The sequence below is a fragment of the Artemia franciscana genome, chromosome 8 (assembly GCF_032884065.1).
Source record: "Artemia franciscana chromosome 8, ASM3288406v1, whole genome shotgun sequence".
In the NCBI taxonomy this organism is placed as follows: domain Eukaryota; kingdom Metazoa; phylum Arthropoda; class Branchiopoda; order Anostraca; family Artemiidae; genus Artemia; species Artemia franciscana.
Window position 1 is genome coordinate 7898353 of NC_088870.1, and position 60948 is coordinate 7959300.

Here is a 60948-nt window from a genome sequence, read left to right on the forward strand (position 1 = left end):
AGAGGCTGCTTCCTCATCAACGCCCCGCTCTTTACGCTAAAGTTTGACTCTGTCTCTCAATTCTTCTTTTTAAAACAGTAAAAAACTTTAGCGTAAAGAGCGGGGCGTTGATGAGGAAGCAGCCTCTTTCATATACGAAGTAATTTCTGTTCGTTTTAAGTTTTAATGTCGCTCCTTACTTTCAGTTAAAAAAACTTGTTTTTTTTATTTAATTTCTGAACGTTTTTGAATCAATGCATGTTTTGATTTTGGCTCTCCGCAGAGGAATAATTAAAACGAAATTTGCATTTTTTTTTTTTTTTTTTGGCTAAATGGCTTTCTCATAATTTTGATCGAATGATTTTGAGAAAAAAAGAGCGGGGGAGGAAGCCTAGTTGCCCTCCGATTTTTTGGCTAATTAAAAAGGCAACTAGAACTTTTAATTTTTTACGAATATTTTTATTAGTAAAAGATTTACGTAACTTATAAATTAGCTTACGTAAAGAACTTTTGTATTCTCATATTTTTATTACATATATGAGGGGGTTCGCCCCCTTGTCAGATCCTCGCTCTTTACACTAAAGCTTAAATTTTGTCCCAATTCATTAAGAATGACCAAAGAATCACAAAAGCCGTAGAATAAATAGTTGAAATTACTAAAAATACTTTAACGTAAAGAGCGAGGTATTAGGAGGAGGTGAGCCCCTCAAATGGGTAATAATTTCTGTTTGTTTTAAGTTTTAATGCTGTTCCTTACTTATAGTTGAAAGAACTTTTTCATATTTATTTTTTCATTGTGTTTTTAAATAATGCTAGTAAATCCTGCGCTCCCTTCATGGAGATTTTCTTCCCCCATGACAAATTATCGATGGAAAGTTCCCCCAGCATATCCCCCTCTTCTCAACCCCTCCCGCAACCAAAAAAATCCTCCTGAAAACGCCTGTACACTTCCCAATAACCATTTCTATATGTAAGCATTGGTCAAAGTTTGTAACTTGTTGCCCCTCTCATGGGGACTGTGGGGGAGTAAGTCGTCCCCAAAGACATAGTTATAAGGTTTTTCGACTACGCTGAATAAAATGGCTATCTCAGAATTTTGATCCGTTGACTTTGGTAAAATAATTAGCGTGGGAGGGGGCCTAGGTGCCCTCCAATTTTTTTGGTCACTTAAAAAGGGCACTAGAACTTTTCATTTCCGTTATAATGAGCCCTGTCGCAACATTCTAGGACAACTGGGTCGATACGATCACCCCTGGGAAAAAAAAACAAATAAACACGCATCCGTTATCTGCCTTCTGGCAAAAAATACAAAATTCCACATTTTTGTAGATAGGAGCTTGAAACTTCTACAGTAGGGTTCTCTGATACGCTGAATCTGATGGTGTGATTTAAGATCCTATGACTTCTAGGGGGCGTTTCCCCCTATTTTCTAAAATAACGCAAATTTTCTCAGGCTCGTAACTTTTGATGGGTAAGACTAAACTTGATGAAACTTATATATTTAAAATCAGCATTAAAATGCGATTCTTTTGATGTAGGTATTGGTATCAAAATTCCATTTTTAGAGTTTTGGTTACTATTGAGCCGGGTCGCTCCTTACTACAGTTCGTTACCACGAACTGTTTGAAATATTTTTCAACTTTTGATTTGATCTTCCATAAATAATAACTTCTGTTTTAACAAAATTAGGGACAAGTTTGTTAATTTAGAACCAATTTGTGATGGAATTTGCAATGACTTTCAATAAAACTCTACTGAAAGCTTTGGAGCAACATTAAAACCTCACAACATACTGATATTATTTTGAATATGGGGGAGGCTACCCCCCCTCCCTGGTTGTTCTACTAAAGTTTTTTAGTGCTTTAAAAGAGCTTCCTATCCCAACTCAAAGGCATTTGTGTTTCAGCAGTCATTTTTAAAGAATTAGAACCCAAGGCCTAACTTTTGCGTAAAGATTGAAAGTTTGAGGAAGGGGTAGCCCCATTCATGCACCGAATATTTAATGTACATTTTAGGTTTTAATTTTGCTGCTTATTTCAAGTCAAGAAAACTTCCTTTTTATTTAATTACTGATAATTTTTCAATTCATGCCCAGGCCAAACCAAGATATGATACGGGGTACTGTACCTATAAGCTCGCGATTTCTTGCCAGTAGCTTGTGTATATTAGTAATTGTAGATTGGTTAGTCGCGTCCCACTTTTTCAGTTTTGATTGCTTAAGAATTAAAATGTTAAATTGCAACTAAAATTTGGAACAAAATCTGAATATTTGGTCAAAATGTTATAGTGGTTTCGTTGAACAAGTCAAAAATAGTGTTTTTTGTGTAGAATTTGGAGTGAAAAGAAAGGGGTATTTTTGTTCGTATCCAGGGAAATACTGCAGGACTTTTGATCTTCTACGAGCATGAACCCATCGTGACCTCTATAATAGGGTTCACTTATGTTCGAATGCAGTACATTCTACATATTTTTGATTCGTAGCATTTGTTGGGCAATATTAAATTAAATAGATTTTGTATATTTTAAATCAGCAAAAAAAAATAAGTACACGAATGGATTTAGAGATAGGCTCCTCACTGGCTCAGGGCGCAGTTACACATTCCAGCTTGCGTAATACATCCGTAAACTGATGATGTCCCCATCGGCTAAAGCCTCAATTAAAGTGTCAGTGTTCACCTCCAAAAGCAGAGTCTGTGTTTTCATAGCCCAATACTCCCACCCAGTGAGGCCACCTGAGTGCCTCACTGGCTCAGGACGCAGTTACACATTCCAGCTTGCGTAATACATCCGTAAACTGATGATGTCCCCATTGGCTAAAGCCTCAATTAAACTGTCGGTGTTCACCTCCAAAAGCAGAGTCTGTGTCTCCATAGCCCACTACTCCCACCCAGTGAGGCCACCTGAGCACCTCACTGGCTCAGGATGCAGTTACACATTCCAGCTTGCGTAATACATCCGTAAACTGATGATGTCCCTATTGGCTAAAGCCTCAATTAAACTGTCGGTGTTCAACTCCAAAAGCAGAGTCTGTGTCTCCATAGCCCACCACGCCCACCCTTGGACATTGTATTTTATCTATGTTATACTGTATGTCGAACATAATCTTTTTGGATTGCTATTCTTGGATTGAACTACCAAATGCTAAATTTTCGTTTAAGGTGAGGCGGTTCCTTAAGGGATCACCGTATCTCGTTAAGGTTCGCATTTTTATGGCACTTGGTATTAACCAAGTGACATATAGCGATCGCAAATTCTGTCGGGCTGTCGGTCTCGGTTTTGCTACTTTAAGCACTTCCAGGTAAGATAGGACGATGAAATTTGGCAGGCGTATCAGGGACCTAACCAGATTAAATTAAATCTGGGGGGGGGGGGAGTGGGGAGCCCGTTAATTCGGAAGAAATAGAAAAATAGAAGCATTTTTAACTTACGAACGGTTGATCAGATCTTAATGAAATGTGATGTTTAGAAGGATATCGTGTCTTAAAGCTCTTATTTTAAATCCCGACCAGATCTGGTGACATTAGTGGGGGGGGAGAGTTGGGAGGGGGAAACCTAAAACTTGGAAAACACTTAGAGTGGAGGGATCAGGATAAAACTTGGTGGGAGTAATAAGCACAAGTCCTAAATACATGATTGACATAACCGGAACGGGTCCACTCTCTTTGGGGTGGTTGGAGGGAGGGGGTAATTCCGAAAAATAAAAAAATGAGGTATTTTTAACTTACGAACGGGTGATCGGATCTCAATGAAATTTGATATTTAGAAGGATATCGTGTCTTAAAGCTCTTATTTTAAATCCCGACCAGATGTGGTGACATTAGGGGGGGGAGTTGGGAGGGGGAAACCTAAAACTTGGAAAACACTTAGAGTGGAGGGATCGGGATGAAACTTGGTTGGAGTAATAAAAACAGGTCCTAGATACATGATTGACATAACCGGAACGGGTCCGCTCTCTTTTTGGTAGTTGGGGGGGGGGTTAATTCTGGAAAATTTGAAAAAATTAGGTAGTTTTAACTGACGAACGGGTGATCGGATCTCAATGAAATTTGATATTTAGAAGGATATCGTGTCTCAGAGCTCTTACTTCAAATCCCGACCGGATCTGGCGACATCTGGGGGGAGGGAGAGTTGGGGGGGGAACCTAAAACTTGGAAAACACTTAGAGTGCAGGGATCGGGATGAAACTTGGTGGGAAAAATAAGCACAAGTCTTAGATACATGATTGACATAACCGGAACGGATCCGCTCTCTTTTGGGTAGTTGGGGGGGGGGGGTTAATTCTGAAAAATTAGAAAAAATGAGGTATTTTTAACTTACGAATGGGTGATCGGATCTCAATGAAATTTGATATTTAGAAGGACCTCGTAACTCAAATCTCTTATTTTAAATCTCAACCAGATCCAGCATAATTGGGGGGGGGCAGTAGGAAGGGAACCGGAAATCTTAGAAAATACTTAAAGCGGGAGATCAGGATGAAACAGGATGGGAAGAATAAAAACCTGTCTAAGATACGTGACTGACATAACCGGACCGGATCTGCTCTCTTTGGGGTAGTTGGGGGGGGGGGGTTAACTGTGATAAACTGATAAAATCAGGTGTTTTTAACTTACGAACGGGTGATCAGATCTCAATGAAATTTGATATTTAGAAGGATATCGTGTTTCAAAGCTCTTATTTTAAGTCCCGACCAGATCTGGTGACATTGGGGGAAGTTTGGGGTGGGGGAACCTAAAATGAAGGAAAACGATTAGATTGGAGGGATCGGGATAAAACATGGTGGGAAAAATAAGCAGAAGTCCTAGATACGTGATTTACATAATCGGAACGGATCCGCTCTATTTGGGGGGGTGGAGTAATTCTGAAAAATTAAAAATATTACGTATTTTTAACTTATGAAGGAGTGGTCGGATCTTCATGAAACTTCATATTTAGAAAGACCTCGTAACTCAAAGCTCTTATTTTAACTCTCAGCCAGATCCAGCATAATTGGGGGGGGGGAAGTTGGGGGGAACCGGAAATCTTAGAAAATACTTAAAGCAGTGAGATCAGGATGAAACAGGATGGGGAGAATAAAAACTGTCTAAGATACGTGACTGACATAACCGGACCGGATCTGCTCTCTTTGGGGTAGTTGGGGGAGAGGGGTTAATTGTGAAAAACTAATGAAAATCAGGTGTTTTTAACTTAGGAACGGGTGATCGGATCTCAATGAAATTTGATATTTAGAAGTATATCGTGTCTCAAAACTCTTATTTTAAGTCCTGACCGGATCTGATGACATTGGGGGGAGTTTGGGCTGGGGGAACCTAAAATTAAGGAAAACGCTTAGATTGGAGGAATCGAAAAATAAGCAGAAGTCTTAGATACGTGATTTACATATTTGGAACGAATCCGCTCTATTGAGGGGGAGGGATAATTCTGAAAAATTTGAAAAAATGACGATTAACTTACGAAGGAGTGATCGGATGTTCATGAAACATCATATTTAGAAGGACCTCGTAACTCAGATCTCTTATTTTAAATCTCAACCGGATCCAGCGTAATTGGGGGGGGGGCAGTCTGGAGGAACCGGAAATCTTAGAAAATACTTAAAGCGGTGAGATCAGGATGAAACTGGATGGGAAGAATAAAAACCTGTCCAAGATACGTGACTGACGTAACCGGACCGGATCTGCCCTCTTTGTGGTGGTTGGGGGGGGGGGTTAATTCTGAAAAACAAAACAAAATGAGATATTCTTAACTTACGAATGGGTGATCGGATCTCAATGAAACTTGATATTTAGAAGGATATCGTGTCTCAGAGCTCTTATTTCAAATCCCAACCAGATCTGGTGAAATTGGAGGGGAGTTGGGAGGGGGAAACCTAAAACTTGGAAAACACTTAGAGTGGAGGGATCGGGATGAAACTTGATGGAAAAAATAAGCACAAGTCCTAGATACATGATTGACATAACCGGAACAGATCCACTCTCTTTGAGGTAGTTGGAGGGGGGGTAGTTCTGAAAAATTAGAAAAAATGAGGTATTATTAACTTACGAACGGGTGATCGGATCTCAAAGAAATTTGATATTTAGAAGGATATCGTGTCTCAAAGCTCTTATTTTAAATCTCGACCGGATCTGGTGACATGGGGGGGATTTGGGAGGGGGAAACCTAAAACTTGGAAAACACTTAGTGTGGAGGGATCAGGATGAAACTTGGTTGGAAAAATAAGCAAAAGTCCTAGATACATGATTGACATAACCGGAACGGATTTGCTCTCTTTGGGGTAGTTTGGGGGGGGGGGTTAATTCTGAAAAATTACAAAAAATGTGGTATTTTTAACTCACGAACGGGTGATCTGATCTCAATGAAATTTGATATTTAGAAGGATATCGTGTCTCAAAGCTCTTATTTTAAGTCCCGACCAGATCTGGTGACATTGGGGGGAGTTTGGGGTGGGGGAACCTAAAATCATGGAAAACGCTTAGATTAGAGGGATCGGGATAAAACTTGGTGGGAAAAATAGGCAGAAGTCTTAGATACGTGATTTATATAACTGGAACGGATCTGCTCTATTTGAGGGGGGAGTTGATTCTGAAAAATTATAAAAAATGACGTATTTTTAACTTACGAAGGAGTGATAGGATCTTCATGAAACTTCCTATTTAGAAGGACCTCGTGACTCATATCTCTTATTTTAAGTCTCAGCCGGATCCATCGTAATTGGGGGGAGGCAGTTTAGGGGAACCGGAAATCTTAGAAAATACTTAAAGCGATGAGATCAGGATGAAACTGGATGGGAAGAATTAAACCCCGTCTAAGACACGTGACTGACATAATCGGACCGGATCTCCTCTCTTTGATGGAGTCGGGGGGGGGGGCGTAATTTTGAAAATTGAGGTTTTTGTAACATACGTAAGGGTGACCAGATCTTAACGAAATTTGATATACAGAAGGGTCGTGCGCTTTAAAGCTCTAATTTTAAATTCCGACCATATCCTGTGACATACAGGGGAGTTGGAGGGGGAAACCGGAATTCTTGGAAAACGTGAAAATTGGGATATTTTTATTTTACGAATAGGTGATCGGATCTTAATGAAATTTGAGATTTAGAAGGAATTCATGACTCAGAGGTCTTATTTCAAATCCCGACCAGACATTTACCATTGGGGGGAGCAGGAATGGGAAATCTCAGAAAACACTTGGAGCAGTGGAGGAATCGGGATGAAGCTTGGTGGATAGAATAAGCAAATGTCCTTGATACGTGATTGTCAGAACCGTACTGGATTCGCTCTCTTTGGGGTTGTTGGGGGGGGGGGGGACAATTATGAAAAATTTGACTTAACTTACATTTTTTAACTTAAAAACGGGTGATCGGATCTCAGTGAAACTTGATATTTAGAAGGATATTGTGTCTCAGAGCTCTTATTTTAAATCCCGAACCGATCTGGTGACTTTGGGGGGGGGAAGTGGAAGGGGAAACCTAAAACTTGGAAAACACTTAGAGTGGAGGGATCGGGATGAAACTTGGTGGGAAAAATAAGCACAAGTCCTAGATACATGATTGACATAACCGGAACGGATTTGCTCTTTTTTGGGTAGTTGGGGGGGGGGGTAATTCAGAAAAATTAGAAAAAATGAGGTATTTTTAACTTACGAACGGGTTATCGGATTTCAATGAAATTTGATATTTATAAGTATATCGTGTCTCAGAGCTCTTATTTTAAATCCTGAACAGATCTGGTGACATTGAGGGGGGAGTTGGGAGGGGGAAACCTAAAACTTGGAAAACACTTAGTGAGGAGGGATACGGATGAAACTTGGTGGGAAAAATAATCACAAGTCCAAGATACATGATTGACATAACCGGAATGGATCCGCTCTCTTTGGGGTAGTTGGGGGGGGGGTAATTCTGAAAAATTAGAAAAAGTGAGGTATATTTAACTCACGAACGCGTGATTGGATCTCAATGAAATTTGATATTTAGAAGGATATCGTGTCTCAAAGCTCTTATTTTAAGTCCCGACCCTATCTGGTGACATTGGGGGGAGTTTGGGGTGGGGGAACCTAAAATCATGGAAAATGCTTAGATTGGAGGGATCGGGATGAAACTAGGTGGGAAAAATAAGCAGAAGTCTTAGATACGTGATTTACATAATTGGAATGGATCCGCTCTATTTGGGGGGGGAGTTAATCCTGAAAAATTAGAAAAAATGACCTATTTTTAACTAACGAAAGAGTGATCGGATCTTCATGAAACTTCCTATTTAGAAGGACCTCTTGACTCAGATCTCTTATTTTAAATCTCAGCCGGATCCATCGTAATTGGGGGGAGGCAGTTGAGGGGAACCGGAAATCTTAGAAAATACTTAAAACGGTGAGATCAGGATGAAACTGGATGGGAAGAATTAAAACATGTCTAAGACACGTGACTGACATAATCAGACCAGATCTACTCTCTCTGGTGGAGTTGGGGGGGGGGTAATTTTTAAAATTGAGGTATTTGTAACTTACGTAAGGGTGACCAGATCTTAACGAAATTTGATATGCAGAAGGGTCTTGCGCTTTAAAACTCTAATTTTAAATTCCGACCAGATCCTGTGATATTGGGGGGGGGGGAATTGGAGGGGGAACCGGAATGCTTTGAAAACGTGAAAATTGTGGTATTTTTATTTTACGAATGGGTGATCGGATCTTAATGAAATTTGATATTTAGAAGGAATTCATGTCTCAGAGCTCTAATTTCAAATCCCGACCAGATCTTTTGACATTGGTGGGAGTTGGAGGGGGAAATCTCGGAAAACACTTGGAGTGGAGGAATCGGGATGAAGCTTGGTGGATAGAATAAGCAAATGTCCTTGATACGTGATTGACGGAACCGTACTGGATTCGCTCTCTTTGGGGGAGTTGGGGGGAGGGGTTAAGTGATTTGGCGAGTTTGGTGCTTCTGGACGTGCTAGGACGATGAAAATTGGTAGGCGTGTCAGGGAGCTGCACAAATTGACTTGATAAAGTCGTTTTCCCAGATTCGACCATCTGGGGAGCTAAAGGGAGAGGAAAAATTAGAAGAAACTAGATATTTATAACATACGAGTGGGTGATCAGATCTTAATGAATTTTGATATTTAGAAGGACATCGTGACTCAGAGCTCTTATTTTAAATCCTGACCGGCATTAAGCCTCTTATTTTCTTTTTAAATTAATCTATTGATTCATATAATTTTGCTAGAGCTCATACCATATGATCTCTTGGCTCTTAGCTCTTCTTGCCTCGTCGCAAGTGCCATATGAGCTTTTAGCTCTTGTTAAAGTTTAGTAAAAGGCATCCCTAAAAGTGTTTTGGCACACCTGCTGTGAAATCGCTGATAATCTGGTAAAAGAAAATTTCCTTTGAGCAAATTGGCAGCTTTTGAGTTCCCTGTAGTGATAAGCGATTAAATTGTTAGAGAGTTCAAATGACCATCATAGAAAATTGCCAGTAAATCTAATGAAAAACAAAGAAAAAGATAAATCTACCGTGAACGCTCATAGTTTGCAATAAAACCAAAGTAATATATAGATAAACTTTGAAGACCACACTGCCTTTCCATGACGAAAGTATAACAGTTCAAAATAGGGATGACACCTTTTAATCGACAGTGAACAGATATAAAAACCTTTTTTTTCTGAACTCTTATACTTTCCAAAGTAATATTTGATCGGGCCCTGATTTTGGTAATAGACCCATTCCTGAAAGTTTCTTCAAATTTGGAGAAGTTCTGTTAGTCAAAAACTGCGAACGCAGCAAGAAGCAAACATTGAGCTTCTACTCAAAACTAGTTCAAACTTAATCATAGACCTTGGGTTGAGCTGAGTCTAACAGGGCTTGATTTAAATGGAGTTTGAGTTACTCACGTTTTGAGCTAAACGGGGATTAAGTTAAACGAGGGTTAAGTTAAATGTGGCTGAGTTCCACGGGGATTCATTTCAGTGAGATTAAGTTAAACGGGGTCTCAGTTATTCGGGGGTTCAATTAAACAGGAGATCTATTAAACAGGGATCCAGTTACCCGAGAGTTCAATTATATGAGTTATACGAGGTTCCAGTTGCAAGGGGCTCAGTTACACGCGCACCATGGGAAATTTGCGAAACTAAAGGAGCACTAAAACTAATTTTAATTTTTATATGGATAACAATATTTGTTATTTAGCTGGGTGAGATGTGGGGGGAGAGATGTGCGAAAGAGAAGATACGAAAAAAATTATAATGAATCTATCAGGATTGCTTTATATAAGAGTTGTGATGTAGATAATACGTGGCAAAAAACGTATTACTGTATAATGTATTATTAACAAATTCCGTCATAAAAAAAGCGACTGGAAAGAGAAAAAAATGTCTGGTTTTATAGTGCAATAATCATTATAAAGAGAGAAAACAAAAGCTCGTAACTTCTTATGTATTGTTTTGCTATTACTTGGACGTGTTTGAGTACAGATTTTGAGACCAGTAATTGTAAGAACGTTTGTAATACCAGTGCGATTTTAACAATGTAATTATTTAATCCGTTGTATGTAAATAATTTAAGAGATACTTAATTTAGTGGTTCTGAGAAGCTTAGCTTTCAAGAAGGTTTCGCATATTAAGAAAGACCTCGCAACCAGTTTCTAAAAATAAAATTTTCTTAACTGACTCCAGACATAAGACATTTATTACAAGTGTTGTCAAAATGTTGATTAGTAAAAGCAGAATATGCTTATACTGAACGTTTAATCAAGTAACAAGTGACTTTAAAATATTGTAAATTTTACGGTTTTGAATTGATTAAATTTTTGGTCTAAAAAGTAACTCTATATATACTGACTTTTTTATTTTTTCAATCCAAAACTCTTAATTTTTCAGCAAGGTGTGTTTAAATATTTAAATCAAAAAAGCTTCTGTTTTTGAGACATTTTATGAAACGATTATTTTATTAGTAATATTTCAAAAATTTGTAATCGGGCAAGTACCCAGGAATTTTTTTTTAAGAGGAGGGAGGATAATGAAAATAGTACTTTTTATTTGATAACTTGAATAATACTTCTAAGGAATTTGGGGAAACTTGGGATTTTTGGTGTCTAATACCGTATACTCTTCTACCTGGGGACGTTTCTGTATGCAAACTTAATTTTTGGGTGAATGAAATAGCCAAGGCTTGGTTTCTCTCGTGATTAGAGAAGTTTGATGTGCAGTCAGGTTTCGCATAACAATAATGAAACAATTCAAAACGTTGAATTTCTAAGAATTAAATTAAAATTTCAAATTGAAATTATCAAAGTAATTATTTTGTAATAATTTTCGCCAAAAATTAAGTCTTGCCAAAACTATAGACTAGTAAAAGCAGTTTGTGCATAAAAACCACGTAATAAGAGACCACGTGATAACAAGGTTTCCTACTTTTCATAAATTGACATTATTTCGTATTGTAAAAAAAAAAGATTTATTATGTCAAAATAAAACATCACCCCTTCTGTTGCAGGTCTTCAGAAAAAAATGGATGGGGAAGATTTTAAAGAGACAAGCGGAATTACAAGTACAGATCCTACCAATGGGAACTTTGTGGATGAATCAGGGCTAATTCTTCATTTGGGTAAATGTGATGTGGAAAACAGAGGGATTAATCTTCGGCAGACATTCAAGGAGGAGAGCCTAGTCAGTTTTTTCACCTTCGACTGTCCTCCTGCAACAGCTAGTGTCCCCTATAGACTTCTTCATCGTCTAGATTTGGATTTTTGTGATTCTTGTGATGCTGAAGAGGAAGACTTCTTTTCTGTAGAGAAAGAGACAAACAGGTCTAAAAAGATTAATGTTTCTCAACTTCTTAGCAGTTATTCACCTCGAGATAATATAAATATTTTAAGGCTTTTGCTTGAGTCAAGATATGCTATTCCGATATGAAACTTAGAAATCGTAGAGTTGCTTAGGATCACGCAAAAAATAGAGGATTATGTGTTCCTTGGGGAAGATCTAAAGCTTCCGCGTATTGCAATTATCAGCCAAGTGAAGAACTTCGATAGTCATACAGGAAAAATAATGGAAGGTCTTTTTAATTTGAGGACTTTTTTTTAACCCCAGCGATGCATCAAATATCGAGATTGGTCAAGGCCTAGTTTGTCTAGGAAACAAGAAAAAGGAAGCTTGTATTGTCATACATATTTGGGGGAATTTTGAACAGTATTGGACTTCCTTGACTGATTTTGTTGATTACCTGATTGTCGAGGATGAATATAAATCTGAATATGACCTTGTTGACTACGTACACGTTGGGAATGAAATGTTTTCTCAGTTTAGTAAATTATCTCCTTTTATTCGTAAATATTCTGGTGAAACATCCCTTCCATAGTTCATCACAGTTTGGATTCCGAGCCTTTCAAATATGAAGAATATTTCAATTGTTCGTCCGTTTCGCCTTATTGAAGGCTCCTTAGGGTATTTCCTTAAAATTCAGCAGAGTCGTCAATTATTATCCATATTTCGTGAAACAGCATCTCACGAAACACCATTGCATTCGCTTTTTTCTTCTAATGGATATTTAAGGATGGAAATGGACATTTTACTGGAAATGTACTTAAGAGTTTCTCAGATGAATGGTTTGGAAGAATACAGAAAAAAAATTCTTCTGTTGCAGAAGAGTTATGCAAAAGAAGATGCATTTCTGGAATCTATCGGGGAGAACAATGAACGTAATGAGATACAACAGAAAATAATTGAAGAACACGAGTTTTGCTTCAGTCGACGTTCTAAAACCGATCCTCTTATTATTTATTTCTTGGAAGGTCTTCGTAAGAATAATATTGACGAAATGGTGCTTCATCTTCAGGTTTCTTGATGATGCAATTGCAAATAACATTAAAAAATCAAAAATTGTGGCTCAACTGGCTGAAGAGGTGCAAGACAAGACAACAAAGTTTTCACAAAAACTACAACTGTCTGTAACAGATTCTGACTATGTGAAGCAGGAAGAATTAAGCAGAAAAGAGCTGACAGTTGCAAAAGAGAATCGGAATAATTTTGTTCTTTCACTTCGTCACTTATGGAGGGAAATTTCATTGTTCTATTCGTCAGGAAATAGTGGAGAATTTGAAGATTTACCACAAAGGGCAGCGTTTTACTTAATAGGAGGTGAAACCTTAGAGTTTTATGATGGAGATGCAAATATGCTAAATGTTGAATGGATTGCCGCCATTTTCAAAAACCTGGAATACTTGCTACCCCAAAAACGAATCTTTGTATTGTTTGTTCTCGGAGAGCAAAGCAGTGGAAAATCGACGTTGCTGAATACTATGTTTGGTATTCGACTTCCAACTAACGTTAGAAAATGTACAAGAGGTCTTACAATAACCCTTGTTAAAACAATAGAGCGACAAGAGTATGATTATGTTTTGATTTTTGACTCAGAAGGTCTCCGGTCACCAGAACATAAAGGTCTTTGTGGCAGCATTAAACGGGATAACAAAATTGCTACCCTCTCTGTTCTGCCGTCGGATACAACTATCTTTGTAATAAAAGGCGAAATTGACAATGCATTGAAAGGTATTCTGCCAATTGTTGCATTAGCCTATAAAGGATCTAAGCTAGCAGAAGAAAGAGAGGGCATACTTAGCTGTAAATTTTTTGCAGCTTACAACCAAGTTAAGGCTGATGAAGAGAACCAGAAAAAGCTTGAAAACATATTTTCCCAGCTATCGACTACCCTTGTTGAATCTTTATGTCAATCAATATTTATGTTTAGTTTGGGACTGCTTGAATAATTCGGACTTCGATCTTTTTTTTCAAGACTGTCATTGAGAGATATGCTTACACTGACCTTGAAAATAAGTATCAGAATGTCAGAAAAAAATATTATGAAGAGTATGAGGAGCAGTTCAATCTTCTCAAAGACAAATATAAGGAAGATTATTCCTTACAAGAGGGACCGTTTGGTAGCCGAACAGCATCTTCCAATTACAACACTATCTGCACAGATGCATATTCGATATACGCCAACAGTGAGGTCGGATTTTTCGCCTGACATCGTCTGCGCTAAGGCTTACAATTCTCTACCGCTTCAACTGAGAGATAGGAGCTCCCTTGGTTCTTTCAAAAGAGAATAAAAAATTATCTCGTTTTCAATTAGTTTAAATTGAATGGAGAATCTAAATAGAAAAGTGATTTTAGCCAATTATTGATTTTTTTATGGGGGGATTGGAGTGGCTTACTCCTGGATGAAAAGGTGGGGACTTGTAGGAATGTTTTTATTGGTAGGGGCCATGGTTGTATCGAGATGTGGAGGGAGAGCCATAGTGTGTATTTATTCTTGAGGTGATAAGAGACTCAGCATGCATTTTTTGCATAGAGATGAGAGATTATGTGTGTTATGACCGTTATAATTTTTTTGTAGTAAACCTGAATGAACGGAATTAAACTGAGGGAATTAATCACCTTTGACTTTTCAACATGCACTAGAGCTTTGAATTTCCAATCGAATAAGCCCCGCTCTGAAGCTTCCACGACAACTCCATACCAAGTGGCCTGGTAAAAATGAACTTAAAAAAAGAAAATGGTAACAATGCATAAAGCATGGGCAGCGGTGCTGCATTGCATAAGAAACGTTTAAATTTTGGGTAAAAATCCTTAAATAGTAAAATTTATATTTCTAAAGTCAGGTGCAATTTTTTCTTGATAAAAACTGGACTTGAACGTTTTTTGCTGAGCTAAAATTGCGCTACCGTTTAGTGTGGGCAAAAACACAGGTACGCAGTCTGATTTTAGGAAGGAAATTTCTCAGCTTTTGCAAGAAATTATTTTTGAAAATAATCTTTGGGGAGGGAACACTATCCATGCCCTCTGCGTTTAAGTAAAAACATGAACATAGAAAAATAAACGTCTTGAAAAAGTAATCGAATACGGTAACCACAATATTTGCTTTCGCATCCCTCCAATTTTTACAGAAATAGTTAATGAAATTAACTATGTTTTTTCATTATTAACTATGTTAACTATGTTTTTTCCAAATTAGGGACAAAGTCATTGTCCCTAATTTGATTAGGGATTTTTCGATTACTCGAAAAAGTAATCGAACACGGTAACAACAATATTTTCTTTTGCATCCCTCCAATTTTTACAATAGCGGTTAATTTTTTTTTGCTGAGATAAAATTGCGCTACGGTTTAGTGTGGGCAAAAACACAGGTACGCAGTCTGACTTGAGGAAGGAAATTTTTCAACTTTTGCAAGAAATAATTCTTAAGAAGAATATTTCAGGAGGGAACACAATCCCTGCCCTCGGCGTGTACGTAAAAACATGAAAATATAAAAATAGACGTCTTGAAAAAGTAATCGAACGCGATAACAACAATATTTGCTTTTCCATCCCTCCAATTTTTACAGAAATGGTTAATGAAATTTGAATTTAGGAACAAATCCATTATTTAAAACCTGCAAAAGAGAGGAACAGCTGGGCTCAGTCAAATTGGTTTTTAAAGACGTACTTTTGAGGAATGGCCTTGCAGCTCCTTGTGACGTTTGAGAAGCCAGTGTATAAGTTTACAAATCCAATCAGTAATTTCCATGCCGTTTCCTAAGAAAACATTTACAACACATAGTTATAGAAAATTCTTATAAAGTCTTAAAAAAATCCGAGGATTTAGTATTGAAGAATTAGGTTACAAACAGCCGTGGCCTAGCTCTGAAGCAGCTTGGAGAGTTCACAAGCCAAAGAGGTTCGTTTTAACACTTTGTTACTGCCTTTACCGTTTTCTCGAGGAACACTTCAATGCTGAAAAATATTAAAAATACGCTTAAACCACCACCTTCTTTTGAAGCTATTAAATTCAGCCGCTGTCGTACATCACTTGTATTTTACATCCAAAGAATATCGGTAACTCGCAAAACAGTTAGCACTGCTGACAGAAAAAGTATCACCAGCACTATCTAGCATTTGAGTCTCTTGGCATTTTTTTCAAACTTCCCAACAGGTTTTTTCTCTGAAACTAAGTTCAGAGGCTTATTACTATGCCAATTTCGTCTTAATATTCTTATAGAGAGAAGGATTTATTCATTAAACAGATAATAAACAAAAAATGGTTACTACCTCCCCTAAAAAGTGAGGCTTTTCCGAGGGGGAGATAGAAAAAACAAAAAACATAAAATAAAAGAACACTAGGCCACCGAAACCACTAATACCACCACACTCAACTATAAATATGAAGAAAGAAAAACAACATCATTACTTTACTTTTCCTCTGGGAACTACATATCGTCATAACCCCCACAAAAAACAAAATAAATGAATCAATCAAAAGTCATAATCTACAAAAAGCAGTTCCTTAAAGGTTTTTCGAAATATAACAGGGTCTCCAATACTTCTTAGATTACTCGACAAACTATTCCATTTCGGTGTAAAACAGAAAAACTTGAACAGGAATATTAAACAGAAAAATACAAATTTCATTTTATGAATTTTATAATTCATAAAATTACACCCCTTGCCTTGAGGGCTCTGGGTGGATTGTGATCCTCAAAGACAGAAGTCCTGGACTTTTCAACTATACTGAACAAGATGGCTGTCTTAAAACTCAGATTTGAAGTGCTTGAAAAAATCATTGGTATGTGAGAGGGGGGCTTGGTTTTCTCGCAGATCACTTTTGACTATTAAAAGGGGCACTAGTTCTCTCAATTTCCAATTAAATAATCCCTAATTGAAGTTTATGCGACAACTTCTTCGAAGTGCTCCGGTCTAAAAAAATAAATAGAATAATAGGGCCTACATTGTGCTCACATCGCTCTTTACTTGAGCTGCACTATTGCACTGCCTATGATAATCTTCAAGCGTAAAATGTTTTTTCAGAATTGGGAAGCATTTGCATAGAAAAGCATGTCAGAGGGGACCAAAGCAACTAGTATAACCTTACTTAAAAGAAAATATATTTGTACAAAGACAAAAAATATGTAAATCAAAATATGAAAAAGAACAAGAAAACGAGTGTTTTTCAGACAGTTGGAATAATGAAGCGAATTATGCATATTTATTAGTCTCTCTAATGAATTTAAGGTAACAGAAATCCAAATGATATACCTGTTTTTGAGATACTATTTGCTAAGTCTGATAAATATGATGCTAACCAATACAAGGATCAGTTAAACGAGCTGTCTCAGATTTCACAGGTTCAATAGGGGAAATGTTAGATAAACAAATGCCAAAAAAGCAAGACACGCCTTAAAAACTTGCTCCTAATAAAATGTTACCTAAAATTCTAATTAATTTCCTTTTTTACGAAATTCCTTTAAATCCCTTTGTCACGGAGTGTCTTATAAATTCTTAGCATTTCTGTCCCTGACTAGAGAGGATTGTTTTGTCTCTTTTTATTTGTTAATGCATCATCCCAATAAATATTTTCGTTGTTTCGTTTTTTCGGTTTTTTGTTCTTTGCGGTTGAAAACTACAGTCTGAGCTTTAGTTTTCAAGGTGAGCTGTAGTTTTCAAATTTCAGGCTATAGTTTTTTATTTTTGTCTTTTGATCCAAGCTTCCTTTATTATCAAGTGTTTCTTTACCGGTTTTTGACTCATGTTATGCTTATGATTAATTAAAAAAAGTTTTTTTTTAACTGAAAGTAAGGAGCAACGATAAAACTTAAAACAAATATAAATTATTACATATATATGGGGAGGAGGTCGCTCCTCCTCAACACCTCGATCTTTACGCTCAAGTTTTTATTACTTTTAGCAAAAAGCTTCTCATTCTTCTAATCAAACAAACGTAGTGTTTCAGGAGTCTTTCTTAGAGAATTGGGACATAATTCAAACTTTAAAAGTTTTAATGTTGCTCCTTACTTTTAGTTGAAAAAACACTTTCTTTTTTATCTAAATTCTGATCGTTTGTTAGATAATGCCGGGAAATCTTTACTAGACCTCCACAAAAAAATCCCTCCTCCCCACAGATTTATTCTCTAGACAATTCAATCCTGGTGAAAATTTACATAGGACAATTACCCTTAACATCTCCACGCATAAAATTGAGTCGGCAGAAAGAAAATAAGACATACAAAGAAATTCGTGTAGGAAATCTGGCACATTCCCACCGTATAAAATTTCCCCTAAAAAATTCACCCCCTGGAAACTTCCCCCTTCATTGAAAATTATCCCTATGGAAAATTCCAATAGCCATCCCTATGGCGAAATATTCCTCCTTCCCCACCCCAAATAATGTATGCCACTTCCCAATAACAAATACTATACGTAAAAAAAGGGCGAATTTGGTAGTTTAAAGACCTTATCCAGGAGCTGTGAAGGGTCATGATATCACCAAAGACAAAGTTATTCGGCCTTCAGCTATGCTGAACAAAATAGCTATCTCGAAATTTTGATCAGATGATTTTGAGGAAAAATGGGTGTGGAAAAAGGCTAATTGCCCTCCAATTTTTTGTTCTCTTAAAAAGGGCACTAAAATTTTAGTTCAAATGAGCTTTTTTTCAGTGTTCTAGGACCACTGGGCAACCTCTACAGTTGGGTTTTCTGATACGCTGAATTTGATGGTGTGATTAACATTAGGATTATATGACTTTTAGAGGGTGACTCTTTTCAAAATTCAGGCAAGTTTTGTTTTTGGTTCGTAGCCTTTGATGGGTAAGATTAAACTTAATGAAACTTATGAATTTGAAATTAGCATAAAAAGTCAAATCTTTTGATATATCTATTGGTATGAAAGTTCCGTTTTCTGGACTTTCGGTTACTATTGAGCCGGATCGCTCCTGCCTTACAGCTTGTTACCACGAAGTAATTGATACGTTTTCATTGTAACATTATTTTTTTGACTTGAAATGTGAATACGGCTATTCTTTTTACCTTGTGATAGTCTATATCAATAATGGAATATTTTATCTCCATTATATTAGGATACTATAGTTTTTGGGTGCAAATTGCGACTAACTATGATTTTGAGGCTAGGTCATCAGGTATAAGCTCAAAATATCGCATTAATTTACCCCTTTATAAAGTTACTTGGTATTACCTATGGTTCTAATTTATTTATGGCATCTAGTTTTTAGGTTTTACTTGTGGTTGTTTTATAGGTGCTGGAGCTAAACAACATTGTGAATTGAGTCCTGTTTCACCACAGCGGATACGGGTTGGAGGTTTTTCACATTCTAATTGTCTATATGGACCTCCTCAATTCCTACATTTTATGCGAGTGTTTTATTCTTCCCCTCAAATTATTCCTGGAAATATTACCGGTAGTTGGCCTTAACATATCTATTTTAAAATGTCCAGACTCCCCGCAGTTAAAACATTTCTTTGGGTTGCGATCATAATTTCCTGCGTTTGTGAATTGGACTGTGGAGGTAGCTCTTTGTTCTACAGGGGAAGTCTCATCTTTCAATTCAACCACCGATTCTCCCAAAGACATGACAAAGAAGTTACCTCACACTAAATCCGTAGATTCAAATCTTTTTGCTAGAGCCAATATTTCATCTTTATCATTCGTTGGTTTAGCTTGCTCTAACACACTCTCCTTTCGATGAAAGGTAGCATGTCCTTCTTAGAAATGCTAATAGTTATGTCGTATGTGCCTGCATCGAAGAATTCTTGCCATAGTCAAGTGCCTTTCCTCTAATTTTGGAGTAGAATTGATGGACTAATTCAGATGGTCTTTATTTCTCGGATAAAAGTTTTTGTGCAACTGGTTTTTCATGTAGAAAGGGTTCTTTTAGAAAATTTTCTAAGGGATCTAGATTCATGATTTTAGAAACATCTAAACTTGTTACCAGTCTTTGAATATCTTCCCGTGTATACCAAATGGCTTGATTTGTAATACCAGGATAATTTTTTCCAAACTCTGTTGAATTTGTTTAAGATTTGTAATCGATGAGTGAATATCATTTAGGTATGTTGGCAACGAGATTGCGGGTGCTTTTTCTATGAACAGATTTTGAAGTTTATTAGTTATAGGGTTGTCTTTATATAAAAAAAAGCGAAACTATGGCTCCGGATATGGAATGAATGAGGTAGGCAAAGCTTTGGGTGTATGGCTGATCTCAAACGTAAAATTAAAACCAAATATAAACATTATTTGAGGTCGGCACGTTACCGTGGTATGGACTTGCCTGTGAGTAGGAAAGATTGGTGAAAACTGATCAATTCTGACAAGTTTAATAATGATACTATGACAAATAATTGCCTTCCACCTTCAGCTTGGTATAAGCATTGTTCTTCGATTTTTTTTGGTGATTAACTATTCAGTGCATTCTGTATATACTTGCCTTCTTAACCCCCCTCTTTAGTACAACGCTTTCGCAACGCCATATAGTGCCCATATCGTTTATATTCTTCTAACTTTTTTGACTAAAAATATTAAAGAGGGTGAGAACCAATTTGGTTTTTGCCATGGGGTGGGTTGTCAGCATGCGCATAAGATTCTGTCTTCTTTACTGGCTGATAATTTTTCCAAGGAAAATAGTCTTTATATTTGTGCTTTGGATCTTTCGAAAGCGATTGATAGTGTGGTCCATAGTCAGCTCCTTTTTTCTCTGTATAATTCTGGGGTCAATCTCTCTGTTATAATGCTTCTTTGGTTTCGGTATTCAAATTCTTTTCTTCAATTAAAATCTGCACCAGGCACTATTATAAAGGTACGAAGAGGAGTTAGGCAGGATGGTGTTCTGTCCCCTGCACTTTTTAGATTTGTATGTCTAGTGTGCTGGCAAAGACTTCAGGTACATATCCTTCTGGTCTTGTGGATATTTCTTATTTTGCGTATGCCGCCGACTTGCTTCTGATTAGCCGTTCCAAAAAGGGTCTTTCCCAAATGGTTTCTATAGTTTCTGATGCTTTCTCTGATATTGGCCTTTCACTTAATATAGATAAATGTGAATTTCTTCCCTATAACTGTACTACTGCTACTCCCCTGCACTGTAATAATTTCATTATCCCTCTTGTTGATTGTATTCGTTGGCTTGGTATCTTTATTACTAAAAATCTTTGGAGCATACGTCAGGGTACTGTTTGTTATATAAGTAAAAAGATTCAGATTGGCTATGCAAAAATTGTTGCAAACAGAGGGAAGTATAATAGACGTGTGCTGGCCAAACTTCATTCTACTTACTGTGATCATTCTGTCCTTTATGCTTCATGTCTTTTCCCCCTTCTTAATAATGGTAATTTAAAAAGAATTCGGATAAATTATTTCAAATTTTGCAAATTTCTTCTCTATCTTCCATCTTGGACAAAAAACCTGACTCTTGTTAGAAAATTTTCAGTTCCTGATACAACTTTAAAGTTGGAGATACTTCATAGAAAACTCTCCAGTACAGCTTCTACGCGACTATTCCATCACCACCGTCTTATCCGGGTTTTTTTCGCTGATTTTGTGTGTGTATTTGTTTTTCTCTTCGTGTTTTTTTTAAATTTATTCTTACTCCACCATATTTACTTAATGCATCGAGTGGGTGAAAAATAAAATAATAAAAATAATAATATTGCTCTTCTAGAGAGTAAATCTAAAACCGCGCCATCTCTTCTATTCTTATTATTTCTTCTTGAGCCTTTTCTAAGGCAATTTCTAGTTTTCGTATCCAGTTTTAATAAGAAGTCATTATGGGTCTTTATTCATAAGCTCTTAGTGTAGGAGATAATTTATCTCCTAGTGAAGGAGAAAAAAAAAATTCTAGAATAGTCAATAATGTCAAGATTACTAAACAAGTCAAACTGTTTCTAACCTTTGCGCCATTGTTAGGCCAGAAACAACCACCAGACAACTTGAACATGCACCTTCTTGGGTAGGAAGAGGAACTAAATTTGACAAAAAAATATCCTCCCCAACTTAAACAAAGGTTATAACGAACCTTAGTACCGCTGTGACCAGTTCTAAGTTTGCCCTCTTTCTAGGACCAGGAAAGTGTCTGGTTGTTGCCTTAAGTAGACTTTGGGTAACCCTTCTTAGTAAACACCCTCCTTCACGTATTGATTTATATCTATAAATTTCAGACCCAAAGCTCTTAAGGAAACAACCAATCAATTATTTTGGCAGCGTAATTGACTGAAGAAATTTAATTTTGTTGTACTCAAAATTCGGCGACAACGTGATTTTATTGTTAAATTTTACAAGAGTAAAAAAAGGATAAAACCTTGTATTAGGTTATTTAATGAGCCTTCTCCAACGGTTTTCTTTGGATTTGATTGGTACGGACCGGTGTCTGTCTACAGTCCCAAGGAGGTTGTTTCTACTGCCCAAAAATCGTCACCAAAAATGTTTATTTCAAACCTTAGGATTACGGAATATTTCTAATAGAATAAAATACTCTTGAATAACTAATTAAGGCTCAGGTCTGTGGACTTTTAATCCTTAGTCCAAGCTATCAAATAAGGTAAATTCTGCTAATTGAGTTAGAAATGAGGGTACTACTATTAGCCTACAAGTTTTATTTAATCAGGCCACATATATCAGGTACAATGCGAGAGTACATTAAATCGTTCTAAGGTGAGCTACGAACCTGAAAAACCTCGATTGATTAGACAAAAATTTATCAGATTAACTCAAAACAAGATAATTACTGTTTTTTTTTCAAAGAGAATAAGCTTTACTTAGATCTTAGGTAAACCTTAACTTGAACAAGGAAGAACCTTGACTGAATTTTGCTTGACTGAAAATAACTTCAAATTTTTAACTTAACTGATAACACTTTCCTACCCCTAACCGCTTTTTATAAATATAGCGACTGGTGACTATAATGCAAGACACTAGAACTTTCAATTCCCAATCGATTGAGCTCCATCCAAAGTTTATGTGACCACTCCTTCATACGAAGTGGCTTTGCGAAATACAAAATATTAATTAAAACATTGAAACCTTATGAATCTTTACTATTTACAACACTATTTCGTTGCCTATAGACTCTAAATAATTAAAATTCAGTAAGTTTAAAGTTACCCAACCAAAAATAGGAACTTGAGAAGATTTGCCGAATTTTTAGGAAAGTTTGGGAAATATCTTAATTGCAGGTCTGGTATAAGGTTTTATTCATTTAGATAAACAAACTCTCAAAATGACAAAAACGACCCTGAAAAGTTTTACCATAGAATATATACATGAGAAATAAAGCTGCAGTTCTATTTCAATTTCCAGGAAACAATACATCTTAATAAAAAGACATGAAGCAAAATATTTACTATTTTTAGAAGACCCTGAGTTTTTAGAAAACAACTGTTGACAATTACTATAATCAAATGTATATAAGAAAAAGTATATAAAATTTCCTTATATGAGGGGGCTGTCACCTACACAGTGTCTTGCTCTTCAAGTTCAGTTCTTAGAACTTCAAAAAGGTTCTTATCATAATTAAATGGTCGTTCGATTTCAGGTGTCGTTCTTAAAGGATTGAAACAGAAAGTCAAACTTAGGGTAAAGAGCGAGGTATTGAATAGGGGACAACCCACCCTTATAAGAAAATAGATTCTATTCGTTTTAATTTTCTATATTGCTCCTTACGTTCAGCTGAAAAGTCATTTTTTATTTACTGCTGATACGCTCGTTTTGAAGTTGTTTATCTAATTTTTTTTTCAAATAATACCGAAAAATCCTCTTCCTCCTTCAGGGTATTTTCCCCTTCAAAAAAATTCTGTCATAGATAAATCCTCCCGCGTAAAGTTCCTCCTGAACAATTCAATCCTCGTATAAATGAGTTTCTTAAATATGGTGGAACTGATGTTGTATATAAGTAACTAAAAAGTACGAACAGGACTTTTGAAAAAGGAGAAATACTTAACGATTTTAGGAAAACCATAATTACACCACAGTATAAAAAAGGTGATAAGAGTGAGTGTGGTTATTATTAAGGTATTAGCATGGTCTCTGTTGGTCGAAAATTACTTAGCAATGTGATACTTTTTAGACTGAGAGATGCTCTAGACCAAGTTGCAATAAAAGAATAGTAGTAGTATGAGGGGCAATACTCCAGTCAGCGGCCTATCCTAGTGTTTTCTTGTATTTTCTAGCCTCTCATGTCCCTTACACAGATTCACTTACAGGCCTATCCTGCTGTTGTATTGGAGTCTCTAGCCCCTTTATTCCTTACACGGATCCGGCAGGCCCTATCCCGGTCTACTTTTGGAATTGTTAGCCCCTTCTATCTACCTATGCTCCGGCTGCTGACATTATTTTTCCTGGGAACACTGCATACTAAGTTTATTTTCTTGGGAAACAATACAACAAATACTTTGACACTTATAGTGCTATCACAGCTCCCGGTGATAAGATTGTTTCCTAGCTAGAAACATCGCTTGTCAGGTGTTATTTCAATGCACAGTACCCATCTCGCGAGCATCACATTATCATCGGTGTAAAAGTTTGATTGAGAGTTACTAGGTATCATAATTCCATTTAGAAATTTGATTAGTTTACATTGATTCAAGTTCGAAAAACATTGTAATGTTAAAAAATGAGTGGTTTTACACTATTGTAACTTGAAGGAGTTGACAGTAATGATGTGAAGACAAGAACCCCTAATGTAGCAGCTGAAAGTTGGAAAGAATTGTCGACCAGCATTTGAGTGGAATGACATGTTCTCTAGATATGTTATATCATTGAGTAAATTTAAGTTGGAAAAACAAGTATGTTTCGCATCAAAAGTGAATCCAGACTAAAATATCGATTGAACGCAATCATGAAGCAAATTGAAGACAACGGATTGACTCACCTGGTGAAAAAGAGTGAAAATATATATTATTCTATTAAGACATTTCTGACAATAAAAAATGTTTTGTAATTACATATTTTTTGGTTAGATATATGAGTTAATAGTTTACTCCCCTCCCTAGGGAACCAATAGGCAATAAGAGTGTGCGCAAAGCAGAAAGAATCCTTATTCTTGGCTTTGATAGTTTAGTCTATACCACTTATCTGTTTAGGCCACCACTAATTGTTGTTGAAGACCAACTAAATGACAAAAGAAAAAGAGGAAATCTAAAAGATGAAGACACACACTTTTTCATTGTACATAAATGTTTTATTAATAAACAAATTTACAAATATTATCAAAAAATTTTATTCTTAGGGCACTGAAATCAATATTATCCAGGAAGGGCAGGGTATTTTCCACTATGAAATGGTTCAATCGAGGACATCAAAAATAAAATAAATAATGCATGAAAACCCAAGCTTTTGGTTGATAACTCTTTTACTTGCTTCCGATTTTGAAGAATAGGATTTTTCTTATGTCAGGTTGGTAGAAGAAATATGGCAGACCAAGAGGATTAAAAAATTCTATATTCTTTGCTGTTTGAAAGATATATAGCCAATGACCCATTTACACTATCGACAGACTACTACTAACAATGATAATGGTAGTTTTAGCACTATGAATATGTTCAAGAAAATTCGAGGATAGACAATAGGACATGTATTTGGACATGTATGGATCCAAGTTAACACATCGATGCTAAGTCTAATAGAACACTATCGTCAGGGGCAATTTCTCAATTGCTTTCAAATTGGTTTATTGAGATTAATGCTACACTCTCCTTCAATGGTTCGGCAAAGGTACGCTCTAAATGTACAGTGCCCGTTCGGACAATACTCATGTTTTGAGTACCAGACAAGTCCAATACAATGATACCATGACTTTTTGCGAACATTGTAATCGGTTACACCATTTTCAAATAGCTTTGAATCTCGATCCAGAAATTGCATTGTTAATTCATTTCGGGTCTTATAGGATATATCAAAGCCTTAACTGTAGAGAGTCATTTAATTACTTTCAAACAGTTCGTGGTAACGAACTGTAGTAAGGAGCGACCCGGCTCAATAGCAACCAAATCTCTAAAAAATGAAATGTTGATACCAATAGCTACATCAAAAGAATCGCATTTTATTGTTAATTTTAAATATATAAGTTTCATCAAGTTTAGTTTTACCAATCAAAAGTTAAGAGCCTAATAAATATACTAATTACGTTTTAATTATTCATCTGCGGAGAGCCAAAATCAAAATATAAACTAATTCAAAAAAGGTTCAGAAGTTAAATAAAAATAAGTATTTTTAGCTGAAAGTAAGGAGCGACATTAAAACTTAAAACGAACAGAAATTATTTTGTATATGAAAAGGACTGCTCCCTCATTAACGCCCCACTCCTTACGCTAAAGTTTTTTACTGTTTTAAAAAGTAGAGTTGAGAGAAAGAGTCAAACTTTAGCTTAAAGAGCGGGACGTTGATGAGGGAGCAGCCCCTTTCATATACAAAGTAATTTCTGTTCGTTTTAAGTCTTAATTTGGTTCCTTATTTTCAGTTAGAAAAACTTGTTGTTTTTATTTAATACACACAATAGAGGAAAGTTCAAACATTTAACACTCGTGTGGGGAACTTTTCATTGGTCCTATGACACTCACACGTTTTACAAATATCAAAGCAAGTTTTGAAGGAATTTCACCATTGATAAATAAAGATTCACTCAAAGTACTTGAACCAGTAGCAATATAATGTTGATTAGTGATTTTTTGAGGAACGGGCAGTTTGATATTATTTCCACAGGCTCTTAATTTGATAAGGCAACAGAACTCATAACCTTTTGTTTTTGTGTATGACGTATTGCCATGGAGAGACTGACTTTCACGTTGTGTGCTGCATCAAGTGTTTTTCTAAAATTAAATTGGACACGTCGAGTTGTAACTTTATGTCAAATTTAATAATGGAAGGTAGCCATTGAGGTATATTAAATATTTCATTATTTAGTTTACCAACTAAATCACATTCCTTGCTCACCGCTAAACTGAGTTCACCATCCTTATCAACATTCAATCTATAATCATAGCCCATCACCAGACCCCTCAGTTTCTTACAGGTCTTCGGAGTCATCTTCCAATTTTGAACAGGTAAATTTTAGAAAAAATTAGCGTCGAGGGGTCTAGTATAGCCCTTCAAGTTTTTCAGTCACTTTAAAAGGACGCCAAAATTTTAATTTATGTTCGAATTTTCTTCTGCAATATTCTAGGACCACTGGTTCGATACGATCACCCCTAGGGAAAAAACAATAACAACTACAAATAAATTAACACGTGTCAGTGATCTTTCTTCTAGTAAAATGTATAAAATTTCACATTTTTACAAATATGAGCTTGAAACCACTAGAGTAGAATTCTTTGATATCCTGAATCTGATGGTGTAATTCTCATTAAGATTCTTTGACTTTTAGAGGTTGTTTCCCAATTTTTTCGTAAATAATGTAAATTTCATACATTTAGTAAGATTATCCTACAGTTAGTGATAATAAATTGTAAGTAAGGAGCAACTCGGGCAAATAGCAATCGAAACTGTAAAAAATAGAATTTTGATTCCGTAAATACATCCAATATAACATCAAAAGAATTAGAAATTATTATATCACAATAATGGTACTTTAAAAGTATGGGCTTTTACTCTGATTCCAAATGTGTAAAATACACTACGCTCACATTACGGGTGGTTGTGTGTATTTATAGTTTTTATAATTTAGTAGTTAATAAAGAGTTCATTCATTTAAAGTTACATATAAGGAGCTGTAATGGAGACAAAAAATACGCGATTTAATAAAAGGGGAGAAATAAATCAATAGAGTCAGAATATCTTAATGAAAAATCATATAATCAAGTTCATCAAATCGAAGACCCCTACTGTAAGAATTTCAAGCTCCCATCTGTAAGAATCTAGATTGCTATATATATATATATATATATATATATATATATATATATATATATATATATATATATATATATATATCAATCCGTTTTGGATTTACAGTTATCCGAACGGCAATAAGAAGTCGTGGAGGTTGAAGTCTTGCAACCAGAGCAACTTTTTGCTTGATTTATTTTATTACTCACTCTTCATCTTATTTTGGGAAAAAGATTAAAAATCTAATAGGTCATACCAATGCAAAAATAGTAAAGTCGGCAAGCAAATCACTTATCTCAGGTCAAAACAATTTTTTCTTAGCTGAAATTGAACAGATTTTAAAAAAATTACGAACATACACAGTTCTTGAGTTGTATATTTGACCTCTGTTTTTAAAAATTTACAAAGATTTCAGGGAGAAAAAATAAATAATTGAAATATTCCGTTCGACTTCAACCAAATCGTTAATTTCTTTTTTCAAATTTGTGGTACAGTTTTGAATTTTGAATTGCCCTCAACTATATTTAATAGCTAGGCATATCACTAAGAAACCTCTTTGGTAGAAAAAACAAATTGCACCTTAGAATGTGTAACATTTCGTCCCCTGAGAGCGGTTTTGTCGTATCTGCAACTTTTTCGAGAAGTGGAGTTAAGACTGCCATCTAATGTGAAATTTTTTATTCAATCTGATTCCGTCAATCATTTTATTGTATCTCAACTAGAAGTGCCTCAATTTTAGATTTATCGTTTATCGTATCTCACATTTTGCCGTTCTGTTAAGAGCGGTTTTATCGTATCTCATATGGAAAAATTAAATGGGCATTTTTGTCGTAGCTCTGTCGACGTATATTTTTAAAGAAGAAAAAATTTGATAAGAGTTTCATAATGAGACACAAATGGACATTATTTATATCTGCACAAGCTGCACAATAGTTACAGGAATCCAGGTACCTCATTTTTGTGTAATTGACTAATATTTTGTTCCAAGTATATAATATATATTAAATCTTATATTATATATATTATATGATATATTGTACATGTACAGAATATAATTTGATATGATCAAATACCTGATTTATTATGATTTTTGTTGCGTATCAGTGGTCAGAGTAAATCTTGACTATGATCGTGTTTTGGTAGTACTTCCTTGTAATGCAGCAGTCTGTCGGTAATTTTTTTTGCAGTTCATATTATTGACTTACAAATAAACTAAATATACCACTGGATGCCTTTTTTATTTTCTTTGTAAATATAATAATCCTTTTATCGCAACTTCAAATTTTAACACTTTTTGACCTCACCTAACTAACCCAACCTAACCTGACTATAAATAATTTTGGCGCTGAGAAAAGTAGCGTTATTTTGTCAAAACGACCGATAACGCATACTTTCAATGAAAATTTGGCGTCAAGGAAGAAGAAAGTGGCATTAACGGCCAAATAAAATTTATTTTTGCAGCTTAATCGTTGAAAATTGATGCTTGTGGATTATATAACATTAAAGAAATGGATTTATAATAAAACAGTAAGTTTCTCAAGTAGTCTGAAAGAATAAGAAAATCAATGAGGTTTACTGTAGCATTTCGTCCGAGCTTGAGGCTGGATGTGGAGTAAACAAAATAAATAGTGGACTAGTGGCCATACTGGAAAATTTTTTTGATACTTACCCTGATATCTGTCAATTGATTACTTAGTTGGACTCCTGCGTGTCCCAGAACCGAAAGTCAATTATAAGCTTCGCCATTCAAGATGTTCTAAGAAATATCCAAGCTTAGAAAAAGTGATTATTAGGTTTTGTGAACAAGGTTATTTGACTATACAGGTGGTTGATGCTGTACATAGCGCTATTGAGCGGGGACTAAAGTACCCGATAAAGATCTGTTTTATCCACTAGGTTTGGTGAGGAAGTTACTGAAAGTAAGAAAGACACATTCTTTGAATGTCCTACAAATGACCCAGTCCAAGTTCTTTGACTTGCAAAAGCCAGCAAAGCTGTACAAGTACTCGTTGGTACCGTATTCATAGGTAAGCCAACTTGAGTTCCGTCAGGATAACACTAAGAGAGTTTGGTTCAAAACTTCCTTCTCTGTAGGCTTGCAAATGGCTATCATATCACAAGATTACCGAAGATACTTCGGTTAAAAAGTGTCCCAGCACTTTGGCTTTCCGTGTTGTTGAACGTCTTGTTTTGCCCTAACTTTGTGGCAAAAATATTGATCCACCTGATACGAAAATCAAAGATGTCAAGTATCTCTTGAAGCTCATTCCCAACCAGGACCAAAAGTATTTAAAAAACCAAGATTTAACAGTACTACAAGGCCAAAAGGGCAACTGAATGTTTGGAAGCCTCTCTGTCTGCGCAAGATCCATGTCCAGAGGAGGATTCCATTGAAGCAAAACGATGGCCATCAAAGAAACTCAAGAAAAATGAACATTTCTGATGTTTTTGTTAATGTTATACTTTTTCAGATAGTAGTACTGCACCAGAACTCGTTTGTCGTACCTTCATGGTGAAAAGAATAGGCAGTCCACACCATTTTGTCTTATCTAAGTTTACTAAAATTTGGCAAGGTTGGATTGTCGTATCTGTATTTCATTTCAATTTTTGACAATGAAAACTTCACCTTTTTCCTCTAATATGCGGGAAGCCCACCTAGTTATTTTTTCCCTTTTTTTGTGTATTTGCGAAAAAAATCGGTTGTACCGTTTAAGTTCCAGGAAAGGCGAAATTTTCAAAGTAGTTTTTTTTTCGGAATTTTGAAAACCTTAGTTAGGACAAAACCACTCTCAGGGGACGATTTCACTGCTGGATTTTGGAATTGTTACTGAAATCGGATCCATTTTGGGATTCTGAGATTCTACTGTAGCTACTTTTTCTAGATTCAGTCTAGTTTCTGACTTTTGGTCCAAATTTTACTGAATATCAAAAAGTTATTCCTAATAAAAAGAATTGGATTGAATTGGCAATAAGCTACAGTTTTTCTAACAAGTCCAATAGTTGCCCCCCCCCAAAAAAAAAAATTTAAACAATTCGGCATCGAAGTGTATTTCTTCGGAATATTTGCACATGTGTTTTTACACTTTTTTTTATTCAGGTCCCTATTATTGCAATTTAAGGCACAAAATACAAATTAGATGCTCTTCAAATGGCTTTTCGCCAGTAAAAGTCAAATCTGCTGAATGGAAAGCTGTTTTCACTCGGCCAGTATAACCCAAATACCCAAATGAAGAGAAGGTTTAATACTGAAAGAAAAATTCCAAACCGCTGCGCTTTAGTTTTAATTCATTTTTTTTTCTCCTCGTGTTGTAGGTAAGTTACCTGTACGAAAGTATTTTTAAATTTGGCTTATTTGGGCAATAATTTTTCTTAAAGCTATTTCATTTAAACAGCAACTTGTACTTGCAGAATGTTTAAAATATCAAAACACGAATCACTCGGGGTTTAGATTTGTTGCCACACTAATAGCTTTTTGTTTTATGCTTTAAGTTCAGTGTGACAAGAGTAATTGGTAATTTGAAGATCATTTCTTAGATTTAAATATTAATATTTGTGATAATAATAACTTAAGTTTTAAAATGTATAATAAAACGGATGATTTTGATTTTGAAGTGATTAGTTTCCCATTCCCTGAAAGTAATATACACTCAAATATCACATATTCAGCGTTTTTCTCGCAGTTACTTCGTTATGCAAGGATTTGTAGTAATTATATTGATTTTAAAAATAGATGTAAAATCTTAAGCCAAAAATTGATATCAAGAGGTTTTTCTGCAAATAAATTAACTTGGCAATTTAAAAAATTTAGTTTTCATTATAACGAACTTTTAAATAAATATCAAAAGAATTATCTAGAAATACTTAAAGAAATTTTTAACTAATTTCGGAGGTTCGAGAAATGTTGTCACAGCGCCATTTATTTTGAATTGTGTTTCTAATTGAGCGCATTTTTTAAAAAATTAGCCACATGGTAAAGATGAATTCTATAATTGTTTAGTTCATTCAGGTTTTTTGCAATGTGTTAATATTTGTGATGTGGTAAAATTTATAATATTTAGTTTACCTATTGTTGCTAAAGGGAGGGATATATTAACAGGATAAGCTTGTTTTGATTTTACTTGGTTGTTTTACATTTGCTGGTTTTTTTTCATAGGCATGTATTTTGGGGGTGATACCTGACGCGGGGATGCCATGAATATTCTGTGGTAGCCACAACACTGTGCTGGGTAGAGAATTTAGAGTGGCGAAACCCTATATAGGCCAGTGTATTCTCCTGATGAGCCCTTATGTTGGGTGTTGCCTCTGAATTATTTGTATATATTATTTTTTCTATTGTTCGGTAAATGACGACTTATACTTATTGACGACATGACTGCCTGTCCATGGATTATTCTTTATGGTTGATTGTGTGTGGCTATACTGTTTGACCTATGTGATTGTATGGATGAGTAGGGTTAAGGCCTCATTCAAGTGCTGGTCTATATTAATCACTAATTTAGGAAAACAGTCTTCCTTTTCTCCTTCTGTCTTTTTTTTTTTTTTTTTTTTTTTTTTTTTTTTTGTGTTTGTGCTGTAGCATTGGTGATTTCTCTTTTCATGATATTATTCCAGGTTGGATCCAGTGCTGGTGGAGAAATTTTTTTTTAGTTTTTTCCCCGACAGACCTTTACCCTGGTCCAGGTTTTTAACCTGATATTGTTAATTATTGGTGAGATGGCACTTATGCAAATTTCATATTCTTTCATCTTTTTGTTTATGTATTTATTGACCTATTGACCTTGGCATATTTTTTGGACTTTGATTGTTGGATTTTAATTTGGATGTTGGTTTGTTTTGGATTTATTTTCAATAACTTTTTATGCAACAAAACACAAATATTAGCCTCGGAACTCGGAACGATTTTTTGAAAGTTAGTAAGTGTAAAAGTCGTTGTTTTCTTTGCCAAGATCATTTTGTCCCACGGACTTCTGTTAAAAGTACATTGTATAATAAAAATTTTGCATGCAAGTTACGTGGTAATGTTAATTGTAGAACAACCAATGTAATTTACCTATTAGAATGTAATAAATGCTGCCTACAATATGTGGGGGAAACAACTAATAATATATATAAAAGATTTTCTGGACACAAGACAACAGTTAATAATGAAAAAACTAATAACTATCTAGTTCAACATTGTAGTAATGGTAAATGTTCCATATCAGATATAACTGTCACAATTTTAGAAAATTTAGAATTAGAAAATTTAAATAAAGAAGAGAAGAATAATAGACTACGTAAACAGGAGGATTTCTGGATCCATACTCTTGGTACAGCTTATCCTTTTGGGCTAAATGATCGTGTAGCAAAATATGGTGACATGTCTCATGTTGTTGTTAAATGTATTGATGGTTTTATGGACCATCCTTCTTTTACTTGTCCTACTAAACGTAAAAAACGATCGAGAGGACATAGGAAAAATAATAGAAAAAATGAATTAGATGTACATATGCTTTCTATAAATCTATGCCAGCTACTTGAATCTAGGGGTATGATTTCTGTAATAAAGTGTCTAAATAATTTATCCAAGAGGAATTTAATCAAACTTTTCTGGATTGTTAAGAATAATACAGCTCTTGATTATAATTTTAAAGTAATATGTGATACAATTTGCATTCTAACTAAAACGAAATTTATTTCAAAAAAGAAAAAGTTCGATACGATTAGTAATAAGGATAACAGATTATATTTACCTATTAATTTTACTTGTAAGCAGATTGAAGATATTAATTTACCAGAAATTTTAAATCAGCGGCATGTGAAACAGGCCCTTCCTAGTAATTTAAATTATAATGATAGTCCAGTTTTAACTTATAAATTTTCAAAAACTATTGGGCAAATTATTTTTAATTATAATTTAATACTAAAAAAACTAGATAGCGATATGAATTGGAAACCGGTTTGTAATTGTAAGCAACTTGGCCCATTTGTAAATCCTACTTACAAACATGTTATAACAGGGGACTTGTCAATAATAAAGCAAGATGATCTTCAAATTATAATGAATAAAGGGGCTAATTTCCGTCTTTCTCATCATCTGAAACCATCGAGTGTTCTTGATGGCTTGGAAAATGATTTTGATTTATTTATTGATAAGTGGTGTAAGAAAGAGAATAAAAATAAAGAGAGTTTTCAAAGTTGGAAGAATTTAATTATTAATAGAGTAAGAAATAAAATATATTCTAACTTAAAAAATAGTAACACTAAATCATTATTTTATAATGCGAAGATTAAACAAGCAATTGCTAATCTAAAGAATGAATTTGTAATTGTGTCAGTGGATAAAGCTATTAATAATTTTGCCATAATTTGTCAGAAGCTGTATTGTGATATCTTAAAAAGGGAGTTATGCACAACTAATGTTTATGAAAAGGTAAATATAGAGGATGAGAATTTAATTGAAAAGACTGAAGAAATACTTTTTAAAAATTTTAATATTAAAATAAATGACAATGATAAAAAGTTCCCTTTCCTATATTGGACTGTAAAATTTCATAAGAATCCCCCTAAACCATGGTTTATTGCTGGAGCAGCTAAATGTCCAACCCACATTGCTGCTACTGACCTCTCTTTAATTTTAAAGGAAATTGTAAATAAACTTAAAACCTATTGTTCTGGTATTAAAAAATTTTCGAATTTTAATCCATATTGGAGTGTTAATAATTCACTGCAGGTGATAGATTCTTTAACAATGGTTTCAGCTAAAAGAATTGAGTCTTTCGATCTTGCGACAATGTATACTAATTTATCACTTAATTTAGTGTTTGATAATTTAATAACTGTTATAAAGAAATCTTTCCTCTTATCTTGTAAAAGGTTCTTAAAAATAGACAGTTATAATAAAAAAGCCATATGGACAAACTGCTTTAATACTACAGTTAACTTGAGATGTTACAGCTTGGATATGATTTTTGAGTTATTGGAATTTGTTTTATACAATACTTATCTAAGATTTGGGGTGATTTGTACAAGCAAATTATGGGAATTCCCATGGGGGGGAATGCCAGCCCATTTATAGCTGACTTGTTTTTAAGTCAACTAGAATATAAATATATGATGGATAAGAATAATCCAATTAATTTAAAACATGCTTTGTCAAATAATAAAAGATATTTAGATGATATTTTGGTCTTAAATTGTAAGGATTTCATTGATATTTCTAAAAATATATATCCATCAGAGCTTATTCTTGAGCCTAGTCATGGCACTGGTCATGAAGATCATTTCTTAGATTTAAATATTAATATTTGTGATAATAATAAATTAAGTTTTAAAATGTATAATAAAACGGATGATTTTGATTTTGAAGTGATTAGTTTCTCATTCCCTGAAAGTAATATACACTCAAATATCACATATTCAGCGTTTTTCTCGCAGTTACTTCGTTATGCAAGGATTTGTAGTAATTATATTGATTTTAAAAATAGATGTAAAATCTTAAGCCAAAAATTGATATCAAGAGGTTTTTCTGCAAATAAATTAACTTGGCAATTTAAAAAAATTTAGTTTTCATTATAACGAACTTTTAAATAAATATCAAAAGAATTATCTAGAAATACTTAAAGAAATTTTTAACTAATTTCGGAGGTTCGAGAAATGTTGTCACAGCGCCATTTATTTTGAATTGTGTTTCTAATTGAGCGCATTTTTTAAAAAATTAGCCACATGGTAAAGATGAATTCTATAATTGTTTAGTTCATTCAGGTTTTTTGCAATGTGTTAATATTTGTGATCTGGTAAAATTTATAATATTTAGTTTACCTATTGTTGCTAAAGGGAGGGATATATTTACAGGATAAGCTTGTTTTGGTTTTACTTGGTTGTTTTACATTTGCTGTTTTTTTTTCATAGGCATGTATTTTGGGGGTGATACCTGACGCGGGGATGCCATGGATATTCTGTGGTAGCCACAACACTGTGCTGGGCAGAGAATTTAGAGTGGCGAAACCCTATATAGGCCAGTGTATTCTCCTGATGAGCCCTTATGTTGGGTGTTGCCTCTGAATTATTTGTCTATATTGTTTTTTCTATTGTTCGGTAAATGACGACTTATACTTATTGACGACATGACTGCCTGTCCATGGATTATTCTTTATGGTTGATTGTGTGTGGCTATACTGTTTGACCTATGTGATTGTATGGATGAGTAGGGTTAAGGCCTCATTCAAGTGCTGGTCTATATTAATCACTAATTTAGGAAAACAGTCTTCCTTTTCTCCTTCTGTCTCTTTTTTTTTTTTTTTTTTTTTTTTTTTTTTTTTTTGTGTTTGTGCTGTAGCATTGGTGATTTCTCTTTTCATGATATATATATATATATATATATATATATATATATATATATATATATATATGTATATATATATATATATATATATATGAGGCAGAAAAATGTCATACCAAAGACATTATACTGTCTCACTCCTTTATTGACAAATGATTAAAAAGTCAAACAGGTAACTTTTTCTTCTTACAAAATGACAAGTTTTAAAATATCTTCTGTATTAATTTATTGATGTGTGCTCTATAATACTGAGAATTGTAAATGGTTGTCTGTATGACTTTATCATTCTAAATAAACTAAATGATATGTAAAAAGTCATCTGTAGAACATTATTCATGTTTGCTCTATAATAGTATTAATTATAAGGCTGGGAAATAGATTAAGGAATAAACAACTAAACATATTGTTTTACCAACAAAATAAATTGAAAGCAGCAACTTTATATGTATGTCAAGAAACTAAATGATCAAAAAGTTTAATAATGTACTTTATTGATTTTAATGTTGACAATCAAAAGGGATTTACTGGATCAATGTGTGAGATATCTAGAAAGCATGAAGAAGAAGAAAATTGTTGATTCCGATATATCATTTTATGACATTTTGGTAAAAGGAGTAAGTATGGTAGCAGCACATATCAGAGATGAAAATATATTGAATGTTACAAAAACAGCCAACTATGAATGCCCATCCTATATTAGCATACTAAAAAGTCATTTCAGAAGGGATATGGAAAGGAATATGCTACTTGAACCAGCCAATAGAAGTTTTTATTCTCTCTTTAAGAACTTAACTTAGCTGATGTATAATTGTGATAAAAAATATTTAGCTATCTAAGTAAAAAAGGCTTGAAAATCTTGATAGTTTTCTGAGATTCATTGCATCAGTTAAGGGGAAATGGAAAAATCAAAGGCTTCTAACATAAACTTAAAATTAAATCAATAGATTATGCTAACTTCCCCAAGAATATGTTGCAGTCAGGTACAAGTCTTCATATAAATGAGTTATCTATGTTGACCAAGCACAGACAATATAATATTCAAACTCAATCTCATTGCACTATTAGAATTATATTATGAAGCAGGTCTGTTTTACAGTCAAAAACTTGAAACCAATTGTCTTTGGTATCACAAACTCACCATGTGGCTTTAGTATTAGTGCTAAGTATAGTCTTATTTCTGGTAAAAATCATTCTCTCACCATGATGTAGGAAAGTTCTAATCAATAAAGCTAAAGCATATCAACTGAAAATCTATTGAATAAGCCCTCAATTTCGTAGCTCCTCCTTAACTGATGCAATGAGGCTAAGAAACATATATCAAAATTTTCAAGTCATCATTGCATAGATAGCTTAATACTTTTTCAGCAAATGTATATGGTAACTCAGTAAAGTTGTTACAGAGAGAATTAGAACATCAATTGGCTGGTTCAAGTAACTCATTCCTTTCCATATCCTTTCTGAAATGGCGTTTTAGTGTGCTAGCATATAATGGAAACTCTGTTTCATAGTTGACTGTTTTGAAAACTGCAATATATTTTAATTCCTCATGTATTCTGCTAATGAGCTTTCTCCTTTAAGTAAATTCTTATATTAGAATTGACAATTTTCTCCCTTTTCATGCTTTACAGTTGTCTCACACATTGATCCAGTAAATCCCTTTCATCATCATTGTTACAATCAATATTTTACCTTATCAAACTTTTGATTGTTTATTTTCTTGTCCTTACTATGGATTTGCTAAACAATATGCTTAGCAGTTCGTTTCCCTGGTCAAAGTAATAAAAAAACCTCATAATTAAATGAAGTATTCATAATAATCAATTAAGGGGGGTGACTTTATCCAAGCAGCATTGTCATCCAGAGCTGTGCAATAATTTTTATTAATAATATTTAGGTCAGATCCATACTTCAGAAGGGTTTTAACAGCCTCTCTGCACCCTTTAGAACAAGCATAATGAGGTACCGTTTTCCCATCTTAGTCTCAAGAGCTAACTCTGGCATCATACTTTAGCAATGATTTCATACTTTGTGAGTATCCTTTTAAAGAAGCTTTATGAAGGGGACTTGCACAATCATTTCATCTTATATTAACATCAGTGCCCTACTTTAAAAGATATTCAACAGTTTGTGAGTATTTGCTAATATCTGCTAAATCAACTGGACTTTCACCATTGTTTGTTTTCTCCTTAATATTACATCCATGCTTTAAAAGTAATTCAATAATTTCGATATTCCTTTTTTTATTGTGCAGTGAACTGGAGTTTGTCCAAGCTTTTGCATACAATCTTAGCTCCTTTGTCTAGAATCAACTTCACAACTTCAATATCAGCACTAATAATATCTGCATGAAGTGGGATATCACAAGCTACTGCAGTTTTATTGTTAACTTTACAGCCTTAAATCAAAAGTTACTTAGCAATTGTTATATTCTTGATGGTGAAAACATCACAAAGTAATATGGATTATTCTCATCATCCTTTTGAATAGGACAGTTCAAAAGAATTGATTAGCTGTTAAGTTGGTTCTTGATATCCTTCACAAACTGGAGGAAATAACTACCCATAGTTTAATTTATATGGAGATGCTCTGCTCCTTATTCACATTCTTTGTTCTATTGGTTGCTAAAACTGCTGCCTTTGAATTGAATCCTCTTAACCCGGCAAATTTTCTTGATTCCCCCCCCCCCAAAAAAAAAGACTATAATGTTTTTGTTTTGAGGGTTGGTGGGGTGGGTAAGTTGTATAATCTATAATGCTTAAACCAACTGCCATTTCTGTTAGCAATTGATTAAATCATAAGGTAATTAAAATCATTAACAGTAAAAACAATTTTGTTTTTTCAATATTTAAGTGTCTGTGTCACTGATCTGCTTTTTTTTCTCCTGCTCCAAAGGTAGATTGGAACATCTGCTTAGAGGTGTATTTGAAAGAAAATGCTCATATATAGCCTATGTATCTTCATAAATCTTTCTTGATAAAATGACAATTCAGTGCCATTTGGAACCAACAATGGCACTTTTTGGTTCTCTTTCTCAAATGAAAAGGGAAGGAAAGGAACCATATTAAATTTACTATTACAACTTGATTATCAAAAATTCTTACCTAGAGGCTTATAATTCATCCCCTTTGAAATTTCCTTCCTATCCCGTACGACAAGTGTAAAAAAACATGAATTCTGAAAACAGATTTCTAATCAAAAGATATTTTATGCAAATTAATTCTTGACACTCAAATTTCATTTAATTTCATTTATGATTTTTAAAATTAAATCGAGAGCCCATGAACAAGTGCGACTTGAAAATCTGTAGAATAATTAAAAAAAAGAAATTACACTGACAAAACAGCAACAACAGTACTGATTTCTGATCTAGCAAGAGCCAAGGGATGGAAAATCGACAAATAGAATAACATGTACCATGTCTATCTTAACAGTTTTAATCACAGTAACAATCTCTTTGGATCTTGAAAAATTAGGGGATGTTCACGAAATCTTGGGCAATTACACATTTTACTGGTTGCATGTTCACCATAATAATGTGTTTTTAATTACTTTTAAACCAGACTCACAGAGTTACTCTGAGAGAAGAGAGGACCTACTACTTTATGCCCTATGGCTCTATGTTCATATGCCCTGGTTACCCCTTAATTTGCTAGTATATTCATATTATATAAATCCCCCACAACTCCAAAAAACATGTCCCATGTTCACCTATATAATACCATGTTAAGGCTAAAAATCACCCTTAGTTGAAATTTTTTTCATATCTACTTTGCTAGCTAGCAACTTTTCAATGAAGGGATTAAAATCTGAGTCCAATGGATTTTGAGGTTTGTCAAAATCCAACTCCTAAGGATCAAAATCATATAAATCATCCCTATATATCCGTTCTCTTTAAATACTTAAGAGCAAGCCTATAAAAAATACTTTCCAGATAACGAAAATAAAACAAGTTAACTTACTAAAACTAGCAGTCAAGGCCGTTAGAGGGTAGAGTAAATTTACAACTTGGTTAGAACTTCTCGACCAAATAGAATAAAAAAGGCAAGATGTTAAATTCTCACTCTAATTTTCTAATTCATTTGACTTCACTTCTTATGAGGGTGGGAGTATTAGCACAATGCCTGGAAGGTAGTTAATGCCTTTTGAGTCTGGAGGTATATTCTTTAGAGTTCTGACTCAAGAAAAGATTAAAGCTTGGTCTGATTTACTCAAGCCTGTACCCAAGAAGTCGAAACCATGGGACCATGCCTACTCTCTATCCTTTATATCAGGTAATTCTGCAGGAAGATTCCTCAAGAAAAGTAAACAAAAGTCAAAAATATTAAAGATTGGTACCTTTTCTGTACCTATTTCACGCTCCTTCCAAATATAATCATCACACTAACCATTGGGCTTGGCTTCTCCTACTGGACACTGATATAGCCGTAGATTATATACAAATCTTGGATAAAAGTGGATTTAATTGACTGAGTTATGATAAAATCTTAACAGAAATTTTCTACAAGTTGTAAAGTGAAAATTTTGTTATTAAAGTGGGCATTGGGGCTGTATTCCCATTCAACAGAAGGAAACACTATAAAATGCCACTTTAAACAATTCTTAAATAGTTACTGATACCATTCCTTAAGATTTGCCACACGACTTTAGTCATACCCACTCCCAATAATGATCGGAAATTATCCTGAATTGGGCTATAGGTATGGTGCTAAATAAAAATTATATGTGCGGAATCCATTGTTTAAATCAATTTGAAGAAGAAATTTAATTGAATATTCATTGCTTTTATACAATTCAGTGTATATGCTACATTTGACCACTCGGGGGGGGGGGGGGAGGGACATTTGAGCTCATACATTTGCTTTAAAGAATGTTATTGCTAAGCATTTTATAATCTTTTAAAGAAATTCTCAACATTTCAAACTGCTTTACTTCTGGAGATTGGGATTGCTGCAACAATTCTTAATAATGTTTTTTCATGAAGTGTTTGTTTTTTTGCGTTTTTTTGTTTATTCTCCAAGATTCTCAAGTCGCACTTGTTCACGGGTTCTCAATTTAATTACAACAATCATAGAGGAAAGTTGAGAGTCAAAAAATTTAATTTGAATGAAATATCTTGATTAGAAATCTGTTTTCAGAATACATATTTTTTACTCTTGTTGTAGGGGATAGGAAGGATTTTTCGAAGGGAATGAATTATAAGCCTCCCGGTAAGAATTTTTGTTAATCAAAATTTTACTGGTACATTGAATATGTTTTCTCGCATTTTCATTTGAGAAAAAGTGCCTAAAAGTGCCATTGTTAGTTCCTAATGGCACTGAATTGTCATGTTATCAAGACAGATTTATGAAGACACTTAGGCTATATATGAGTATTTTCTTTCAAATACACCCCTAAGCAACTCCATGATGTTCCAATCTCCCATTGGAGCAGGAGAAAAACAACAACAAAAACACATCAGTGACATAGAAGCTTAACTACTGAAAAAAATAAGATTGTGATAATCAAGGTGACTCTAAAGCACTAATGAACATAGACTGAATGTTCAATAAATATTGACATTAGTTTCTGGAATCCCATTAATTTTTATTTTATTTTGGAAGCACAAATTTTACAAGAGGAAAAGTTACAAATTTATTTGGTTTTCAGTTATATGCTTATGAGGCTGTTTTGTCATTTTATTAGGGTTTTAATTTATTATTTTCAATTACATTATTTGGCTCTGGTTTGATTTTCAATCCTAAATATAGGCTACATTTGACCTTTCGATGTTTTAGGATGAAATGACTTTTGATCAATTTTCAGGGGGAAGTACAAGCAGAAAAAGGCCAGGGAAGAGAAGCTGATTTCCACCAAATCCCAGTTAGCCCTTTAAATGGGATACTGCAACTTAAGTTGTAAATAAGATGCTACTACAAAACTTTTCTCTACCACTGGTGGGTCATATCCTCAAAAAACTTTATAATTTTTCTCAACTCTCAAAACAACTACATGTTGATTATTCTTTACATTATTCATCTGCGGTCAAACGATAAAGTCGTAAGAAAGGATTCAAAAGAGATCGAAACCTGTCGAGATGGGTAGAGAATGACTATGAATAGACTGAGGTGGAGAAGCATTTAATAAATGATGTATAGTTATTTTTAAAAAGGTAAATAAACGTGGAAACTATATTATTTTATGCTTCTTCTGATCACACTTTGAATGTCATCTTATTCCTCATGTGAAAGAGGCATTTCTTCCGTGGCCCCTCTTCAATGATGCTTATTTAATAGTTTTAAATTCCTCAGATAAGGTATATCACTCTAAAGTACCGCATAAAAATTGTCCTAAACCCCCACAAGAAAATCGGTTTTATTTTTAATGATTTTAATTACCTAATGATTTAATCAATAGCTAACAGGAATTGCAGTGGTTTTAAATAGCGACGAAGACCACACTGCTTTTCCATAAAAAACACCAATAACAAGAAGAAAGAATAAGGAATTTCTCAAGACAGTGGGAAACAGATTAGAATGAATATTTTGGCCTTATGTCCAGGGGCCGTCCTCAAAGGACCTATGGGGAAAATTAACTTTGGGATTTTTAAATCACCTTAATACATATGATAGGAATTTACAGTTTACCTTAGAAATTGAAATTGCAAATCAAATCTCATTCCTAGATGTTCTAATTATTCGTAACTTAGATGAACTCAATTTTACTATTTACAGAAAACCAATACAAAACAATAGATATTTACATTTTGAATCAAACCAGTTCCCACAAGTTAAAAGAGGTTTCGTAATATCTCTCGTCGATCGTGCCCTAAAAATTTGTTCCGATTCCTACATCACAGCTGAACTAGATTTTATCAGGGACATATTTTTTGGAAATGGGTATCCTCGTTTTCTTATTAATAGTACAATTTACCGTAGACTGAAAAGACACTCCCGTAAAATCAACGATAATTTACCATGTGAGAATCCTGATAAGCCCCCAAAAATAATTTACCTCCCATATATCCCAAAAATCACTAAAAATCTTAAAAAAGTATGCACATAAAATAATCGGTACGTTGTATTTACCAATAATTTGAAAATCATAAATCTCCTAAATTCTGGTAAAGATAAAACTCCAGTTACTCGCCAAAGAGGTGTCTATCAAATACCATGCGGCTGTGGGAAATTCTATGTAGGGAGAACCCACCAGAATTTCGAGAAACGTCTACAACAGCATAAGGATGATATCACCAAAGCTCTGAATTCTGATATTACTTCTGCTTCTTTTGATTCTGCTTTAGGCAGCCATTTTTTGAAAATCCTAGCCACAAAATACTTTTTGAAGAATCCGCCATTATTAGCAATGATCTAGGCATAAAGCAAGTAGTTCGAGAAGCAATTGAAATCAGACTTAAGATTGATAATAATATTTCTTTAAATAGGGATTTAGGAGAATACTCACTAAATGCTCTATACACAAATTTAATTAAAATGACCTTACGAAATATTATAAAAAAAACAATAGATATTAACACAGAACCTGTCACAAATAGACCTATGAGATCAGCAGCGATAAAAGCCAGGCTAAAGCTAAATACGTGTTTTTAAATCATTCTCATTCATTTCAAAGAATTACCTTGTTTCATCACAATATATTAATCAGTCTTGGTTGAACTTCGCTGTGGTAAGGGTGCTTGCACTGTTTTGGAAAGCTTTTTATTTTAGTTTTATTGATTTTATCCTCTTGTAAGTTGTTTCTTCTTATATTTATTTGTATTATTCCGAAATATTCATTCTAATTTGTTTCCCACTGTCTTGAGAAATTACCTATTCTTTTTTCTTGTTATTGGTGTTTGCAGTGATTTTATGCATTCTAGATTATACAGCTCACCCACCCCACCAACCCTCAAACAAAGACATTATAAAGTCTTTCTTTTTTGGGGGCAACCAAGAAAATTTGTCTGGTTAAGATGATTCAATTCAAGGGCATCAGTTTTAGCCACCAATACCACAAAGAATCTGAATAAGGAGCCAAGTAGCTCCTGGTAATTTAAACTATAGGATAATTCCTGCACTTCGTGATGGGAATCAAGGAACAAAAACCACCCACGGAAATGTTCATCACTACAATATAAAGCAGCTTCTGTATGTTCCTGTAAACACTTGGATTTCTGGCAGTTTGCATTAAGACGGAAGTTAGCGGATTCTTTATCTATAAAAGGCTTGACTGAGATTACATGTCATTTTTGACTCATTGAACAACGAGATGGATAATAGAAAAAAATAAATTTGTTTGTCCTGATATTGATTGCTATCTTACTGCTCTGAGACCACAACAATTGAGTCATGTAATGGACTAGTACAAAGGTCGTTTGTCAATATCGGGCTATGTCCTATGGTCTTGGCAGTTGGTTTGCTAAGTTGTTTTGCTCTGCACTACCCTTGGCTATAAAAATATATTGCTCCTGTTGCCGTGGATTTTGCATCCTCTACACTACACAATTTGAGGACTGGCAAATATTTTAAAGAAAGTTTCTCACAAAATATCAGGAAAATAGACAAGAATAAAAAAACTGACAAAAAATTGGCTGACAATTGGATTTGTATTAATATTTCTTAAATACAGACTTAAAATTTCCTGCATAAATTGAAAAAAAGAAAATAATCTTGTTCGGCATTGAAGTATGTCGTTGTGTAGATCAGGCTGTTGTCAAGAAAGAGGCAACAAAATTCAAAAAATAGAAAGATGCTGTTTGCTCTGTATTAGTTCTTGCCCTTTGTTTTTTGTCTCTTTTCTTATGTTTTAAACTTGTATTTTAATAATTTTATCGTATTAATTAACATGTTTTTTTCATTTATAATTTTGTGGACAAGTTTCGGTTACTTAAGTGAGAAATTTACATAAAAATGGTTTTGATTATAATTCAGAAATATAAACGTTCATTTTCCTTTTGCAGCTAAAAGAGGTCCGAGAAAAAAAAAACCCATTATGGTCCGAATGATGTTAAAAGAATAAATGAAAACTTAATGGTGATTGAGGTCAACTTGAGTATTGAAAGTTCTGAAGCCCAACTGGCCAGCCAAGAAAACAAACAACAAAGAGAGATAAAACTAAAAAAAAACACCTTAAATGAGACGGCGGCCAGCCGAGAGAAAAGAGATGAAAGACTAAAATAACGTGGATATTTTGCCTATATCTAAACTAGACGTCTTCAGCACAAGATAAAAAGAAAAAACACTAAACTTAACTCATAATTTTTGTTGGTATGTGTCAAAATCCAAATGGGAATGGAGCGATTGGAAGTTCGCAATATATAAGTAAGCTGGGTCAAACAAGAGTAATGCTAACAGCTTAAAGTAAACAAAGCAGTTGTTTAAAGATTCATAAATCATTTAATTAATTAATGATAACATCATTTTAGCAAAATGGAACTATAATCAAATATGGTATTAAGTTTTTAACCATTGTTTTAATTCTATTCTATAACAAACTTAAGAGAAAAGGTTATTGTCTTCAAGGGACCATAAAGTGCTTTAAATTGAATTTCAAAGTAAATTGATTTATTCTATTTTTGGAAAGAGCATAAAAAAGACATCAACTAGTATGTTCACTTTATTTGTAGGTCTGTAATTTAAATTCCTATACAAACTATGCAAGCTACATACAATTTATTTTGATGACACTAAAGTCAATGAGAAATTGAGAGGTCTGGCGAAGGGCTATGATTATAAATTGAATGCTGATACTGGTGGTGGACTCACTTGGGCGGTGAGCAAGGAGTGTCATTTAGTTGTTAAGCTAAATGTTCAAATATTTAATATAACTCAATGGATGCCCCTAGTGCTAAGATTGACATAAAGTTACAGGTCACTACGTCCAATTTCATTTTAAGAAAAACATTTGATGCAGCACCCAATGCAAATGCCAGTCGCACCTCAGCAATACTTCATGTACGAAAAAAACAGGCTATGAGTTCTGCTGCTTTGGCAATGTAAAAATTATGAGCCAATGGAAATAACATCAAAACTTCTCGTTCCTCACACGATCACCAATTAGCGACAAATTGCCACTGGTTTAAGTACCTACACCGACTCTTTTTTTTTTCAATGTTGAAATTTCTTCAAAACTTATTTTGGCATTTGTAAAAAGTGACATTGCCAATGGATCATGGACAAATTCTCAACACAAATTTGAAATGTTTGGACTTTCCTCTCTTGTGTGTAAAGTAAATGGAATCCCTCTCTGCAATTTATTCTTTGGTAAATTATATAGGACCCTCATTGTATTAGACTTGTCTGGTACTCAAGATATGGGTATTGTCTGAACGGATACTGTACATTGAGAGTGTACCTTTGCCGGACCATTGACGGAGAGTGTAACATTAATTCCACTGAATCAATTTGAAACCAATTGGGAAATTACCCCCAACGGTAGTGTTCTATTAGACTTGGCACTATGAACACAAATTAAATAATCGATGTATTGAACTTGTATCCATACATGTTCAAATACAAATTCTATTACATACCCTCGGATTTCATTGAACATACTCATAGTGCTAGAGCTAATCAGCTCTTTTGGGCCGTCCTATTCGAAAGGATGGTGAGAATCCTGCGTATTACTTCTTGACGTTCTGATCATCAAGAACTTAACAATTGCTAAAGAACTTTTGAGTTAAGACTGTAATGTTAACGATAAAACTCGAGTGGCTTATGATATGCCGCTTCATTTGGCTGTTATTAGTGGTGATATTGAAGTTGTGAAGATGATTCTAGACAAGGAACTAAGAATTTATGTAGTTTAGTTGGTAAACTTGGACAAACTCCAGTTTACTGCGCGATAAAAATGAACTTTGAAATTATTGAACTACTTTTAAAGAATTTAATTAATGTTAATGTGAAAACAAAGGATGGTGAAAGTCCATTACATTTAGGAGCTATTAGCGAATACTCACAAACTGTTGAATGTCTTTTAAAGTAAGGCACTGAAATTAATATAAGACAAAATGATTGTGCAAGTCCACTTCTAGAAGGTTCTTTAAGAGGCTACACGTAAAGTGTCAAATCATTGCTAAGGTATGGTCCCAGGGTTAACTCTTGAGACTAAGATGGGAGAACAGTACCTCATTATGCTTGTTCTAAAGGGTGCAGAGAAGCTGTTAAAACTCTTCTGGATTATGGATCTGACATGCTTAAAGATTATTGTACATCACTAGATGACAATGCAGCTTGGATAAGGTCACCTCCCTTAACTGATTATTATGAATATTAAATTAATTATGAGTTTTTTTTACTATTTTGATCAGGGGAACGAGCTGCTAAACGTATTGTTTTCCATATCAAACAGTTCTTGGTAACGAACTGTAAGTAAGGAGTGACCTGGCTCAATAATGACACTCTAATAAAAGGAAGTTTGATACAAATAGATACATCAAAAGAATCAGATGTTTATGCTTATTTGATATATATAGGTTTCATCAAGTCCTACCCATCAAAAATACAAAGACGTGATGTATACACAAATACAGGATGGGTAGGACTTTTAGTCCTACCCATCAAAAGTTACAAGTTCGGGAAAATGCTCCAGATTTTCGAAAAAAGGGGGAAACATCCCCTAAAAATCGTAGAATCTTATTGAAAATCATACCATCAAATTCAGCGTATCAGAGAACTCTACTGTAGAGGTTTCAAGCTCCTATATGCAAAAATATGGAATTTTGTATTTTTTGCCAGAAGAAATATCACGGATGCGTGTTTTTTTTTCTTGGGTTATCGTATCGACCCGATGGTCCTAGAATGTCACGAATTAGATTTTTTGAACAGAAATTAAAAGTTCTAGTGCTCTTTTTAAGTGACCCAAAAATTGGAGCGCAACTAGGCTCCCTCCCAACTTAAATTTTCCATGGATCTTTCCATGGAGGATTTTTTCATGGGGGAAGAGAATTTCCATCCAGTATTAAGGTTGGATCTCCCAGAAATATTGAAAAAATAATCAAAAATTAAATCGAAAAAAAACAAGTTTTTTCAACTGAAAGTAAGAAGCGACATAAAAACTTTAAGCGAACAGAAATCATTATTTATATGAGCGTTCTCATCTTCTCGTCAATATCTCGCTCTTTACGCTGAAGTATTTTTAGTAATTTCAAAAGAGCTTTTTTTATAATTAAATGGCTTTGGAATTCAGGGGGCATTCTTAAAGAATTGGAACAAAATTCGAACTTTGGCACAAAGAGCGAGGTATTGACGAGGGGATGAACCCCCTTATATTACGCATATAAGGTAGTTTGTTTCCCTCGTCAGTACCTCGCTCTTTACGCTAAACTTAGAATTTTGTTAAATAAACAGTAATTTGTTTGTGTTATTTTTGGCCAGTCTCAGCATTAAATATTATCTAAAGCAGTTTCTTAACCATCATTTTTATTTGATAATAACCTGAATCAAAGATATTTAATTTTTTCGACTTGTGGTTGTTATTAAATATAAAAAAAGAAGCTTTTCCGACTAAAAGTAAGGAAAAACATTAAAACTTGAAACGAACAGAAATTATTACGTATGTGAGGAGTTTGTCCCCTTCTCAGTACCTCACTTTTTACGCTAATGTTTGACTTCTTGTTCCAATTATTTAAGAGTGACTCCTGACACACAAGAACCGTTTAATTAGAATAATAAGCTGTTTAAAAATTTACAAACATTTTAGCGCAAAGAGCGAGGTACTGAGGAGGGGGAAACTCCCTCATATACGAAATAACAACCAAAAGAAAAATCTGAGGAACTTGCGGTTCAAACAGTTCGTGGTAACAAAGTGTAAGCAAGGAGTGACCCGGCTCAATAGTAACCGAAACTCTAGAAAAACGGTTTTTAAAAAACAATAGATATATTAAAAGAATTAGCTTTTTATGTTGATTTCAAATATATAAATTTCATTAAGTTTAGTCCTACCCATCAAAGGTTACGAGCCAGAGAACATTTTCCTGGTTTTCGAAAAAAAGGAAAAAACACACCCTAAAAGACATTTGCTTTTTCCCCCTAGGAGTGATTGCATCAAATCAATGTTTTTAGAACGTCAAAAGAGGGCTCATTCGAACGGAAATTAAAGTTCTAGTGCCATTTTTAAGTGACCAAAAAAATTCGAGGGCAACTAGGCCCCCCTCCACTTTTTTCCCAAAATTGTTTGATCAAAATTTTTTGATCCATTTTGTACATCATAGTTGAAAGGCGAAATAACTATGCCTTTGGGTGTAACATGAACCCCCGCCCCCACAGCCCCAGAGGAAAGTTATAAAATCTGTAAGTCATAAAATTTGTCCATTGTTTACGCATAGTACTTTTATTGGAATGCATGCATACATTTTTGGGTGGGGGGGGGGATTTGCTGCTGGGGGTTTTTCCGCGGGGGAAGTTTCCAGGGAGTGAACTTGTCAGAGGAAATTATACACTGCGGGAATTCGCCAGAATTTTTATACAACATTCTTTTTATATGTCTTACTTTCTCGTTTTCGTCTCACTTTTGCGCGCCGTGTGGTTATGAGTAATTGTCCTGGGTAAATTTGCACTGGGATTGAATTGTCTAGAGAATATTTCCATGTTGAGGGGGTTTCTCCGTGGATTTGGGGTCAGCTTTCCTGGCAGCATTTGAAAAACAATCAAAAATTGATTTTAAAAAATAAACAATTATTTCTGCTGAAAGTAAGAAGCGACATTAAAACTTAAAACAAGCAAAAATTAAGAGCAAGTTCTTTGAGCGAAACGGTTTTTGTCGACCCCAGAGTTTTATTATCTGATTTTTTTTTACTATTTTTATATAAATGGCAATTTAAAATTTTTGATCAGATCTGTTTTGGGAAGAGGGAAGTAGGGGGGGGGGGGTAGTGGCTCTTCGATCTCTTTTGACTCGTAAAAATTGAACTAGAACTTTCAATTTCCAATTAAATGAGCACTCTCTGATGTTTATACGAGCATCCTTGCTATAAGAACCATATATACCCCCAAGGCATAACTTGCAACGGCTGTCTCAGGACCCTGGGCAGTTTTGTCAACCCCGGAGTTTGTTCTATTATTTTTGAACTTTTTTTTAACAAAATGACTATCTGAAATTTTTATCGGATGTATTTGGGGAGAAAGGGCGTGGGTGGGGTGCTAGTTGCCCTCAGGTCACTTTTGACTCTGTAAAGGCACTTGAACTTCCGATTTCCAATTGAATGAGCCCTCTCTGAAGTTTTTACGACGACTTCTTCCATATGAAACAGTCTGTCAGCCAACAGTGCTGACAGACTGTATTTCAAATAGTAGGCTGTACGAAAAGTCTGGTTTAATCCCGCTTTCTTGGTCCATATTGAGAGAAAGTTTGAGGTAGCTTGGACACGTTCTGTGGATGACGGATGAAATAGTGCCAAGGATTTTCCTTTTGGCTAACCGCCAAGGGTTAAAAGGGAAGCAGGTCGTCCGTAGTCCGGGTGAGAGGACGATGAAGAGAGATTTAGGGGAAAAAACTTCCTGGGAGGGCGTAAAGAGGGAAGCTTTGAATATATTGGGAAGGAGGAGGAGTGTCTGTAGCTGGGTCGGCCTCAGGTGGTTTGGTGCTGCGATGAGTTGTTTGTAGTAGTAGTAGTAGCTTCTATAAATTTGATTAGTATATAGGTTTTTCTATCTGGAGTTTTGATAACATTTTAGAAATAATTAATGAATAAAGCTGATCAACTTTTGAGAGTTCAAGGTACAAGAATAGGTCTGAAAATTATTGTTAAGAAGACTTAGCCGCTAAGACTAGGAACAAGTGAAGTTGAAGAGGTGATATTGGGTAACTATAAAATTGATCAAGTGGATAGGCTAACTTACTTAGGTAGCATAATAAATGAAGATATTTGGTGGAGTGAGGATGTTAAAAGTAGGTTAGCCAAGGCTAAGAGTGTTTTTTTTCGCTGTTGCAAATAGTTAGGTAGCGTTGGAAAATAAGAGAGAGGAGAGAGAGAGAGAGAGAGAGAGAGAGAGAGAGAGAGAGAGAGAGAGAGAGAGAGAGAGAGAGAGAGAAAAATGAGACAACAAAATTTTTTTCACAAAAAAATGAAACAAAATGATACAAAAAAGTGGGAACAAGAAAACAAAGAATAAGAAGAGAGAGAAAAAAATCATACTTAAAAAACAACTGAATAAGCCATCCCAATTAAATTATTTACTTAATCTCTTCCCAGTCTGGTGGTTCTTCAGTCTACTGTTAAACTGGCTAACATTTTCAGATAACATTATGCTCTTTGGTAAAGAATTCCACACTACTGGTCCAGCAAACAAGGGACCAAAACTTCCCCTCTGAGAGCTGCGACACTCATATACCAAATCATCCATATTTCTAGTCTCATAACTGTGGTATGAAGAATTCCTTTTAAATATTTGACAAAAAAGAATAAAATATTGGAAGTTAGGGTAAAATTACCGAAGATTCGAGAGTGCAATTTTGGAACCACTGTCCAAATTTTCCTTCAAAACGGAATAACAACTTAGCCGTGACATGGAGCACCATCTCTTGAAGGCGTTTTTGTTTTTCCACGATAGGAATCGTTAACACTATATCCGGTACATCTACAAAAGAAAAAAACATTTTTTGCAGTCAATTTCTTTTTTTGACAAGAAAGAAGCTCCCGACAATTTTTTATGTATGTAGCCTAATATTCAAACAGTTGTTACATGGTTATTTATTGCAAAAAAAAAGTTGGGATTAGCACCAATACATCAAGATACATGTGATCTTATCTGAATTCTAGCCACATTAGCTTTTTCTTCATAAAATTTACTGAAAATGGCAACAAATATTACATTGGAATGGTTAACAAGGCTGTTAAATTCTTGGCCGAAACTAGGCTGAAAATTCTTGTTTAATGGAGTGGAATACTAGGCGCACTAAAATTGTTCCTTCAGCCGAATTCAAACATTGATAATGGCTTCCATAAATGGATTTATTTCTTTTGCGAATATCTACTAGTAACCTTGTCGAAACTTCACTGAACTTGTGAAACAGATGAGAAATAATTGGTGTTGAAATTCCAGGGTCCACTGGCGAAACTATAGCTGTCGAGTTTATGGGTGCCCGCTACTGCCAAAAATTACAGAGGTTCACATGGAAGTCATTTTTCTCTTTTCTTAGCACTTACCAATAAAACTAACAAAAAAAATTCTCAAATTTGGAAAACATTATTTTCTGGGGGTTGGGGGAGGTAAACGCCTAGAAACATGTCATAGGAATATCGAAATTGACCCCCATCAAAATTCTAACCTATGTTTTTTATGAATCTAAGAATCTACATATGAAAATAAAACCCACTAAATCAAATATAATGACAATAAACTTCTTAAATTTCTTGAAATAAACTCATGTTTTCCTAGACCCTATCCCTTCCAAAATAATAGTGAAACATGATAAACTGCTGGTGTCAAAATTTCCAATAATCTTAAATAGGAAATACGGTTCTAGGCTTACGCTGTACTCAAGTTTACGCTGTATAAGTCTTGAGAACAGACTGGTTTCTTTGTTAGTTTCTTTCAGCTTAGCATGAGACAAGACGAAGACAAGTGACACTGTGGCACAAGTGGCACTTAAAGCAAATACTTCTAGAACGGTTAGGAGGAAGTTCTATCAACATCTATCTAATCTTGACAATCGCCTTGCAAAAGCCAAAAGAGGAAACAAAGTTCGTAATGAGGTGATAATCGAAGATGGCAAGTCGCAATCATCACCTGAATCCAACTCCAAAATTCCGCCAGCTGTTGGGTCAGATGTTGAACCGTAGCTTGACTAATACTATGCCGTTTTCTTTAGCGACAGAAAAAGCGAGGTGTCATACTTTGTCGGTAAGGTTCTGGACTTTCCTGACAAAGGACAGTCCAAACTAAAATTTTTCAAGTGGATTCGAATTGCAGATCAAACTTTGAAATGTTGGAAAATATTACAGATAGCATTTGGAGATCCTGTTCGTGTAGCACATATGTAACACTTGGAAAAAAGAAGATTTATGAAATTTAGGTCACAATATCACATTCATTATGATTAACCAATTTTGTTCTACTAAATACTCATGTTTGAAAAGTTTAGTTAGTTTTATTACTTCTACTTTTTGAATAGTGTTTTATACTTTTAAACATTAAATGAAGTTGAAGAAAAACAAAGAAACAAGAATGTACATGTTGAATGCACCAGTTTCCGCCCACAGGTATTCCCCAAATATTTTGACACATGTCGAATTGGGTACCGACTTGCGTCGAAAACAGGTAACTTTTTTGTTGTGTCGAATTTTTAGGTTATAATGTTCTAATTTCAGAAAATCGGAGTTTTGCACCCTTTTCAGATAAAGCTTGAAACTTCTCATCAAACAGTTAGATTCCTAGATGTAATTCCTATATACTAAAACCCTTTTCAAACTAAAAGTCTTTAAATTAGAACTTCTGGAATAGGAAAAGTGTTTTTTTTTTTTTTACAAAAACTGTCTAACCATCGGTATCTTTGCCATATAGCAATGACAATGGTCAAGTATGGTTTTGAAGTGTGGGTGCTCTAAAAGACGGAGGAAGATTGGTAGATGTTTTCCAGAGAAATTGCCTATGGATTGTTTTGAGTAACCGATTAACTGACCGTTTCTCAAACAGGAACCTGTACGAAAAATATAGTCCCAGCATTGTTCTAGGGTCATAATGGAAGACTGGTTGAGATAGTTAGGATTTGTTCTATGGATTAAAGACGGTAGATTTCTTATAGTCGCTCTTGTCGACCAACCATCTAAAGCCAAACGAAAAGCAGGCTGTTCCTGACAGGGGTTTGAGGATGTTGTAAGCAATAATTAAAAATCTTCTTTAGAAAAATAGTTACTCTTTCCTAACTGTGGATGTTTTTTACCTTCAAAAATTGTGTAAACCATTTTGTGTAGCATGGATTTATCGGAAGTATTTGAAAAACGATTAAAAATTAAATTAAAAAATAAGTTTTTTCAGCTGAAAGTAAGGGACTGCATTAAAACTGAAATGAATAGAAGCCATTCCGTACCCCGAAAAAAATAGTTCATTGCAGCGTTGCCTCTAAATTCAATCTGAATTACAAACTGGTAAAGATTAATCCAAGAGTGGCAAGCTCATAAGGACCAATCTAAGTCTTTGAGGTTCTACTCTCTAGCTAAAGATTGTTGGGGGAAGGAGGTTTATTTCAAATTTGGTTTGAATAAAGAGGATTTGAAGAATTTGTTGTTGGTGAGAGGGGATAGTTAGGATTTAGTTGAGCGAAGGAAATTTTGGTAAAGTTTAGGCTGGCGGCTGGCCTCTACTTTTCCCCTATATGTGGATGTGTGAATGAAAACTTATTTCATTTTGTATCCGAGTGTGAAGAGCTGTCTGAGTCGCGGAATGAATGTTTTGGACGAGTGCTTGGGAGTAAGTGCTGGTTAATTGAGCGGATAGCTGAGAGGAATGCATGTGCTATTAAACAGTTGTGCAAGTTTGTTCGTTTAGGGATTAAACCTAGGGAATCATGTTTGAGGGTGTAGATTGTAAGGTTTTTTATGATTGGCCTTTTCTGGTTAATATGTTGAACCTTGGCTTCTTTTTTTTTCTAAAGTTTTTTCTTGTTCCAGAGCTTTGTTTATAGACTGTATTCTGTGTTGCTATGGCCCACAGGCTTTTTGCAATAAATCTTATCTTAAATTATCAATAAAACTAGTACAAATAAACCAACTAATTATATTTTCCTATGTTTGTAGAATTATAGAAAACTAGCGCTTTAATGAAAACACAAAACAATATGGGAGTTTTGGTACAGTAACTGTAGACCGATTAAAGTCACTTTTCACAGTATAAAAATAAAATACTTTAAGATTGTTGCTTAATCTGTTTCGTTTGATTTGATATCACTTCCGCGCAATGGCTCAGTTCAATTGACTCACGTTTTGGTTCTCAAAAGGACTAGCTTTAGACTAGCTTTAGGATTTGTATCATATTTTGAAATTCCCTGTTGTATAGAAAGAAATATCCCGATTTCCAGAGTTCATATTATGGCTTATTTGATCTTCATTTCGAGTAATACTAAAACGTATTTCTTACAATTTAAGACTGTTTATTTCTCTCTATTGTTATTATAGCTGGTAAGACCAAAATGGTACCTGTTGAATCAATCCAATATTTCTGAATACTGTCCAATGACTTGCGGCTATTAAAAAGACGTTTGTTTTTATGCTAATGGTTTTAAGATAATTTTGTTTGTAAATTGAAAGTTACTGATATCACAGCTGGTGTAAGACTATGAACAGTTTTATAGATAGTTCTTGTTGTCAGGCTATGTACTCATTTTTGACATCTAAATCAAAATTCTTGGATAAAGAGGGGTGCGGAAGGGGGGCGGGGCTGTTCAAGTTGTTTTACTGCTTGAGATGAACTAATTTTAAATTGCTCTCATTTCAAAAGAGCATTAAAACTTTTGATTTCCGTTTGAGTGAGCCTCTCCTGATCTTCCAGGATGGCTGGGTCGATACCAACACCCTTTAAAAAAAACACGCATCCATGATCTTTCTTCTGGCAAGACAGGGGTCTGAAACATACAATGTAGGATTTTATGATATGCTGAATCTGATTAAAAGAGTATAATTACGGTTCCTTAACCTTTTGGAGGCGTTTTCCCCTTTTTCGATAATTGTATTGGGTAAATACATATTTCATGAATGTTTAAATTCAATTAACTTCACCCACTACCATTTTATTAGGCTTGGGCTTTAGACTATATTTGAGAGAGTTAGGCTCTTTTCAAGTCCATTATATTCTGCATCTTTTGATAATTATGTGCATCTGTGATAATAGCTATGTAATTAACACATACTTGTACCATTATTACCCATGATATACATTTACCTTTCTCTCTAAACGAAATTGTAAAATTTTAAGAAATGATGATGTGGATGGGATGGTAAAATCTACATCTGCTCCCCCCCTTCCCCCTTCCCCCCCGCCAGAGAAAAAATATATGTTGCTCGGGGTAGTAGTTATAGTATTAAATAAAAATTTAAACTTCGAGTAGTGGGTTCTTGCGTTGGTCATAATAACATCAATAGCAACACACTAAAAAAGATAATTTAATGTAACACGGCTAATCATGGTCCAAACTTTCGAAGCAGTTGGAACAACATTGGTTTTGAACAGTTTTTTTAGTGTGTCAAAACAGCAACTAAAAAAAAAAAAAAAATTTCGATTTACCGTAGTAATTAATATGACTGGAAAGTATTCATGAAAATGCTAAATTTTTAATACTAAAAAAAAATAAGCAGAAATGTTGCAAATATATTTTGTTTTCATTATAGTACAAATGAGGCTACCGTGTTATTTTATTTGTTTTTAATTGAACCAATAATAAAAATTTAACAATTTATTTTTTTTATTATTAGTCAATTAGATTATTGAGCTCTGATCCTCGGTTCCAAATGATAAAGTTGCGATAAAGAATTCCAAAGAAATCATAACCTCAGAAGAAGGGGTAGAGACTTAAGCATCAAATAGAATGAGTTGGAGAAGTCTTTATATGATCTATATTTATTTGTGAAATTAGAAAGTAAACGTGAGAGTCATATTATGGTATCACTCTTTTGATCACTACTTCAAACATTTTCTTTTTCCTCAATCTCAAATGTGGCAGGCATTGCTACCGTGGCCTCTCCCATAGGTCAGTTTAATGACTTGAAACTCCTGAGATAAGTTAAATCACTCTTAAATGAAGCTTGACCTACGTCAAAATTGTTCTGCACACCAATAAGTAAATTTCTTTTTATTCCTTATATTTTTAACCACCTCTTGTTTTCCTGCCTCTATTCGTTTTTAAGAAAGAATTTATACAGTCATATATATATTATATTTATGTAATATAAAGTAATTTTTTCAGGGAAAATCAAGAAAATTCATCTAGAAAAGAGGATTTGATTCAAGCTCCGAAGTTGTAACAGCTAATACCCCAAAAAAAGTTGAAAAGGAGTGGAGTAGCCATGTAAGATAACAATGATGCTAACTATAGTTCAATTCGTGGAGTCCCTGAAGAAGGACTAGAAAGAACGAAGGACTTAATAAATTCGTTTGGGCTCTCTTACTCAAAAGGGTGGTCAGAAGCATATGTATTACTTCGTGTTGCTTTGTTAAACAGACAAATATAATTTGCTAAATTACTTTTAGATTACGGGTGTAAAGTAAACAGTAAAAACATCATGCCTTCTAACACGCCACCACTTCATTTGGCTGTTGCTAGTAGGGACACTGAAGTTGTTGAAATGATTCTAGACAAAGGAGCTAGGATTAACGCAGTAAACAAACGGGGAGAAACTCCACTTCACTGTGCTATAAAAAACAGTGATAGAAATGTTGAAATGACCAAATTACTTCTAAAGAATGGAAGTAATGTTAACGTAAGAACAAATTATGGGGTAAGTCCACTTCATTTAGCAGCTTCTAGAAGATGCCCAGAAACTGTTGATGTTCTTTTGACGCAAGGGGCTGATGTTAATGTAACAGCAGATAATGGTGCAAGTCCACTTCATTTTGCCACTTTTGGAGGATGCTCTGAAACTGTTGATTATCTTCTCAAATATGGAGCCCATGTTGATTGTGTATATACTTGTTCATGGCGCAAAGGATATACACCACTGCACTGTGCTGCTAAAGGGCGCAGTACAGAAGTTGTTCAGCTACTTTTGGACAGTGGTGCTAATGTTGATGCTAAAGGAGAAGATAGCAACACCCCTCTTCATATTGCTGTTTTGAATAAAAAAGAAACCATTGTCGAACTCCTTTTATGGTATGGAGCTAAAGTTGACAATCAGGATAGAAATGGTGAAACTGCACTACGCCTTGCTGTTGAAAACAGAAGTTTACGGACTATTAAGGATATTTTGAAGTGTAGTCCGGATATTAATAATCAAAGCAACAGAGAGTCTTTTAAAACTGCAGTGCGTAGCAATACTAGAGAGTTTAAAGAGGTTGTTGAAGCTCTTCTAAAATATGGTTTTAGTGTAAACCTCGAAGATGCAAATAACACAGAGTTGTTGCAATCTGCTGTTGAAAAAGGATATGTCAAGATCGTTGAAGACTTTTTAAAGTGTGGTGCTAATGTTAATACGCTACTTAGTCTTTGCAGACCCGGAAAAGGTGTTTGGTGTCGGCACTCCACTGTCACGGAATGCAGACACGGAACACCGTTACATATTGCAGTTATAAATAAACAGGAAGAAATGGCTAATTTATTGATAAGCAATGAAGCAGATATAAATGCCCGAGATGAAAATGGGAAAACTCCGATATTTTATGCTACCAAGAACAACGATTTAAACCTTACTAAGTTCCTTTTAGCTAATAAAGCTAATGTAAAAGGCAGTCCTGAGGTTCTGTTCAAAGCTGTTGAAACGGAATGCGTCAAAATTGTTGAAGTTCTTTTGAGATATGATGCTGATGTTACCGCTACTGATAAGTATGGGCGAACAGCATTACACCTTGTGTTGCGAGATAATCGTTTTGCTGATGTACGTAAATGTAAAAATCCTGAGGTTAAGGACGCAATAGCTAAACTGCTTCTAAACAGAGGCGCTGATGTTGACGCTCAAACTATAGAGGGTGAAACAGCTCTTTATTTTGCCATTCAAAGCGAAAATGTAAAAGTTGTTGAAACAATTTTGGAATATAATGCGAATGTTAAGCTAGGAACAAAAACTGGAGACACTCCTCTATGGCTCTCTTCTCTTACTGGAAATGTAGAAATTTGCACAATGCTTCTGAATAAAGGAGCTAATGTAAATTTGAAGAAAAACGATGAAATTTCTGCACTCCACATTGCAACTCAAAATAATCATGGGAACATTGTAAAACTTTTGCTAAAATATGGTGCTGATGTTGACGCTCAAACTATAAAGGGCGAAACAGCTCTTCATTTTGCCATTCAAAACGAAAATTTAAAAATTGTTGAAACAATTTTGGAATATAATGCAAATGTTAACCTAGGAACAAAAAATGGAGACATGCCTCTGTGTCTCTCTTCTCTTAAAGGAAATGTAGAAATTTGCACAATGCTTCTGAATAAAGGAGCTAATGTAAATGTGAAGAAAAACGGTGGAATTTCAGCACTCCACATTGTAACTCAATGCAGCTCATTTCATCACGGGAAAATTGTAAAACTGTTGCTAAAATATGGTGCCAGAGTTAATTCTATAGACAAGAATGGGAAAACAGCACTTCATTATGCTTGCCATGAGAAATATAACTATATTTCTGACAATATGTTTGATAAATCTGAGACTCGCAGGTACATTATAAAACTGTTGCTAAAATATGGTGCCAGAGTTAACTCTCAAGATAATGATGGTAGAACAGCCCTTCACTATGCTTGTTGTAATGGGTATGAAGAAGCTGTTGAAGAGCTTCTGGAACATGGATCTGACATAAACATTATGAGTAAAAATGGTTGTACAGCTCTTGATGACAATGCTGCTGAGATAAAGTCATTTTATAGTGACCTCAACACCAATGATTCTGATGTTCCGTTTGATGCTGAGGGTTTATTCTATGCGGGGGAAACAACTATTAATATTATTATTTGTCACATAGTTAAAATGAAAACGGCAAATTTATATGTAAGTGAAAAAAATATACGATCGATGAGTCCCATAAGGGGTGGTAGAATTACTATATCCATTTATGAAAGGGTAACTAAGGATAATTGTTTGAGAGAACTAGCAGAAATGAGGAATGAGAAAATTGCCAATTCTAATATTTCCCTTTACGACATTTTGGTAAAAGGAACAAGCTCGTTAGCAGCATATATGAGGAATGAAAATGTAGTGGAAGTTTCAAAAGCAGCAAAATATAGAACGCAATTTCCATCATATGCTAGCATGCTAAAAAATCAATTCAGAAAGGGTTTGAAAAGGAATAAGTTAATTGAACCGGCCAATAGATGTTTCAATTCTCTCTTTAACGGCTATCCTGAGTTACCATTTGAATGTGCTGAAAAAATATTGAACTATATAAGTAATGAAGACTTGGAAAATTTGATAGATGCTTTTGAGCCTGATTGTATCAGTTACGAAGGAATAGTATAATTAAGTACTTATAATATAAAGTTATATTTTGTGAAATTAAACAGTAATTTTGTGTGCAAGGGTAAGTTTCAGAAGATTTTGAGCGTCATGTTAAGGGAATCAAGGTATTCACAGTGAACTCAGAGGTGGACAATATTAAATAAGGTGGAAAGCTTGGAATTAGAAATTGAAAATCACTTATTAAAACAGGAAACGAAAAGATGAGTTATAAGAGCTATGTGTAGGCTTCTGTGATCAATATAGTTGAGAGCATTTCCCTATATAAATTTTATTGTATTTTTTCATATATTACACGGTATAGTAAATTTAAAAATATTTTTTGTGTGAAAAAATAATTTGATAGATAGATCACAATATAAGACTCAACTGTCCAGAAAGGTGAGTAGAATATAAGCAGTAATAGAAAGGAAAGTACCTAATTACTGTTTTTGTGAAAAGAAGGAAGCTGTTGTTTGTCAATATAGCGGTCAGATTCCTTAAAAGAAAATATAGCCACTAGTATCTGTTATTATTAAGCTAGATCGTAAGGAGCGCAATAGCAGCGCCTATGTAAAGAACAATATTGGCACAATGTATCATTGTTATTTTTTGAGCCCAAAAGAGCAAAAACTAACATGAGTAGGGCTTATAACCCCTATGGCATAATTTGCACTTTACTAACAAAAATACAAATGAACGTGCGTTTTCAGGCTAATATACATATGCTGATATTCCTTGAAGTATTATTAATTTTTTATTTATTAAAGAAACGAAAAAGCATTCATTTTTTTCGGTAAAGTGTAAATTGTGTCCTGGCCTTGAGAATCCATGGGGGTTGTCAGCTCTACTCGTTTTAATTTTTGATTGTTTTGAGTTATAATCGGTTATTTAATTTAATTTCTGTTCATTCTAAGTTTCATTTATTTATTGGGGGTCATTTTTGGCAGTTTTAGGTTTTTAGATTATTCAATTTAATTTTTGCTCTTT

General features: G+C 34.5%; 1 protein-coding gene across 2 annotated transcripts; it reads left to right on the top strand.

Moving 5' to 3' along the window:
* The first annotated feature begins 31008 nt into the window (after nt 1-31008).
* Nucleotides 31009-60295, top strand: LOC136029930 (ankyrin-3-like). Of its 2 annotated transcripts, none has more exons than XM_065708464.1 (2): nt 31009-31106; nt 56787-60295. In XM_065708464.1, the coding sequence occupies exon 2, from the start codon at nt 57103-57105 to the stop codon at nt 59980-59982; it is 2880 nt and encodes a 959-aa protein (XP_065564536.1). In that variant the 5' UTR covers nt 31009-31106; nt 56787-57102; the 3' UTR covers nt 59983-60295. The 2 variants fall into 2 exon arrangements, with proteins under 2 accessions (XP_065564536.1, XP_065564537.1); XM_065708465.1 differs by lacking the exon at nt 31009-31106 and adding an exon at nt 34617-35302.
* Nucleotides 60296-60948: the final 653 nt, after the last annotated feature.

What these genes read in the sequence shown, in the direction of transcription:
- LOC136029930 (XM_065708464.1), top strand. Translation starts at nt 57,103, where the DNA reads ATGCCTTCTAACACGCCACCACTTCATTTGGCTGTTGCTAGTAGGGAC.